This window comes from Microtus ochrogaster, chromosome 4, assembly GCF_000317375.1.
Source record: "Microtus ochrogaster isolate Prairie Vole_2 chromosome 4, MicOch1.0, whole genome shotgun sequence".
In the NCBI taxonomy this organism is placed as follows: Eukaryota; Metazoa; Chordata; class Mammalia; order Rodentia; family Cricetidae; genus Microtus; species Microtus ochrogaster.
In genome coordinates, this window is record NC_022011.1 from 88,579,076 (window position 1) to 88,638,431 (window position 59,356).

At 41.6% G+C, this 59,356-nt stretch overlaps 1 protein-coding gene across 3 annotated transcripts; it reads left to right on the top strand.

The window, feature by feature from the left end:
* The first annotated feature begins 12,125 nt into the window (after positions 1-12,125).
* On the top strand, positions 12,126-53,195 carry Itprid2 (ITPR interacting domain containing 2). Of its 3 annotated transcripts, XM_005346634.3 has the most exons (19): positions 12,126-12,192; positions 17,940-18,207; positions 18,489-18,534; positions 21,820-21,869; positions 22,647-22,703; positions 24,547-24,586; positions 24,679-24,777; positions 26,054-26,262; positions 27,247-27,947; positions 33,221-33,293; positions 36,729-36,817; positions 38,266-39,447; positions 41,178-41,255; positions 41,333-41,460; positions 42,048-42,198; positions 43,292-43,357; positions 43,980-44,438; positions 51,085-51,203; positions 52,127-53,195. In XM_005346634.3, exons 2-18 carry the CDS (start codon positions 17,997-17,999, stop codon positions 51,187-51,189), a joined length of 3,744 nt encoding a protein of 1,247 aa, XP_005346691.1. In that variant the 5' UTR covers positions 12,126-12,192; positions 17,940-17,996; the 3' UTR covers positions 51,190-51,203; positions 52,127-53,195. The 3 variants fall into 3 exon arrangements, with proteins under 3 accessions (XP_005346691.1, XP_005346692.1, XP_005346690.1); XM_005346635.3 differs by lacking the exon at positions 12,126-12,192 and having other exon boundaries at positions 17,916-18,207; positions 41,345-41,460; XM_005346633.3 differs by lacking the exons at positions 12,126-12,192; positions 51,085-51,203 and having other exon boundaries at positions 17,916-18,207; positions 43,980-44,442.
* The last annotated feature ends 6,161 nt before the right edge of the window (positions 53,196-59,356 follow it).

The window sequence follows — 59,356 nt, forward strand, 5'->3', positions numbered from 1 at the left end:
TTTTGGTTTTTCAAGGCAGGGTTTCTCTGTGGTTTTGGAGCCTGTCCTGGAACTAGCTCTTGTAGACCAGGCTGGTCTCAAACTCATAGAGATCCGCGTGCCTCTGCCTCCCGAGTGCTGGGATTAAAGGCGTGCGCCACCACCACCCGGCTACATAATAATCTTAACATAAGATTAAAATCTAATTTTATGCCAGAATTGTTCGGTATTTTGACAAATATCTGCTTCACCTTGGTCACAAGATAGCTGCCTTCGCTCCTAATGTCATGTTTCAGGCCAATATACAAATGGCATGAAAATGAATCTGTTGCTAAGAAGGAGAAGTGGTGGCTTAGTAACTAACAATAGGTGTCACCAAGACAGGTGTAGATTTTTGTTGACTAACAGTTTCCTCTGATAATATGTACTTAGTTCTGTAACAGGATAGAATGGACCCTGCTTTCTGATTCCAGGATAGAAAGTTGGTCAACTGTCACATTTATGCAGGAGCCTCTGTCCTTTTCCTTTCCCTTTTTTAATGTGTAAATGTTAATATTTCCTCCATCTTGTTAGAGCTGGGAAATGTCCCCACCCCTACTTCTGTACCTGAAATAATGAAAATAATGAGGGTACTGAGCCGAGGAACCGGGCTCATTGACACTCTGCCCTCTCTCCACAGCGTCGCCAGTACACACAGTAGACAGACAGTTCCCCATGCTTTTGCTGGCTAGTTGTTTCCTTCTGCCTAGGGCTGTTTCCTATGCTCCCTCCCTCCTTCCGCTCCCCCACTTTCAATAGCTCCACACCTTCAGAGCCTCGTTTGTGCGTAAACGCTGATGGTTTTAAATAGGCTTGATAGACTAATCTGTGTTAATATTTACTTTACTAATGTGCTGGACCTCTGAGGGAATTTAATGCTATAATCATTTCATAAGTTCTGCTTCTCAAAAGCTTTTCAGGAACACAGCCAGGGCAGGCACCACGGTGACAGCACCTTCAGCTTGCCTTCCACGCTTCCGGAGACAGATGTCCTGTGTGACAACTGTCTGAACTTTGGTCATTGCTAACTCAGTCTTCTGAATTCCTCCATCTTCATTCCTCATGGCCTCACACTGCAATGCCTTGGGCTCTGCTGGCCTTTGCTCCACCCTGCTTCCTGTCTCATCCTGAGTGATTCATACATGACTTCAGTATTTATGATGATGCCCCACCCAACACACTAGACTCATAATTTCTTGACCTTCTGAGGTGCATAAATCTTTTCTCTTTGCGCGTCAGTGACATGACCTAGAGCTACCGACTCATCCCCAGTACGTCCTCACCTGGTATAATTACAGCACAGTACCACCATCTTAACTTGAGTGTCTACTCTTTCAACCCGAGCTCTTCCCCGCTTTATCAGACAAGTTCATTCTTCACAAGGAATTAAAAACCTTACAAAATCATACAGGACCGTCTCTCTGAAGCCTTCCGCTAGCCTACTTTTTCCCATTCTGACTTTCCTCTTCCAACTGCATCTACAGTTTAGCTAAAGAACTAAGTGCTCAACATCCTCCATTTCTCCAATTTCGACCACACCCAATTTCAACTTTGCAACTCCTATCTTAAAGATCTTAAAATTGCTCTTCAAATTCAACACTGGGAGGCGGTGGCGGGGAGGAGGCAGAAATCCTCAATAAATAAATAAATTAAAAAAAACCAAATTCAACACCTGTATGTCTGAACCTACTAAATATGGCTCTATCTTTCCCAAGAAGGCCTCTAGGATGCCTTACAATAAGGAAGCATCACGGGGCGTGGCAAGGAGTGTGGCGCTCTCCTTACTTTCTGCTCCCATGCTCGCTGGGAGCCCGCTCCTGGGAAAATACCATGGCCATTCTGGGCTTTCTTTGCTTCACCTACAACAAGCACATGTTAGCTGGACATGTCTCACAGGTTTGTTATGAATAAGCTGCTTAGAGGGGTATATAACTCGAACAAACATGTTTTTGTATCTCCTTAGTTTTCTATTCAGATCTGGGAACAACATTTTGTAATGTGAAGCACAATTAATTACATCCATTTATTAAGGGGTGCAATGGGGAAACAGACTCTCAGATAAAGAATACGGTGAACACATTAGGTACTGCAGAGTTCCTCCCTTTAGCCCAAGGGAGCTGGGAACCAATCACACGCAACTTCACCACCCAAGAGAGAGCAGGACCCCTCTCTCTCCTAATAAGTAGTCATGTCTAATAAGAAGCCAAGCCCTATGGCTGGTATCCCAAGGCTATTGGCGGAATGAGCGCCCACAGAACAGTTCACAAGTTTTTATCTTTCTTTCCAGTCTCCACATGACACAGGCTCCATTACTTCAGTGTTTCATCTGATTCTGGGCATGTTCAGGACGATGGATAAGAGCTCATTTAAATTACCTTTCTCTGCAGACCTCAGAAACATTGATCTGGGTAGTGAGTTTTTTTTATATGATTTCCAATCTACTGAACAAAAGCAAAAATGGATAAATGCGGTTATGTTAAACTACAGAGGTGCTATACAGCAACCAAGTGAAGAGACACCCTACAAGGAGAATATATTTGCAACTGTGTGTGTGCGTGTGCCAGATAAAGGGTAAAGATTTAAAATATATAAAGAACATAACTCAATAGCAAGAAAAGAAATAAATTGTTTTTAAAAATGAGAAAGAGACCTGATTTCACATTTCTCTAAAAAAAAAAAGACCAGCACAGCCATTACCACCTTCGGCAGGTGAGAGAGCTGGCCCTGTGGTCACAGGAACAGGGAGCTAGCCCTGACCCTCACTGGCTGCAGAGCAGGAGAAAGCAGCTTCTGCTTCTGTGTTAGCAGCCTGCTAGAGCTGAGCCTGCTCTGGGGACTCAGGTGAACAAGGCCAGAGGGAGTGAGAGCAGGAGAGCTGACGCTGCCCCTCCCACCCTGCATGCCTCCGCAGCAATCCAGAGAGAGGGCCCTGCTTCCTGCCTAGGCAGCACAGTAGAGCTGACCCTGGCCATATAAGTGAGGGGGACCCAGATCTGAGGGCCCAAGAGCAGGAGAAGTGGCCCTGCTCCTTGCTGTAGGCTGCACTGGCTGAGCTGGCCTGGGCAGTGCTGAAGCGCTCCTCTGGGTAGTGACAATGAGGAAAAGCAAATGAGAAGACCGACTCAGCTACCACCCAGGCCCAGGCCCAACATCCACCAAATCTATGAACTATTGGAGCACGTGAAGGGAGGAACCTACAAACCCAAAATGCAGGATCTCCATGGATACAGGACAACAACAAAATATCTAAGAAGAGCCCCATTACCTGTGGTGTAGCAGAAACCAGAGGCCTCAAACCAGACCAATGACGCAGAGCAATGGACACTTACAGGTAACGATGTATGGACTAAAGTGACTCCCCGGACCACTCTACAGCCTCCACGACAAGATTCTTCTTTTTGCTGCTGTTTTTCTTTTCATTTTTGTTTTGGCTTTTTGTTTTGTTTGGCTATTGGTTTTTCATTAAATTTGGTTTTGTTTTGGGGAGGTTTCAAGGGCAGAGGTCAGATGCAAGGGGACAGGGAGAGAAGTGGGATCACAGCGCATGGTGTGAAGTCCACCAAGAGTCAAAGTAAAACAAAGGGAAAAAAAGGCATTTGAAAACTGTTCAACACTACTAGCCATCAGGAAAATGCAAATTATACCAACAAAGACATACAACCTTACACCTTTACAATAACTTCTAACAAAACGAAAGCTCACCAGTGTTGGCAAGGATGGGAAGAGGGGAGACCTGAAACTGGTTTGAGCATGTAAACTGGTAGGGTGATTATGGAAAGTGGTATGGAGGTTCCTCAGAGTGTAAGAACAGAAATGCTAGACGATCCCACAATTTCACCCCTGTCTTCCTGCAGGAAATGATCAGTCAGCATGAGAACACTGAAGAGACATCTGCACTCTTGTCTACTGCAGTGATGTTAATATTTAAAATGTATGGAATAAACCTGTGTCCACGTACAAATAAAGGGATAAAATGTGATTTGCAGTCGTGATGGCACACTGCTGTGCTACGGAAAGAAAAGTAAGCTTTCACTTGCGAACACAGATGAGTGTGGAGGACATTGTGTTGAGAAAAACAAGGAGGTACAGGGACATAAACACCATGCAGTTTACCACCCGGGCATCGCCCCCACTTTTCAGTAGAGCGGCAGTGCACCTGTAGTTCCAGCTCTGCGTTCTCTTCTAGCTAATGTGTGCTTCTTTTCTGCTGTTGTGGCACAACACCATAGCCAACAACATAAAGAAGGAAGAGTGTGTGTAGATTATGGTTCCGGTGGCATAGTCGATGGTGTTGGGGGCTATAATGGCAAGTGATAGGCATGGTGTCAGGAAAAGGAAGCTGAGTGCTCACATTTTAAACCACAAGCACCATGCAGAGAGAGTGAACTGGAAGTGGCACAAGACTCTTAATCTCAAAACATGACCCCAGTGAAATAGTTCCTCTAGCTAAGCTCACTCCCTCCTTAACCTTCCCTAGACAGCACCAACAACTGGAGACCAAGTGCAAATATCTGAGCACCTACAGGATCATTCTCATCCAAAGCACCACACACACACACCGCACATGCACACGCACACACGGGATTTACTACTTCTTGTGGTTTCTGAATTATTGAAAAATGATGGAATGATGGTAATTGTGAGGCTAATATTAAGAATAAATTCAGAAGAATCCAAAATTAGGACTTGCTTCAGCTAGCACGGACTTTTGTGATTTTATGGCCATATATTTGTATAATGGGTTTCCTGCTTTTTTGTTGTAGGTTAGTGAATTGTTTCAGTGTGAATACCCATACCACTTCCTGTTTCCCTCTTCTCAAAGAACTGGCCCACAGATTTCCACTCTAATCAAGTCTCCATTCTTCACCGTTGTTAGGAAGGTCAGAAATCACCTCTGTAGCCAAACTACATCAGTTCTGTCTTCATCCTAATGAACTCATCAGGAAGTCAGCAAAGTTGATTCCTTCCTTTCAAACCTGTTCTCTTGATTCCACTTTCTTCTTTTCTTTCTCATAGGTTTATTTTTCTCAGCCTCCTTTGATGAATTTTCTTCATTTCACCGACCTCTAAAGTGTGACGTGCCCCAACATACTGTACTTGGGTATCTCTTCCCATCATTCTTTACCATTTCCCAATTTATGGCCCCATCTAACTTTTGGATATTAGATATTACATATTTATCAATTACTCCCTAAATTATATTTAAGTCCAATTCTTCTCCTGAGCTCAGTCTCCATAGTTGCATGATTATTCTATCTTTCTAACTATCTGAAAAGTTCTTCCAACATAACATATCCAATAACTTTTTCCAAGACTGTTCCACTAAAAGTCTTCCTTGCCTCAGCCTGAACACAGTCTTTAGTTTCTCAATAAATGAACCCTTATACTTGTTATACACCACTTCTAACCCATAGCAAGTCTAGCTGCCCTTATCCTCAAGATATACCTATCATCTGCACCACATATCACCTGGTTCAACCCTGTTATTCCATAGTCTTTGTTTATTCTCCATTCCTATCTTCACCACATTCGTCAGTCATGAAGAACAGTCAGAGTCAGGCCATGCAATCCCTCCGCTTAGCTTCTGCTCGCATTGAATTAGAAGCACGTGACTTCAGGGGCCTACAGAGCACTGTGGCACAGTCGTCTCTCTCCTCACACAGGGAGAGGTGGTGAACTGAGGATGGGAATCGGGAACCCAGGAGTACATATGAAGGAGGAACAGATCCAGTTGCAGAGGCAGAGAAACACAATGGACAACACAGAAGGACAAGAGGGAATGGAAGGAGTGGGGGTCCTCCCAGAAGATAAGGGCTTAGGGATGACCACTGCAATTTGCATTTCACAGTCCGTTCATGGTTGACACCACACTTCCAGAAGATAAAGGCTTAGAGGTGACCACTGCAATTTGCATTTCACAGTCCGTTCATGGTTGACACCACACTTCCAGAAGATAAAGGCTTAGGGGTGACCACTGCAATTTGCATTTCACAGTCCGTTCATGGTTGACACCACACTGGGTATGCACCAGCTTCCTTGGGGAGTAGACTGACAAGAACCATGGAGATAGAAGGCCATCAAAATACACATGCACTGTTTAAGTCCAACTTTCATCGATAGCTCTAGCCTGAACTCTACTTGTGAGTGCTTGGAGACACCTCTCATTTATAAAGTGGTCTTTATAAACACTTGTCATTTAATATGTACAGTAATATACTCATTTCTTTTTTTCTGCCTCATTCTTCTTAAACATAAACAAATTAACATCAAATATTCAATCTTTATAGTATTTCCTGTCACGTCAAATAACATCAATAAATACCTTTTTAATAAAAGTTGAAAACAAAGGTCGGGCGGTTCATTCTTGTTCTTCCGCCCACCCTGCCACACACACCTATTTCTAAGATGTCAGTGTTGTGTGCAGGCCCTATCACTACTGCAATAACACAGTTGTTCATCATCTGTACCAAATACCAATTAATACACTTCTTATCTGGTTGCCTTGCCTGAGGCCAGCTGAACTCTCTCAACTTTAAAGTTACTGTTTATTTATTTCAATAATGCATGTTAGTTAAAAATAGAAAAAAAAACAGAATCCCTCAGGACAGTGACTGAAAATCTACCTATGTGATTTTTCTTCACATGCATTAATATATCCATACTGAAATATAGTGTGTGGGGTCATGTGTATACTCCCCTTATTTCTACTTAGCTAGCTATGGCCTTCCAAGTTCAAGTAGTTTCCCTGCCCCCTACTAACTTGTCAATGGAATTTTAAACAGTTTGGAAAAGAGTTAGTCATAAAGCTGCATTTAAGTCTTTTTGCCCATTCTCTTGTTTCCTTTGTAAAATATGTATTTCCATGATTAAACACAATAATCTATACTTTCCCAATATACTTGACTTAGTTATTTCTTGTTATAGCACAGAAAGGGATGTTCAAAAACAATAAAACGCTATTTTGCAGAACAAATGAAGGCAGAATGAGGACAGGGTGGAGGCAAACTAAAGCAAGGTTTAAGATGCATACCATGGCGACCTACTCATCTGCCCCGCATGAGCCACACACTTGGCACCATCTTCCTAGCAGCCAACGCAGCACAAACTTGGTTCAGTACCAGTGAGGTAATTCATAAAGCCCGACAATCTCAACTGTTCTTGCCATAAATACTGTAAAAAGAATTTCTATGGGAGTTCTCTACAGAGAAACTAAGATAAGATACTGTTGGGTTGTTTTTGAAGTGTATAAAGCTACTTTGCTATTTCTGACTAGACTTGGTAACGCTGAATTTAAACCTCTATTGCTAATAAACGTTCTGATTAATCCTACTGGGACTTTGTGTAAACCTTCCCATGTCTGTTTCCACATATGTAGAACCAAACATGAAGGATGACACTAGTCACCTCTGAAAGATTTGCTTTCCATTCTGCTTTCCTATCACTGTTCACATGCAGGTGTTACTGTGCAAACTACAGGGTAACCTTGTAAAATATATACTTATGGATACTTATGGAAACCACTGAATGCTATCAAAGCAGAAAAGGGCGGCCTAGTTCCAAGACTGTTCTTAAGTCCTGAGTAAATATTGATATACTGACACAGTCATGTATAATGACATTGTACAGTCAGGACAGTAGCTGCATTTGTATCCTTTAGAAAACTGAATGTTTTTTCCTCCTCACGTTAGTGTTTTATTTTAATTATATTTATTGTATAAATTTCTGGGGTACAGTGTGACAGTATATATTGGCAATGTGTGATGATCAAATTTGGGTAGTTAACATATCCACCTCATTCAATATATGTTAGAATTTTAAATATTTCTTAAGTAAACTTTTAAAAAGATGTATTTACTTTATATGTATGGGTGTTTGTGTCTAGATGCATGTCTGTGCACCAGAGGTATGTGGTATCCACGGTAGCCAGAAGAGGGCATTGAATCTCTGGACCTAGAGTTAAAGCCTGTGTGAGGCCCTAAGTGGGTGCGCATCCTCTGGATAATGAGCCTCTTAACTGCTCAGCCACTGCTCCAGCCCCATCAGTAAACAATTAAGGCATTAGCTCCCACATCTGCCATTTGAGCTTTGCTGGGAAGGTGAGATTTTAGGTTCAGATACTGAATCCCTCATGTTCTTATCATGAACCTATCCCCTTAGATAATACTCTGAGTATCAAAAAGTAGCTAGACCACATATGTTACAGTCTTAGCCTATTGCTTCTAGTATAGAATACTATGCTTCCATATACAACTCAAATATAAGTTAAAGAACACCCTCGGGTTACAGAGATTCTGTCCCTAACCCTGAGTGAATACTGATGCAGGGGAAAGTGATAGGATTGGGAACTGAATAATACCAATTTTACTGTGGACTACTTGCTAACTTAGATGTTAAAATTATTACTTGCCATTTTGATGATTTGTTAATATAAAAGTTGTTTTACATATTTACATTTATCAATAAACATAAACTCCCTGAGATTCATTGCTTATACGAAAGGAAGATTTTTATTATGGGATATAATGTATCTTACATGTTTGCATATAGTACTGAAATCAATAGGCACATAGATTATCTAGACATGTTCCTACATTGTATGGCTCTAAAGACAGATTGAATGGTATCCAATCCAATCCAATTATTCCCAGAGGAGTAAAGGAAGAGATGGTTGGTTAACTATTGAATGGCTATAACTCTACACCTATAGTAAGTAAAAAAATAAAAAAGTTATCAAAGGAGCCTACTTACAAACAGAAGTCCATGGTGCTTCAAAGGACTATGGAATATTATGGTAAATTGACCCTCATCTCCACCAGACACCAGCCGAAAAGGCTGCATCAGAGTTGGTGTACTTCCTTCTGAATCACCAGCACAACATGCTGTCCTCACCCTGCCTAACCATCCTTAAAATGACAACATATGCTCTAACAGGCAGTGCTCTTTCCCATTGTGGTTTTTAACTTTGTGTGTAGCTGCTTCAAAGTCTATTAGCACACAGACTTGAACTTGTGTAGTTGAGGGCCTGGGAAGATTACAACAAGCTTGAAGTTTCCCAAGTAGCATTGAAATGTATCTATTGCTAGACTGTGTTGAGATGTTTCTCTGCCGGTTATAAAATACTTTATAGAGAAGACTTGTTATGACTATGAGTCTCATGTATAAATGAGACTAAAACAAACATCTTACTGGTAGTTTTCCTACTCTGTAATCCACATGGTAAAGGTTGTAGCATAATTTATGATAATGCAAAGAGAAATAATCCATTATTTGCCAGACAGAAGTAGACTCATCATGAGTTTCAGGCTACATAGAGAGACTCCACTTCAAAACACAAAATACATCCAAATTAAATTAGTACAAAACAAGAAATCTAGAAGTGTTATATTAATAAGAAAAAAAAACAAAGAATTCTTTTTTTTTCTGGAGAAAATAGGAGACCTTTCCTCCATTCAGCCAGAACTCTCCTGATTACAGGTCAACAAAGATTTCAGAAGGTTCTGGAAATCCTCTTAAATGATGACTGCAAATATTCTATTCATTAAAGCTTTTAAATGTCCTTATTTAAATGTACTTGTGTGTATATGTGTGCATTGTGTGCATTCAGAAGCCAACAAAGATTAAACAAGGTATCAGATTCCCTGGAACTAGAATTATAGAAGGTTGGTTGTGAGCTGCCACTGGGGTAATGGGAGCCGAATGTGTCCTCTGAAAGAGAATAAAGGCTCAGCAGTTAATGCTGATCTATATCTCAAGTCTGTATTTACTTATTTATTACCATGGGTATGCCTGTGTTCCTGTCTGGGTTATGAGCTTCATGAATGTACTGGTGCTTGCAAGAGGCATTGGGTCCTGTTGTAGGAAGGCCACTCAGCAGCTCAAACCCAAGATAACCACATAGAACTGTATTAATTAAATCACTGCTTGTCTTATTAGCTCTAGCTTCTCATTGGCTAACTCTTACATATTAATTTAACCCTTCTCCATTAATCTGTGTCTCCGCTGGCTGTGGCTTACCCAGTAAAGTTCCCATCCAGTGTCTGTCTCTGGTGGGGCTCCATGGCTTCTCCCTGACTCAGCCTCCTTTCTCCCAGCATTCAGTTTAGTCCCCCCCCTCCCTGCCTAGCTCTACTCTACCCTATCACAGGCCTACGACAGTTTCTTTATTAACCAATGGTGTTCAAAGCATACAGAGGGGAATCCCACATCAGAGCCCCCTGGGGCTAAAGTTACAATCTGTGGGAACTTCAGTATGTGGATCCTGGGAACTGAACTTGGGTCCTCTGCTATTGTAGTACATGAGGTTGCTGAGACCCTCAATGTATTCATTTTATAAGTAATGTTTATAGTTTCAAAAAAAATCCCAGAAGGGATAATGTATGATTTCCCAGGATGTTCAAGTTAAAGTGTTAAGGTATGTCCTGGTAGAACCCCTGAGAGGTAGATAAGCAGTCTGGAAAGCTGCTACTGAGTCTTGTCCATATTTCTGTCACTGACTACTTGCTGGCCTGAGGCAGGCTCCCTGAAAAACACCCAAGGAGTTGGAACAGGTAACTCTCTCCCCAGGCGTCCATGGTTCTGTGCCCCTGCTCCTCTGCCCAGCTATAAGAGGGAGGCCCAGGGTGCTCATACAGCTGCTGCTCTAACAGGCAGGCTCAGGTTCCATGGGGCAGCTGTACAGGGTAAGCTACAGTCTGAGCCTGGCAGGGAGAAGCCTTGGTTCCACTCAGCCACTCAAGAACGCTACTGTCTCAAAATCCAGCTTTTCTACCCATAAAACTAGAACGATACGAGTATTTAAAGAATTTGGTGGGTTTTGTTTGTTTGTTTTATTAAGAGAGACAGTGTCAGTATAGTTCTAAACACTGTGACTGGTCACAAAGGAAATACCTAGTTAAAACTACTCATTTTATAACATTGCCATTTCCTGGAGTCCACTGCAATAATTGCCCTGTTAAAACTTCTACGAAGAGATATCAACATATCTGAAAGAAGGTGTGTTTGAAGGGTTTAAAGTACCACCCTGAGAAGATTTGTTAAAAACCTATAGGAAAATCACAGACTCAGAAGAATATTGAAAAAATTAAGCAAACAACCTGTACGGAACTTTTACCTTGTGACTCTTTTACGTAATAACAATCTACTAATGACATGCTACATGCCATGAGCTGTGTGATCTGCACTAATGTAATCCAGGCCAAATTTGCTACCTTGCCGCTAAACACTTTTATGCACAATGAGATAAGATTTCAATGAAATTTGCTATACATTTTTATTCTTTTGACATAGACTATAGGAGCTTAGTTCTTAATGATAATATACATTAAGTCCCCTTAACTTTCATTATATGTAGATTATGTTAAATAAAAATAAACAACATAAAATCATTCCTAGGTAGGATAGACACATTTTAAAAGAAAAATAATATTTTATTATTTAAAAATTATTGCTTACTCCAAAGAGAAGTGAAAGGAAAGAGGTTCTCTAAATGTGGGGATGGAATACTACGGTTTGTTTTGCACTAGAATAGGGATATCTATTTATTTTGATCCTAGTATTTCCATGGGCAGATTAAATTTCAAACATGGACATTTTATTTCTTCACCGACAGTTGTCACCTTGACTTGTAGAAGCAACGCCCAGGGATGATACACGTACAAGGAACTCGGTGTTCCTTGGCTTTTCCTATAACTCCGGGGAGGACTTGTGGGAACAGGTCACTTCTCACTGTAGATCCTTTACAGTATATGTTCACTAGCTCACAGTAATCATGCTGGGTCAACCCTCATTAAGGAGGATCTTGGGAATTATAAAAGTCTGTAGCAAGAGTTCTGAGTTAGCATTCTTTTAAAAGACTGTCTCCATTGGGGGTGGAGAGATGGATCAGTGGGTGGGTAAAGGCAGCTAGCTGCTCTTGCAAAGGATGCAAGTTCAGTTCCCCAAACCCACGTCAGAAGGGAAACAGACACCCTTCAGCTCCTGGAATCCAACCATGGTTGCTTTCTTGGACACACCCACACACAGGCATGCACATATACACATAATTAAAAAATAATAAAATCTGAATCCTATAATATCTCCTTGTAGATTCTGGATTACTTTTTGCTCATGGGATGTGAACACCTGAGTGATACATTGTGCCTTGTGGAAAATAGCAAGTTTTCTTCACAGTATTGGGTGAGTAATCTTCAATACTTCTATGTTAAATATCTCAAATGCATGTAACTATAATATAGACTTGATTATTATCAAATTCAACTTAAAATTTTCTTGGGAACTAGCTTATTTTCTGTCTCCATAGTTCTGCTTCCTCTGATAATCCGTTCCTGGATTAACTTTCCTGGGACCTGGCTTACCTAAAAGCTATTGTAAAGAAATGAACACGGAATCTATACACAGCTTTCTAATTATTTGTGTGAAAGCCTGAGAAAGCAGTTAGTTAATGTGTGTGCCTTTCAGAACTGAAGTAAGAAAGACACAAAGGCATCTCAAAACTGTTCTGACCTACAGGGACGCGCTAGCTCTGCAGGGGACCCACTGCTGCAGCTCTGGTTGAAACCAGGTGTCATTATTTTGATGTCTTACCTGATAGATTTTGCACTTTTTATTTAGAGCTGGTTAAAGGAAATGGAGGAGTTAAAAGTTAAGAAGCAGCCAAAATGCTGTCTATGGCTAGAAAAGGCCCTGCTTTCTCCTGTTTTACTCTTAAACTGGCCAAGCCTTGTTCACTTTGGCTTCATTTTTAAAATGCATTTCTGGTGAGTGAGGAAAGGTTTTTGTACTGAGTTTTCAATGACTCCCCCAAAATAACTCTATTGAACTTGTGAAGGGTCCTGTTCTGAATGCAGATTTTGTTTTTTCTGCGGTGGGCATGAAGTAGCTGCAGAAATGAGATTAGAGACGGGAAATGTCGTGGGGGAAGCTAGTGTAGTTTGTATTTGCCCGGGATTAGGTGAATGTCAAAGAATGTGTGTGTGTGTGTGTGTGTGTGTGTGTGTGTGTGTGTGTGTGTGTGTGTGTTCCGTGCGCATGTTCATGCATTCTCACATGAGAAACACCTGTTATGAACATTGTCCTCACAAAGCTTTTCAGATATATCAGTATTGCCTGGATATGTGGTATATCCAAGCACTAACATTTTTTCTTTCACCTTTATAAAAGGCACAAAGAATGTTTTATATAGTATAAACCCATATTCTAAATTAGAATTAGAATCCATATTCTAAATCAGAATTAGAATGTAAATTAGAATACATAATTCTAAATCTATATGTAGTAAAAATTTAAAGTTCTAGTTGGCTTAAGTAAAAAAACAAATAAAAACACAAGTGTTTGGAAATAATCACGTTAGGAAGAAAATGTGTATCAAAAAATTGATCGCATTACAGGACGATGTTAATCCTTAGGAACTTCAGACGTTATCCTGTTTTGTTCTATACTGCAACAAACAAAAGTCTTACCATCAGCAAGTACTGGCATAGGGCGAGCTCCTTGCACTTCTGTACAATCTTGCATGATTCAAGATGTCTGAGATCTTTAAAAGCGACATCTCAGAGCAGGACTGAGAAGGGAGAAGAACAGAGATGAATCCAAACTTGAGAATCTAGGCTTCACAGATGAATTACAAATATGTTGGCTTTCCCATATAACTTCCCCATATGTCCAGGGAGGAGGCTCCAATGCCTCCTTTGACCGATTTCATGAATTCACAAGCCAAACCAAAAGGAGTGTATTTATTCTGTTACACAATCTTGCTTCTCCACTGTGGATGGAGAATAGATGGCATGTGACCTGTTGCTCAGGAACAGGAGACTGAGTCAGTGGGTGGTGGGGGCGGGGAGCTGTCTACAAATTCACTGTGGAAAGGGTAAATCTAGAATTCTACAAACATGCAATTGTGACCCTAGAACAAGTAATAAAACTAGCAATTCTCCAATGTGTATAACATCAGAAAATATCCTACTTGCCTGTTGAATAAATACTCTGTAAGCAGTTTTCAAGTTATTTACACTGTTCCCTCTGATGCGCAACCTGATAAAAAACAGAAAACAAAAGTGGCAGATGATTGTGCTATACTGGTGTTTCCAATAAGAAAAACAAAGTAATTCAGTAATTACTGATTTGTTACTAGTCTGGAAAGTCTAATAACAGGTTTGAGTTATATATATGAGAAGAATTTATTACTCTAAAATATGTACAATAACTAGAATACTAAACAAAATATATTTTAATGATTAATGATAGCTTATTGGATTAGGTCAAAGAACTGACCAAAGTCTGACTAACTAGGTTTCAGTAGACTTCATTATACCTGTTTTATAAATAAGCCATTGGGTATTTCTGAAGAGTTCACTCTTATTGATTGACTTCTTCCTTCAATTCTATTCAATTCCTGTTTGGGAACTTCCCCCTGCTGTCACTAGAAATGCTAATAGATGCTGAGGGACACGCAAGGTTTTCTTCTGAAATGAATTTTAGAATTATTGAGCTAAACCAAATCATCATATTTGTTTAGAATAACCCATGAAGGAGCCTCCTTTGCTCAGTAGGCACCACGTCAGCCTCACATACAATATGCTTTAGGTATTTCCTCCCAAGCCTTTAATGCTGGCATTGGGCTGGCACAGAAGAAAGCGGAGACCACAGTAACACAGTATGTGGTGTTATCACCACCACAATTCTGCCATTCTCAGATCAGAGTTTGATTTTATAGATATAAATGAAACAGTATCTTAGCTAGAATCTAAAGGCTTCAATGTAACTCACACCAAAATAAATCTTATTTATTAAATCAAATTAGAACTTAATTCTAATTTGAGACCTGTGTTAAGAAATTTTACATGATATCGTATCTTGCTTACTATTGAAGCATTTCCACCTAAATTTTGTTATTTAACCACAGTCTGTTTTTGTTCTATTCTGAAGTTACTATAATTAAAAAAAAACATCTTTATAAAAGTAGAAATAGGAGCTATTCACTAGTATTAGAAAAATTTCCTCTATGTGAAATTGACTTATTTTTGTCTCTTGAAACACAATAATGTAATAGCACTAATGAACATCTACTTGATTTTCGGTAACCCTCACAACTTGGGTAGGTAGTTATGACTGTGAGTTCACATATGAATATAGTGATACTCAGACAGAAGGAAAACATTCAGCTTTGGTCTAATACCAAAGGCCTCCCCCTTTCTACTCTATATTTTCAGTTGACATTGTCCATATTAATATAACTGTATTTCTCCTTTCCATAAATATCAATGACTTAGTCGATATTTTAATGTAGAACATTAACAATGCAGATTTTTGCAACTGGTCTAGCCTAGGGTACTTGCCTGGAAAACTTCCAAATGCCTAGACTCTCCTCAGGTTTAGTATTCATTATTGAATTAATCAAATACCCTGGACATTAAAAATAATCTCTGAGTTGACCACACAAATATCTTTGTTTTTAATGCTCTCTGAGAATTTTCTTCTCAAGGAAATAGACTTTTTTCATTCTTCATAAAGTTTTGCAATGTAAAATAAAATATTTGTGCTACTGCAGAGTCAATAATTGCTATACTCTATTCTAATGATATTTCCTGAGTTTACTTCCTTTTTTTTCTTTGATTGTGGTTGAATGACTTGTAACTGTAAGGTATACTCCATTACTGCCTTTCCCAAAAATTCTTCACTCTCTAAAAACGCAAGCAAAACTAATTAAAAAATAATACTCACTGTAGAAAAAACAGAAAGAAAACATATTCCCAATTTGTCTCCTTTGAAGAACAATAACAAGTAGACAACTTATCTCAAGCAGTCAGTATTCCATGTAGAATAAGTATTGTATTAGAATGACTGGAAAGCTATTTAATGTGTTTCCTAGGCTCTCATTTGTACAATGTGGCTGGTAAACTAAGCCTATTGTCTGGATCCAGTCATATTATTTGCTGCACAATCAGTACCCCATTCTGTCACATATCGAGGGACTGTTAGCGGGTTTTGATCATGACTGGTGAACTACAGAGTGAAGGAATTCTGGATCAGCTGGTCTGTCCATTCAGGTATTAGGCAGAGTAGGAATGAATTAAAGGACAAGGAAAAAGAGCCAGCCACAGCACATGACTGAGACAGGATGGAAGCTGGGGACAAGCAGATGGACGGGACAGGATCCAGCAAGGTCCTGGACTAAACTATGAGGCCGTAAACTCGACAGCATCTGACCAAGCCCACGACAGTTCGACAGACTCCACCTTGTCGTCTGTCTCAGCTCCCACAGACAGCTGCTTTGGAAGGACGCTAGGGAGTGAGCTTCACCCTCAGGACAGACCTCCTGGATGTCTAAGACATATTAAGAACTAGAAGATTCTTTCCTAGAGAAAGGCCAACACTGAGAAGCTGGAAGCATCCTTCTAACCTCTTTACATTGCACCGGAAGTGCGAGACATTACAGTGTGATGGCTCTGGGAAGCCAGCCCGGATTTGGGATTTGATCTTGGCGATATTGATAAAACCATCAGGAGTTGTGAAGTATCAAACATGGACTAGGCCAGAAAGGGAACAGAAAAGATCAAGGAGCTATTTTTTTAAAAGTGTATGGGTTAGGTGTGGAAGACTACCGTGCTACCTCAAGAACATTTGACACCCTAAAATTTCCAAAAATTATTTCCCTTGGTTACTAGTGCACACTGGAATTGAAATTTTATTAACTGTAAATATCTATTTCAAGTGGAAATTTTCTTCCTTATTTATGTAAAATATGTTCTTGTTAGCAATGGTAAGACTAAAACAGAAAGTATTCTTTGTTTTCGGGGTTCAGACCATGCACAATAAAAGACTGGAAACCTGTATTATGTGCAGATAGTTTAGAAATAACACTAGAGAGGATGTTCGCTGGTTGAGAAGTCACACTTTGTCTCATTCTGGATTGAATCTGTTTTCTCATAAGAGATAAAAATGTGATAAAAGGGGGGGGCGAAGCTCATTTAAAAGATATTTCAGAACCTTGGCATTATCGGGGGCAGGGGGTGTGGGGGGCACCGAGGCTCATTTCATTTCAGAACCTTGGCACTACTATCCGCTTCTCGTCACTTCCCCTAACCCTCCACTCCCAAGCAGCTAGCTAGCTCTACAGTTCCAGGGCCATTTCTTGCTCCAGTGGCCTTCCCTTTTCGGCCGGCAGCTTCCATGTGGTTTGTCCTTCCTTTCTCAGCACATTCCCATCACTCGCACGAGCCAGGACGGACATTTCTCAAGCGTGCAAGCAGCACCGGGGGAGGCTTTCACACTTGGTGCAAGCCCCTGCTTCTTTTCATCCTTGCCCAACCCCTCAGGCATCCCACGCCGGAGCAACGCCTCAAGGGAGAGGTCTCAGCAGCCCAGCCACTTGCTCGCACGCGGGGGCGAGTTACGAGACTTGGACTTGGCACTTTACCTCTGTCGCTGCCTGAGCTGGGAGCTGAGAGAACGAAAAGCTAGGAGCAAGCAAACAAACAAACAAATCTGGCTCTTTCCTGTGGCAACCGCCAAAGGGGCGGGGCAGCTCCGGGCTCGTCAGGCCAAGCTCCGCCCGGACTCGCCTCTCCGGCTCCCTGCGAGACCGGCACCGGAAGGGGGTGTGGTGGCCTTCGTGGGCGGGGCGCCCTGCCGCGAGGGGGCCGGACCGTGTCTCGCGGGGAGGCGTGGCTACGAAGGGTGCGGGGCGTGGCCTTGGGGTGGGCGGGGTCGGGCCGGCCGGGCGCTCGGCGCCTACCGCGCTCGCCAGAGCCACTCGCGCCGCTGCGCCCCGCCAGGCCGGGTTCACGTGAAGCGCCGGCCCTCCGCCCCTCCCTCCCTTCCTTCCCTCCCTCCCTCCCCGTCCCCTCCTCCTGCGGCGCTCGCTCCCGCTCCCCCGGGCCCCCTGCCCGGCTGGGCGCTGACAGCAGCGGCGGGGGTCCCCGCAGCCGCCGCCGTGTCCCGCGTAGGCTCGGGCTGGGCCCGCGGAAGCCCCCGGTGCGGCCATGAACCGACCCCTGACGGCGTCGGCGGAGGCGGAGGAGGAACTGGAGTGGCAAGTGGCGAGTCGCAGGAGGAAGGCCTGGGCCAAGTGCCGCAGCTCCTGGCAGGCGTCGGAGACGGAGGATCTGTCCACAGAGGCGACGACGCAGGACGAGGACGAGGACGACGAGGAGGACCTCCCCGGCGCGAAGCTGCCGGCGGCCGCGGGGCGAGGTCGGTTCGCCGGGACGTGCGGGCGGGGTGGTGGCGTGCTCCGTGCCACCGGGCGCTGGGACCGGACGACCCCCGACCTTTACACGCGCGCGTGATCGGCGCCCTCGCGCCAGCCTGTGCACCTGGCTGCCGGCTTGGCACCGCCGGGTCGGGCGCCCGGAAGGCTCCCCGAGGCTGCCGGTTACCCCCGGCGGATTCTTCTGCAAGGGAGTGTCAGGATGGCACAGCCTCTGAGTTCTTCTGGAGTCCCTAACGAGCTGTCCCTTCGCTCTGCTCCGCAGGAAACGTGCCCAATGAGAAGATCGCAATATGGCTCAAAGACTGCCGGTGAGTCCTGCTCGTGTTGTCCGGGGAGAAGCGAGGGACTCGGCGGTGTCTCTAGGTCCCCTGGCAGCTGTAAGCTAGGAACCGGAAAGTGAGTCGGCCGATAGCTTCCTTCTTGAAGCGATTAGAAGTGGAAGTGTTGTGGCCGCTGATTGTTAGAGACTAAATTAACTTTACAGTTAGGACTGCAAAGTTTAGCAGCCTGGGCATGATGTCAGCATCAGATCAGAAACTAAAACAGGTCAAGGTGATGCTACTTTGGATGGTCGTGGCATTTCTTTGAATTCTGGTGTTTCGGACGGTGTTTTATTTTGGCATCTGCATATCTGGCACAAAGTCATTTTCCTTTCAAATGTGTTTTAGACGAATTTAATTTACTTAACTACTCTAACCGGGCTTTAATTTGGGTTGTGTGACTTAAATCCCACTGGGGAGCTATTAAAACTAGACAGCTTGGTCCTTTGGAGTTGAACTCCTTGGACGTGGGTTTGTCAGCTCGCATTGGAATTCGAAGAAGGAAATGGAGCTTTGAAGGCATTCAGACTGCATGAGTCTGTGCAGTTACATGCCTTGGTAACTGGCACAAAACTGTTTGATAAAATACAGAGAATGGGTGTCATTGCAAGTAAATCTGACTATGGTAAAATGTGTTTCACTTTCATCTTTTTTCAATTTATTTGCTCTTTGAAAAATCTGTGTAAAGATTATAGCTTTTAAACTTTTGTTGGCATTTGCTTCTGGGCATATTATTGTTTTCTCAAGTCATGTTTGTCCTGGAGATTATTTTGTTGTTTTTTTTTTATTTTGGAAAGCGATTCTTATATATGGTAGTAATTTTTGTCCCTTAAAGACAGAATACTGGCTGTCTTTGTTTTGGTGACTTGAGTAATTGGAGTCATACTGATTGTTCACTGCAGATTTTTATTTTTTGCTTTGGTTAGTGGTGTCATGAAAGGGTTGGAAATGTTATGGAATGTGTAGATGGCCGTCTCAAAGAAGCACAGAGGCAAATACACTGCTCCAAGAAGTCTTTAGGTTAACAGCCAGCTTAGTTTACCCCTTCGGTTACTAGAATATGACCTTTACAAAGCACAGTTGTGTGCCACGGGCTGGTCAGCAGAATAGTGTGAAACAGAAAGGTTGGAATTTTAAATGGACATCGTCGAGACTTTCTAGGAGAGAACTTACAAAGCAGTATCTGCGATTTCTCCATCGTGGAGTGAAGAAGGTAGTCTACCCTTGCTTTTATTCAAGTCTTTCAAGTTTGCATCCTGGTCCTGATTTAAAATCCATTGCTGAACAGTATTGGCTAACCCTTAAAATTGCTCTGAACATTTCTAGGATTTTAGTTCAAGCCAAAGGATTTTTTTTTAGTATAAGACGAAGGGAAAAATCACATTAAAAAATGATGTATAGGAAGCAGGGTTGAAGAAGATAAAAATATTAAGTAGACAGAAAATAAATGCATCTTTCAGGTGAATGCAGTTAGGAGAATGCTGACATTGACCAGGACACAAGTTCAGACCAGAAAATTCCAGAAGTTTCATTGCTAAACTCAGTGTGCACGGATTCTGCAGCCTTCTGTCCCACCTCATAGATGGCTTTGTTGTTCCGATAGCTACCCCTGTCAACACACAAGCAGTATTCATTTGTACCTGGGAAAGTTAGAACATGGAATCCTATTTAATGTTGGCTATTCTGTTGTAGATTTGACTGCTAGGATATTTGCAACTGTATTTTTCTTTATTCTTTATTATTTTTAATTGAGCTATACATTTCCCCCACTCCCCTTCCTTCCTATTTTTTTTTAAGAGCAACGTGGGATCCTTCTCAGAGTCGAGTGTTAATGTATTTTGTATATTCTTTGCAAATGATTAGAAGGATAGCTTTCCCCCCTTGACCAATTCTAAAATACTCTGATTTTCATTGTTATCCATATCCTGAGAGAAGATGTCATACTTTCCCTTCTCTGATGGAATCTTTATTCATTCTGATAACTATTTTTTCAACCACCCAAATTGACTGACGCAGTCTAGGAAGCAGTGCAGATCCTGCTGGGACTTGGCAGAGGGCAGCTAGGAGTAAAGAACTTGTTTTTGAAGGAGGAGGCCAGTTACATTCTGCCTCATTTGCTGTCTTCTGTTAGTGCGGAGCAGCAGAGGCAGCTATGGCCACAGAAATACAGTGTTTGGGCCCAACTAAGAAAAGAACAGAGTTTCCTAATAACATCAGTTAGAGCTTAAATGAAATATATGCAAAAGCTAGTTAAAGGTTTTATCATTTCCCATATGGTACTTGCTCTTGATTCTTCTACATCTCAAAAGCATCAGTTTCAAAGACTTACCTTGCTTATGTATGTGTTTGCACTTTTAACCGACTCTCTGTAGCACTTCTTTGAAACGGTTCCCAGGATGGATCTCTCTTCTGATGTAGCCTTTAGCAGGTCGGAACTGTTACTGAGAAGCCTAAGTTTGTATCACAGAATACAGCCTTCAGAATAAAGGATGTTTCTGTGATTCTAGTCACAAAACTAAGTTGTTTGGAGAAAAGTAAAGGTATCTCTGTATTTGGCAACCAGTTCTGAGACATTCATGTTTGAACTACAAATGGGGAGAAAATCAGCTTTGGCTGAGCCTTAACCCTGATTCCCAAGCTGAGCTGAGGACTTTCCAAAGTTAATCTCCTCTGTGTGTATGAGGAAGGCTTTCCTCGAGGTAGGGAGCAGCTGCTGCGGCAGTACTCTGAACTGCCAGCTCGGCCGACAGGTAAGAAAGAACCAAGGAACTCTTGGGCTTGTTTCCTAAGTCTTGGAACTTTTTGTTTTACTAAATTAAGTTGCTTACCACTGAAATTATGTTTTCTGTTATTTTGTTTCTTTGATTGTTTGGTTTAGTTGGCTTTGGTTTGTTTCGGCAGAAGACACTGACACAATTCCTTAGCCTTTTGTTGTCTATGTTCTTTCTCTGTCTCTGTCTCTGTCTCTCTTTGTGTGTATGTGTGTGTTTGCAAAGAAAATAACAATTTATATCGTGTATGGCTGCCATTCCTGCTCTTAATTGCTGCAGCGCAGACCTGTGATTAAGTCATTGCTGGTGAACTGACTTGACAACCCGTATTTGCTTAGAAGGACATTGCTTATGTAAGCCACTCACATTCCTGGTGTTTGGGGAGGAGCGCTGAATTGATTAAGATGCTTGCTTGGCTGTAACTCTAAAGTGAGGCTCTGCAGTGACAGTTCTCCAGATGGGTTCTCAGAGGACTGAGGCTTCTGTATCTCTGTGATTGCAGCACCCCTTTGGGAGCCTCACTGGATGAGCAAAGTGCTGGAGCCCTGAAGGGTAAGAGAGCTTTCTTTTTTCCAAACGGAGAATTTTCTTTCGTCTTTTAGGTGAGAGTGTTTGAATCACACAAGTGAGGCTTGACGCCATTCTGAGCTAGAAGTTCAAAGGGAAAAATATTCTCATAAGCCGTGAAAGAATAGTAACTTTAAATAACTTTGTTTCCCAAAGCTTTTCACAATGTCATACTTATATTCTTATTGCCTGGTTAGATCTTATAAAGGCTAATTAAATACAGACTACGTTATGTAAACATAACAAAAATTCACAGTGAGTGAACTAGGTAGGCTAACTTGAGTGTAGCATTTCTTTGCTTACACTAACTGAAATTGCCACACCTGAAATTTTAGCACCTGTGAAAGACAAAATTCTCAAGTTCAAAATGCAACAAGAATGTGCAGCTAATGACAGAGTGAAGAGAAAGAATTCACAGTGTCAGGAGAACAAAGCTCAGGCCCGATGCAGCCTGGAGGTGGAGAAGGGGTGGCCGTGTCAGGACCCAGCTTTGTCTAATGAAATGTCTCCCGAGGCATAAGAAATAAAGTGTATTTACCTGGCCACCGACATTATTTCTGTACAACAGAGAAAAAGCTCGTTTGCTTCTTAACATGGCAGTCTTAATAATTTTGAGTGTACTGAGGTTTGAGATAGTTTCCTGTGGTTTGTGGAATATTTTGCTTGGTTGACTTATTTAATTAATGACTTTGTATGGCATTGGCGTCATGGGGTAGAGCAGAGCTCGAGGGTATGGTTCTGAATTTTCACACTCTGCTGTAGGTGTGCTTGGGAGAAATGGAGGAAGCTTCGAAGATGACTTGTCGCTGGGAGCTGAAGGTATGCTTGCCGAGGAACTGTGCCTTCCTGGAGTTATGGTTATCTTAGAGATGAAGTAAAGACTGTCCCATCTCTAGCTCTCAGGGATCATTTGAAGGTCTTGACAATGCGTCACTTTCATTGTCCTAACCAGTAGGATTCTTTCTCTGAAATACCATAGCTACCTCTCACCTGTTTTCAACGCTTGGAGGAACTGTTTGTGACAGAACTATGGTGATAGAAATGAGGGGAAAACTGTCCCCAAGGAGGAAAGGAGCTTAAATATTTATGCAGGAGAAACTCAGCTGCAGTTAGTTTTGGTTTAGGGAATGGACTCATGCCTCATTCTGGCCGGGGTTTGTCTGTCTCCTATGCTCTCCCTCTTTCCCTGACAGTTGAGACTGAAGCACAAAGACCGGAGGGAAGAGAAGCCAGGTCATTTGCAGGTGTCTATTAGGGCGCTTCAGCACTGTAAAAGCATGTTGCTCAGTTCTTTGTAAGTTCCCAATAAAGCTTCCAGGACAGTAAGTTAGGGTTCTCTTTTTAAAACTATTTTGTTGATATAATAAAAGGTAGGGCTTTTACTGTGTTTTGAGACAGGTTTTGCGCTCTGTAAGCACAGTGGCCTTGAGCTCCCCATGTAACCTCAGGCTGGCCTCAAATTCACAGCTGTGTGCGTTTTGATTGCAGGTGTGGTCCGCCATGCTTGAACCCACACTGATTCTGTTTTGTTTCACTAGGTGAATAGGTTATTGGTAGCTTTTACAAAGAACTAAAGATTTTTGTTAAATGCTTAAAAAGTGGAAGCTGATGAAGAGTGAATTTCTCCACTGAATTTAGTGTCCTTGGTCCTTTGGTCCTTTAACATCACTTGTAAGCTGAGTTACTTATTTGGATTATTTTAGCATTAGAACCCTCAGAAAGTTGAGAATATGTTTATTGTCACTATCTATCAATGTATTTTTCAAGAATAAATGAAAACTTTATCTTCCTTCTTTCAAGTCATTGACCTTAACAGACCCATCAGCACTTTGTTAAGATGCTTGTCAGCACCCTGTGGACAGCTTTAACAGTCTTTCTGGGTCATGATGTCAAATGATGCTGTTAGGGGATACATAAAGAAGCAAAATAAAAACATTCTTACCAATTTGTACATCATAAATGAAAAAGGCAGTTGCTGAAGTGGACATTTTTGTTATTAACCTCACTTGTTTCATTTTTTTATAAATAATGATAAAATTAAGTCTAAACATTGACTTTTTTCTGTTTGCTTTGATCTTGTTAATCTAATAAAGTTAGAGGAAGGTTTTGGTTTTTTTGTTAGTGATTCTTTTTTAAATTAATTAAGTTTATTTTTGGCTTTTAAAGGGAACATTATATTGAAAGGTGTAGAGCATTTCACATTGCATACTTAAGGCTGCCAGCTGCTTTGAAAACACATAAGAAATATGTGAACACTATGGCTCCACTTACTGGTGCCCAGTTATATTTGCTTTAAGATGTTTTTGATTGACAACTGGGAAGTTTAATAGCACTACATACACCAGTATATGCTGTTTATCTTCCTCATTAACTCTTCAATCTGGTCCAGAAATTTAACTGATTATTAATAAATCTTTTTCTTTTTAAGCACTCAAATAAGAGTAGTTTTGCTTTGCCAGAAAGTAGCAGTCTCTAAAGCTGCTGGCCCACTGCTTGCCTCCCTGTACAGTAGTTTCAGTCGGGACATTTAACAGGCCAGCTGTGGCAATGCGGATAGCCTGTGTTCTCCATAACTGTGCCATTGTCCTGCTGGCGGCTGTGTTCTCTGCTCACTTATTTTTTTTATTGATTTTTATTGAGCTCACTTATTTTTTATTTGTAGCCAATCACCTACATGAACCTGATGCTCAAGTTGAAAACTGGTATGTACCTGTTTGGTTCTGCTTCTTTCTGAAAGTGAAAAGGGATTGATTATAGAAGAATCAGGTTTTAAAGTGTCTTGTTATGTTTATAGCAATAATATCCTGGCCAAAGAGAGGAGACTACAGTTCCATCAGAAAGGGAGAAGTATGAATTCTACTGGGTCCGGGAAAAGCAGTGGTACAGTGTCAAGGTGAGTCCTGGTAAGCCTGGGATCATATGCTGCTGAGGGAACCTGGCACCCTCTGGTCTTTGTTTTGATGTTGAGACTGTGAATCAAAGGGAACCCGAAGTGTTTCCTGAACTGTCATAACTGACAGGAGCTTCTCATGCAGAAACCAACAGCACCTGTAACTAAGCAAATGAAATCAGTAGCTGTGTTCCTAACAGTAGCGAGTAGTTAAAGCTGTGTGAGCATCCTGAAAGAGAAACTCCATACTGGAATGACTTTTACTTGTAAGAACCAAAACTCCCTGTACTATGAGAGCCTTGAGTAACTGACATAGAAATCAGCATATCAGCATAAACCTGCCTAATTAGTTTCTTTATATTCAAGGCTAAATTTGTTTTCAGCGTGTTAAACCAATCTTTAATATGTGCAAAATCAACTACAGGGGCCGTGGAACCAGTTTTTAAATTGCTGTACAAATGATTGTATCACAACCTAGGTACTTATCTTTGAAGCAGATAGAAGCATCCTCTTGACAAGTTCTTGGTTGTTATCGAGCCCCAGAAAGCTTGGATTATCACTGGAGTGAAAGGGTGTGATGCTGCTGAGCGTCCAGCAGAGTGAGAGAGTGAGAGAGAGTTTCCCTTTGTGTAACCGCATCCTCCTGGCCTTACCCCCCTTCCTGAGCAGATGGGGAGAGAAGAACTGGAAGCCCCTCCCTGCTCTCTGACCCCACTTTGTCTCCCTCATCTCCCCTTCATCCATTCTTTCCTTACTGTGCATGCTCTATTTTAACTGAATTGCTTTACTGGAGAATCCCTTAAAAATGACCAAGAAAATAAGGTGAGGAATCCCTTAGAGGTCTCTTTCATTTCTTGGGGACTATGTGTCTGAACTTCAGTTTCTGTTTTTCCAACACTAGCACCCGGAGAAAATGCACCTCTGTGTCCTTCCTAAGGGTTGTGTAGCCGGGCGGTGGTGGCGCACGCCTTTAATCCCAGCACTCGGGAGGCAGAGGCAGAGGCAGGCGGATCTCTGTGAGTTCGAGACCAGCCTGGTCTACAGAGCTAGTTCCAGGACAGGCTCCAAAGCCACAGAGAAACCCTGTCTCGAAAAACCAAAAAAAAAAAACAAACAAAACTAAGGGTTGTATATCCCAGGAGTGCGCAGTATCAGAAGACAGCGGAAGAATGCTGTAGTGAAGAGCAGAGACCAGGGGACGGAGACAGGGCTGTGTCTTGAGGGTGCGGTGTCGACCACAGGCACCTTCCACCCTCACACTTGTCCTCATTCGTTCCAGTGTCTCAGAACTGCTGGAGCTCTATGAAGAGGATCCTGAAGAAATTCTGTACAATCTTGGATTTGGACGAGATGAGCCAGATATTGCTTCTAAAATTCCTTCCAGATTTTTTAATTCATCATCCTTTGCCAGAGGCATAGACATTAAAGTATTTTTGAGTGCACAAATGCAACGGATGGAAGTAGAGAACCCAAATTATGCATTGACAAGTAAGATTTTTGATGTTAATATGTTGTTTTAAAAATTTAGCATCAAGCTGGGCGGTGGTGGTGCACACCTTTAATCCCAGCCCTCAGGAGGCAGAGGCAGGCAGATCTCTGAGTTCGAGGCCAGCCTGGTCTACAGAACGAGTTCCAGGACAGCCAGGGCTGTAGCATCTAGGCCAGATGGTGTTTGTTTTAGCACCTAACATTTTAAAAATAAGGTTAATATTAGAATAGCTCTTTTACTCATTCTGAATTACTTACTCTATTTATAGAGGTTATTCCATCTTTCCTTCCTCATTAACTCATTGTAATTTATTTGCAGAATTTTTATTTATCTCCAAATTGCATTTGTTCAAGAAAGAAAGAAGTAGGTGGAGAAGCTTGTTAGTTTTAAATGAAAAGTCAGTCCATTTCAGGTGCTGTTCTGTAAACTAACTTACCTTGGCTGGTGGGCTATTTTCACCCATCTCTGCTGTTTTCTCCAAGGTTAATATGGATCAGTGTTAAGTGTATGCTGATGTGTTCTCTTAGGAAGGCATTTTGAAGAGTCTTAGTGGAGTCCGTGAGCAAACAATAAATCATAACTAGAGACCAGTAGCTAGTTCTCTCATATTCAGTATTATCGCCATTTTGTGCTTATTTCTAATTTTGAAAAGTCTTAGTGGAATCCGTGAGCAAACAATAAATCATAACTAGAGACCAGTAGCTAGTTCTCTCATATTCAGTATTATCGCCATTTTGTGCTTATTTCTAATTTTTTAAAGTATAAATTCTAATGTTCACAGTAAAAATCTTCCCTATTCTACGAATGTAGAGATTTCAGTGTTTACATGGGGAAAATATGATTTCATAATACTTAAGATCTAAATTCAATTACTAGACTTCTAAACAGCATGTGTTTATGTGCCAATAAGCATAGAATTCATTTACAATAGGTACATATAACATAAGCATATAATTTCTTTTTTTTTTCTTTTTTTTCTGTAGGCCGTTTTCGTCAAATTGAAGTGCTTACTACTGTGGCCAATGCATTCTCTTCTCTCTATTCCCAAGTCTCTGGGACCCCCCTGCAGAGAATTGGTAGCATGTCCTCGGTGACCTCCACCAAGGAGGCAACAGACTCCCCTCCTCCTCTAACTCGAAGCAACACTGCAAACCGTCTGATGAAAACACTATCCAAACTAAACTTATGTGTTGATAAGACAGAGAAAGGGGAAGGGAGCCCCTCCCCTTCAACTGAGAAAGGAAAGGCTCTGAGCATGTCTCTGGCTGAGGACAGTGGCGGCAAGAATGACCCCAAGCTGCAGAAAGTTATAAAGAAGAAGGAGTCCTCTTCTACACTGGCTACGGTTACAGAAGAAGTCTCAGGTAGTTCATCGACTATCACAGACAGTGTGGATACCGACAAACTCTCTGATGACGCAGATAGTAACATTAGCCACAAAATGGAAAGTGAACGAAGCAAAGAAACTCCAAGTCAGGAGGATAAGCTGCTGCCAAAGTCTGGTGTTGCAGGGTCTGACGTAGGTTGTGATGTCAACGTGCCGAGCCACTGCGAGTCCGAGAGCAGCAGTGAGCTGAGAAGTGCCCATGTGTCCACAAGTGACAAAGAGCCCTGTGCACCCCTGACGATTCCATTCATAAGAAACATAATGACGCAGCAGAAAGACTCCTTCGAGATGGAAGAGGTAGGTAAATGGCTCCCCGAGACTAGCAAAGAGCCCGGAAGAGAAGCCCCAGAACCTGTTCATAAGATGGGAGGTGCCAGTACACTCATAGCTATGGAAACTCAGCCTTGTGTTGTCCCCCACAAACCAGGAGTTGGTTGCTGAACTGTGTGTGGTGGCACCCCTCAGGCAAGACTGCCATGTCATCTCCCCCAGATGACATTTTATCTGCAGCCATTTTTCCTTCAAGCCTAAGATTTTGATGTCAGAGAGAGCCTTGAGAGTGTATATGCAAATCCAAATGAGTATTGCATAACAGTGAAAATGCAGAAATCAATCAGATGTGCAGTTCAGTCAGAAAGGGTCCCAGTGACTATGGAGAGGGTGAAGGCAGCTTGTGACTAGATACTGGAATTGGTTGGTTTATGCCTAAGAGGGAAGGTTCTGGAAGGCGCTGAGTGCTGTTTTGTAAGCCCAGATCAACATCTGGGGACTTTTTATTTGACTGATGAAATCTCCTGCTAGTTAACGGTAGAATTTGAACTCAGGGAGGAAAAATCCTCATGAGGTTCACCTAGAGCTCCTTCTAGACCACAGGGGCTGATGCACAAGAGATTCAGCTGTGTGGTCCAGCAGGGACACCTGCACTGTGGGCGGGACTGATGCTTGGCCTAATTGGGCTATTTATGTTTTTTTTTCTTTTTTTGTGTGTGTGTAGTTTTTAGAATTTTTAAATGTTAATTATGACTAAAGAGTAAAATGAAAGGGGAAAGAGAAGAATATCTTTGGCATATTGTGCATTTTTCTTGCAGGCTACTTTCCCTAAATCTTTTTCCTGTAGTTTATATTTCCATTTTTCAATTATTAAGGCAGTTTACAGCTCAGTCCAATGAGGATGGAAAGGAATTATGATGTATGCTTCCAAACATCTGGCCCTGTCCTAAAGATTCTTGTTGCATGTTGTTTTGGTCTTACCACTAAGTCTGGTTCGAGCCTTTCCTGGGCCCACTCTTCTGTGCTGAGCAACCCCACAGCTTCAGTACTGTATCACACAAAACAGCTAAGTACAAATCATGCACTCTCTGAAAATGTCATGCTGTTGTTTCGGTTTGGACAGCGGTAGCTTGGCAGTGTCTTCTTTGTGATTTATAGGATTTTCAAGAATTCATGGTTTCTGAGCAGAAGTGAAAGGGACCAATACATTCACAAGAGTCCACAACACCTGTAAAATGGTAGCTGCCCTTTCCTTTCTGTATAGACCTGTTTCATTTGTGCCCTCTGCTGGGCAAAACCTGTTAATGACAACATAATGTGAACCTTTTTGTGAAGTTTGATATTTGTGTGTTTTTGTGTGCTGTCACTAGGAATGGTGTTACATGTGTGTAATGCTAGCATCCAGAGGTCTGAGGCGGGATGGCCATAAGTTCTGAGACAAGATGAAGCTACATAGCAAATTCTAGGCTAGTAGCCTGGTATACATAGATATTTTCTCAAATAAATAAAACAAATTATTTTGTTAGCTTCGTCTGTTGTAAATAGAGGAACTTTAGGGATAATGAATCCTTAACCTTTTCATATCTATTTTAAAAATGCATTAAGAACATAGAATTCTATTTTTTCTTTGGGAACTTTAGAGAAAGCTTTTAGAACAATGGCTAAAGCAGGAAAATGTGTTGTTTTCATTTCCTCTTAAGTATGATAGGAATTGTACTAACAGACAAAGAGAGCAGTCCTCCTGAGGCCGACTTACATCCCCTTCAGAGGAGCTAGCACGGCTTCTCTGGGAGACGCCCTTCAGTTGGGGTCTGAGTCCTGTAGAGAGTGTTTGTTCCTGTGTGAACAGCGGTGGATACCGGTTAGAGTTCTTTCTCTTAGAAAGCCAGCTCTCCAAGCAGTCCCAAGGCCAGCAGCTTGCTGTGGTTCTTTGGGTGAGGCAGGAGGTAAGATGTGACGGTAACCAGGGCCTAAGTAGGAAGATGTTTAACTGTGGAGAGAGCCAAACAGACGACAAGACGGATGATGCCTAGGAAAAGTGTCTGTTTCTTATATTTAAGACAAGAAAAAGATGAAGAAGCTCATAGGCTATTTTAGTTAAAAGTCAGCTTGCTTTCTAAAAAACATTTCAGAATGCCCCAAACCCAGAAATTCTAAACACTTTCTCATTTTTTGGTTGGGTTGTGGGGAGAGGATTTTAATTCTTGGCTTAAATGGATAATCTTTGTTTGTTGGTTTTTGTTGGCTTGCTTGAATATAGCATGATAACTCTAAGGAGTTAGACATGAGACGTCTGAATGACTCACATTAACGTGATCCTGCTGAATGAACAGTTGCTCATGTTTTGTGGATAAGCTATGTCTGTATTAGTGTTGGGAGCCCGCCCCTGTGTGCCTGGTGGTCCTCCCACAGTGCTGTTGAACTACTTCAATGTAATCCTTACTGAGTGCATACATAATATTTCTTGAGCATTTAATCCTATCTTTGTACTTATTATTGGTTTTAACTAATGAAGTTTATTACTTTTAGCATTAAGTTGTAGGGTTTATTTTATTTATTCATCTAACTTTAAATAATTCCAAATCGGTCAGATATTTGAGGAACAGCTGACACTGTTCCTTTGGCCCTCCAAATTTGGCTGTGAATTGTGTTTCTTGAGACAAGGTTTTGCTATGCAGCCAAGGTTGACCTTGAACTCACATTGAATCTCCTACTTCAGCCTTCCAAATATTAGGATTTCAGGCATGTCCCAGCGTGCCTGTTCCTAGCTCTAATTTTGGAGATAAGAATGTCAATTCTAACAGTTGATGTCTGCCCTGATGTGCCTAGTAATTACCGTGTTTGTTACCTGTTTATTTTTAATCTAAAATATCTAAAGTCTTTTTTTAAAAAAATTATGTAACAGTGGAAACAAACTGTGTGTTGTGTGTTTAAAAACTTAGTGGTTTTCTTTTCTTTAAGGAAACTTACAAGTAATTACACAATCATAGACTAGTACAAAGAAGATTGTTTGCAATTGTCACCCCCCTCCCCCCCCAACACACACCTTCCTGGTCACTTAGATACCACTTCCCAGCAGGGCTTTCACCGTCTCTCTGAAGGATGCCATATTCCCTATGATGTCAGATGGAGGTAGGCATACATGGGTGAGTGTCAGTGACAGAAGGCTGGGAGGAATTGTCTGTCATGTGTCATTGCGGCCATTAGTAAGGCTTGAGCTCAGGATTGGCTGCTTTTGACTGCACTGTACACTTCCCATGGGTTAGACCACTGGGTGGAGAGTGCTGAGCTCAGTGCACAGGAGCTCGAGTTCTTGTCACAGCCCCTACAGCTTCTTTGCAAGACGTTCTTGGATTTCTTTATTTCCAAGCCATGATATACAGAGACTGATTCAGAAAGCTGTCCCCAAAACATTAGGAACAACCTAATTTATTATTTTGACTTAATGTATTGCTCATTTGTTTGTTTTCCTTTTATTATGGAAAGTTTTGAACTTACAAAGTTCAGGAAATTGTGTGATGAAAGTCTATTACTTATTCAATTCAGTTAGGTTTGATTATATTTTTAAGAGTGTAATCAAAGGCTACCTGCAGCACACGGCCAGCTTACCACACAGCACTAGGAAGGCTTGCTATGTAGATCTTCATTCTGTATTGGCTTCCTGATTTTCCACTCAAATCTATTTGTTGCATAGTTGTGACCAATAATAAGAGCTAAGAAATAAGCTATGGCTCGCTGTTTTAACACTGTAAAATCTGCTGAGAGAGAGTAGGCTCACTGACGTCAGTTTTGTAAGCACGATCCTCTCTGTTGTTGGTGCGAAGATGCAGGGCTTTGTAGTAGAAGGCAAAGTATTCTTTTCTCTAAAATAGCGTTAGGGAGGATAGACTAGTGGAGAAGGTAGCACTACTTTGTGATGAATTTTATCTCTAAGGAAATAGAGTGTTTGCTAATCCTACATTTCAGAGTGAGAAGTAGTAATTTGTTGTGTCTAACCTAAGATTCCTAAAAGATAATAGTTGTCTGGATTTCTTTTGCACTCTTTCAGTCTAGTTAATGATTGTTGTTTAGAAATCTGTCTGGATTAGGTTGGGCCTGAGTAGCAGCTAATAATAGACCTTTTGTTGAATATAAAGAGAAAATGTGTTCTGTTCCCTTGCACTTAAAACAATGGTTTTCCGGTTGAACTTGTATCTGCTGCTTTGAATAATATAATTTTTAAATAGTAGCAAAGCACAGCAGAGCTTACTTTATGCGTCTCCTCTCGGTTCTTCAGGCCACAGCTGCAGACTCCTAGCACTGCGTAGCACAACCATCTCATCGCAGCACACAGTCCCCATCCGGGCCGTCGTGGCATTACACCTTGTGGAGGTGGCATGGATGTGGTGTGTGTGTGCTGTTGGCTTTCTAGTCATTCCTGTGGGATATTTATTAGTTTTAAATTAATTCATAGCTCAAAGTATAACAGACTTCAAATTAAAACTTTGCTCTTTGCTCTTTGATTTGTTCAGGTTTGAAAAGCTGTGTTTGGCCATTTCACTTACTTTTATGTCATAAAGTGTTGGGAAATCAGCATGTGCCTCCTCCTAATGATACAAGTTAGTCAAATTAGAATAGCTAGCTAGTGTCTGCACAGGGTGCGGATGGCCTTTAGAATCAGAATTTCCTAACAAGGATATATTTGTGCAGGTAGGAAAAGGACAGGCAATTTTTGTAGGTTTGGTGATCCATTAAATAGAATTTTTAGAGAGATTTTATGGGTAAGACTTTTCAAGGTTTTAGTTGTATTAAGATTTCCTTTCCACTTAAATACACACATACCTGTAGGAAAACGCCATGTGTAATGGCGTCATTTCTGAAAAGGTGTCATTGCTGAAAGGTGACCCATTCCAGGAAGTTGCCCAAATGTTAAACTTTAGTTTCAGTCTGAGGAAAAATGTTAATCTGTGTATGAAATATGGCTCAGTCATTGCTTCCTATGATACATAGATTAGCGTTTTCCCTTTAAAACTACCTCAAAGTTTAACATTTGCACAGCTTCCTGTCGTGGCAGCGCTTCTTGCATGTCTGTCTGTGCCGTTACTTTGTATGCTATTTCTCTCCCAGCTACCTAGGCAGGGTGCTGATGTCCCTGGCGATGTAGGTCAGAAGACATGGCTGTGGGACATACAGACAATTTGAGATAGAATGTCTATATGATGTTTGGTACGCTTTGGTTAGACTGATTTGTCTGATGAATTACAATCAAGAGATACTGTTCTTGCCATATATTTTCTTAACTACATAAGATTCTCTTTTAGGTTCAGAGCACAGAGGAAGAGGCACCTCACGTGCCAGCCACTTGCCAGCTAGGTCTTGCCAAGTCAAAGAGAGGTAAGCGGACCACTGCTCACAAGTTCCCCACCGTTACTCTGTGTTGTGGGTTGGGAAGGAAAGGGGTTTCTCCATCAGTGCTGTAGGAGCAGTAAGTGTGCAAAGATTAGGATACAGGGTGTGTGTGTGTTATCATTTTATCATATACTTACTGTGGGATTTTTATGCGGGGGAGACATGTATACTTATAAACTAATATTAGATTGTCTATCCTGTAATGACCTCATTAAGCATGTCTGGGTGCTCCAGATAGTACTCAGATCTGCAGATGTGCTGAAACAGATCGAGACTGCTTTTACATTGGCCGGACTAGAAACTCTTATGTTCTCTGGCTGGGTTTTCCTTATGCAAACACATCTTGTAAGTATAATACATGCAGTGTAACTGGCGAAAACTTGCTCGTAATTGTTAAACCAAGTTAGATAAATCCAAAGAATCGCTCAAAGGTGAGTGGCCACAGGTGCACTTTCCTCTTCAATCATTAATTATTGACTGGAGAACTTTGGATCCATCCCCACACTTCTGATTTGAACTAGAAAATGCGGTCTGGCTTTAGAGTCACAGAGATTTTGGTATTTAGGGAAAGAGGAAGGAGTTCAATGGCCACTGCAGGTAGGACTGTTTATTTTTGAAACTTTACACATACCAAACCACCGTGGTTTTTTGTTTTTAACAAAAATGTATATGTATGTTCCTAGAATAGAAAATTATATGTTTGCCCTCCTGATCTCTGAAATTCCTCCTGAGGGACAGTTTGCGTGCGACTTCTCTTCCTTTGCAGTGTGGCATTAAAGAATAGGGCCCTCTGGACTGCAGCTCTCGCCAGGCACAAAATGAACTTCCTCACTGACTTTTCCTTCCTTCTTAAGTCCATAAATAAATATATCTGCACCTGAGGTCTGAAGTGATGCTTCAGTCTTTGCCTAGGGTGGGCAGGCGAAGGAGGATGACAGCAGAGTGAAATCGCAGTAAATTGTCTTAGGGAGCTAAGGGTGGGGAAGACGTACTCAGTTTATGGTCACAGCTGAGTTTCTTCCTCTCACAGTCTTCATTCTTGTTTGTTACAGCATAAGCAATCTAGTAACATATCTGTGAATAAATCTTTTATAAACTAGCAGTAAGAGTGCTGTGTGTGTGCATTCACAAGAAAGGGGGTGAGGGAATAGCTACGTCTTCTCCATTTGGGAAGGAATTCTGGTAATGTGGTATGTCATTGGCTGATCCTAATTTCAGAGTTAGAATCAGAGCAGGCCACTTACTCCAGAGCTGGAATAGACATGGTGCACGGCTTCACTAGTAGGACTTCACAAGCTGAAGTTCCTGACCTCCTGCACCTTGGAAAGGCTCAGTGGCTCCGAGTGTCCCAGCCTCGTGTTCATTGTGTGGCTTCACATTCCTAGAAGTCCAGCACTGGTCTTGTGATAGAAGACGTAACAGACTTTTCTTAAACATCTAGAAGAGAATATGCTGATTGTATTTAGTTTCTATGATACTGAGCGGATGGTTTCCATGTTCTGTTTTATGTTTTCACACTTAAATACTTCTCATAACTTTTAAATTTGGAAAATATTCAATGTCTCAGAACTGAGAATTAATCCTTAGCTCTAAATTTCTCTAATGAAGAACTGTGGTTTCATTTTATAAGGATTATTTTATGACTATTTTCCTTTTATGTATGTCTGTGTACTTGGTGTCCGTGGAGGCGAGAAGAAGGTGTTGTATCCCCTAGAACTGGAGTTGTTATTTACGAAACACAGATAACTATGGATGCTGGGAATCGAACCCAGGTCCTCTGCAAAAACAAATGTTCTTTACTGCTGAGCCATCTCTTCAGCTGAAGAGAACTGTGCTTTATATGGAACAGAAATGTCTGCCTAAAGACCGTCAATTGGGATATTCAGACTTTTAGAATGCTGCTTGTAGGCAAGGCCTTTCTCTGCAGCTCAGTCTCTCTGGGCTTGTAGATGAGCACAGCAGTCCTGTGTGCTTTGCAGCTAAGGGAATATTTTTCTGCCAACTCAAGTAATCCCGGGCAATGGAGGGCTATGAGCCCAATCTGCAGAGGAGAGGAGTCACTGAAGAACTTAAGCTCTTTGTTCTGCTCACTTGCTCATGCCCACTCTGAAGCCTGCATAGTCTCCATTGCCATTCACTCTGTGGGAATCACACGGTACTCAGCTTTGAGGGCAACTGGCTCAGACCTTATTCTGCTGCACATCCAACAGGTCTTTCTGGCCTCTGTACTCCACCAAAGTTCCCTTTTCCCAACCAAATAGGCACTTTAGCTTCTAGATCATTTATATGACTGCTCAATTGTGTGGAGAGTTAGGACTGAGGCATTAAGCAAGCATTGCCTTGTTCTGCATACCAGAACATTAAGAATAAAGTTCCCCTGGTTTCATGGGCTCGTAGTTAGAAAGCAAAGCATAGCAAGGACATGGAACCACCAGCACACTGACAAGAGCTCTGATGTTGCTTGTTAATTTACTGTTAGTTCATTTTTGAATAAATTAATTCCCATTAGAACTGGTGGTAAGGGTTTGTTACAATTGAGTGTGGTAATTATTCCAGCATTTCTAGGTTTGTTAAGGATATGGAACACTACCATAACTCATTATAGAGCTTTATTAGTATTATAACTACTGTTGTAGAATTACTCTGTTTTTAATAGGATCAAAGTCACATTCCATGAACCCCAAAACTCCAGTGGGATGTTTTTAAAGCCAAGTGAACTTTAACTTTGAATTTTATTAAGTCATATTATCTGGTTCAGATTATTTGGTAAATACTGTATTTGGCTATTGTTTCTGAAGCTCTGCAAGACTCTCCTGTCTCTCGGATCCTTGCAAATGAACTAGCTATAACATCCCTTCTATGGTAGCTCTTGTGTGGAACAAGTGTCATCTTGCTTGCTGTACTTAGCATCTTTCTTAAAAGCATATATACATATTTATATATGTAAAAATTAGAGTCTTGTGATGTAACAATAAATATGTTTTTACAATATTAGCAATGTTATATATTAATTGAATCTTTGACTTTGGTATAATTCTTATGAAAGAATTATTTCCTAATACAAATACTTGTATCATTACAAATACTAGAGATATTTTAATACCCTCACATTTCAAATGATTTGGTTTATTGCCCTTAATTTCATTCTTTCATACTCAGAAGATATAAAACTTTTTAAATGCATTCTACATATAATGTTCTAATTTTACTTCACTGCATTACCATTGAAGCCTAATGGGCAAGTGAATACCGTGGGTTTCTGATAGAAGACCGGACCCAGCTTTTACTTGAACTTAATTTACTTGCCATGCATTGAAGCCATGATTTTTCATAGGTAATCTGGGCTGCTCTATTGGGGCTCGCATCTATGAATGCGTTGCTGCTGTACAGTTTTGTTTACCAGTGTGTTTCTGCTGACAGATCACCTGCTGAGAACTGCAAGTCAGCACTCGGACAGCAGCGGCTTCGCTGAGGACTCCGCGGACTGCCTCTCGTTCAGTCATCTTCAGGTACTGTTTCTGTTGGAGTAGGCGCTCTCACACATCTTCAGCTTATGGTGATCTGTCCATGTCTTACCACAGGGTGGTCCACCAAGTGGAAATAGAAATAAAATGTCTGGAATATAGATCTTGGCTAAGTATTTGACTGTAAATCTCAGGTTTTACTCATTCATGATCTCTGAGTATTAAAAAAATATCTTAATTTTGTATTATTAGTGACTAAATTACTTTGGTCTTTAAAGTACTTGGCCTGATTCTTTTTTATTTGTTTACATTTATATATGCCAACATTTTATAATAACTTGTTTATTTGAAAACTCGTATTTCTGCTAGTTTTGTGGACTACTGTGAAAAGTTAGACTGTGTTAGGTGACCCAGGAAGCAGGTGCTTCTTTATCTTTGAGGAGCTGTGGGTCATTTGGTATGTGTAGTCATAGAATGCTCATGAAGGTGTTCAAAGTATCTTTAATAAAATTAGAAAATTAAGATAAGGAAAAAAAAAAGAATAAAGAGCTTTCTAGGAACATGACATTTGAAGGGTAAACAGGCAAGCAACACACCCAAAAAGACCCAGGAAGAGTCAGTAAGAGGAGATCCCAATGATCTACCCTGACCTGAGTTATTGGCAGCTGATAACAGCTAGGGGAGGGGTCATTTTTCTTTGGAGTTCTGGCCGGCCACTATTAGATTGTCTATGTTCCAATGGGTGGCCCTGGCCCTGCACATATGGGTAAGACTGGTTAGACTCAGTGTGTTTTCAAGACTGATTTAGATAATTTTGCTCACCTGTAAGTTAGTATGAGTGGTGTGAGCATAACTAAGATATGATAGTTGGCAGGTTATGTATATTAAATACATTTAAATAAAGAACAATGGACTGCAAAAGAATTGGGCAGTGGGAAGAGGGCATATGGTTATGATGAAATAAACCAGGGAAAGACAGCCTGCATGATGTGTCAGTGATGAGGAAGGAAAGATAAGACTGTTGACTAGGTTTTCAAGTAAGGACGACTGCTTCCTTGAAGAAGTTTCTATGTCTTAGAATGGGAGGGAAGCTGTCCAGTTTAGGGAAGGAGCTGAAGACCGTAAGAAGGGTTTGATCCAGTGGAATCTGTGGATGGACCACCTGGTCTGGAGCCACGTGATCACAAGTACAACATGGTTAGATGTGGGAAAAGAACGTGATTCCTTTCAGAATGAAGAGAAGTGGTGAGAGCTAGGGAAATTATAGGTACTAGAAGAGAACATTAAGACATTTTTGTCCATTTCTGTGAGTCAGTGTCATGTGTTGGAAAAGAAATTGAAGAAAAATAGACCTTAAACAATCTCCATGAATAAGTGGTGAGGGAGGTGGTAAAAACCAAACCAAGCACGATAGCAGACATATCTCATCTGCAGTCTTTTGTCTGTGGTGGCTCTGATTTTATTCCCATCCTCCCAAATGGTCTCCATTTCAGGTTCACGAATCCCTGCAAGCCATGGGGAGTAGTGCTGACAGCTGTGACAGCGAGACCACTGTCACCTCACTTGGGGAAGACCACGTGACGCCTACAGTACAAGACCAGCCTTATTTTAACGAGTCAGAAGAGGAGTCTCGTGCCCCTATTGAGAAAGGAAAAGCGAAGGTGGCTGTAGTTGCTGACAGCAGGAATGCAGACAGCCAGGATTCCCCTCAGTGTGAGACTGCAGAGAACACTGGGAGCAAAGAGTCCCCGAGGGATCCAGGTGACCCCGAGAATGCTGCCGTGGAAGAGGTTGGAGAGCTCCCGAGGGAAGGGAGTGAAGACAGCGATGTGGAGAGGGGCGGTGGCTGTGAATTCCCCCAGTATACCACACACCACATTCTCAAGTCCTTGGCTTCCATCGAAGCCCAGTGCAGTGCTGTGAGCTCTGAAAAGAAAACTGGGTTTCCATCCTCTGTGGAGAGAGTGAATACTGCCTTGCAGAGAGCTCAGATGAAGGTGTGCAATCCGTCTGCTCAAAGAGTAGGGCGGAGCCTAATAAAGTCAAAGGATCTGTTGAAACAAAGGTACTTGCTTGCAAAAGCTGGCTATCCCCTAAGAAGGTCTCAGTCTTTGCCGACCACCTTACTGAGCCCAGTAAGGGTTGTGTCTTCTGTCAATGTGCGATTATCTCCAGGAAAAGAGACCAGGTGCAGCCCGCCTTCCTTCACCTACAAGTACACACCTGAGGAGGAACAAGAATTGGAAAAGCAAGTGACTGAGCATGACGGTCAGTCTGTGGTTAAATCCACCATCTTCATCCCCCCGTCCTCTGTGAAGAAAGAAGAAGCCCCTCAGAGTGAGGCGACACGGCCGGAGGAATGCCCCCATGGACGGCTTCCCCCTTGTCCACAGTTTGCTCCAATATCCCAGTCCACCTGCTCCCTTCACTCTGCCCATGAGTGGCAGGACAGGCCCCTGTGTGAACACATGAGAACTCTGAGTGCCCACAGTGTCCCCAACATATCAGGCACCTCGTGTAGTAGCTTCTCTTCTCCTTTCGGGTGTCCCTATTCACATAGACATGCTGCCCACCACCTGTACAGGGCGTGCCCCGTGAATCCTCCTTCCGCCATAGAGATGCAGTTGCGGAGAGTGTTGCATGATATCAGAAACTCACTACAGAACCTTTCACAGGTGAGAAAAGAGCGCTTCATACTTTACTGTTCCACGTTCTTAAGTCACCAGGAAGTGAGAACTGAGCAGACAAACCACCTCGGCCTGTCTTCCTACTTGCCTGAATTCATCTGTACCTGCTCTCTAGACAGAACCCCTGTGTTGTAGGAAGCTGTAACGAATCCCAAACAGTTCATTTCTGTGCTGACAGCCTCCTCTTTGAGAGAGGGACTGTTGCGTGTGTTTGCCTTTAGCCTCTCCTTCATTCTCTTTTTCCGCAACCTCAGGCTGTCCTGTCAAGAGCATCCCCAGCCTTTCCTCCTTCTCTTTGCCATTTGGATGTGTGATCCCCTAACTTTCAAAGTCTTCTCATTGGCTCCACTGGCACAATGTTCTCCTGGTTCTTATAGCTCTGTGACTAGGCTTTCCTCTTCATCTGGTGACCTCTGATGCTGCCTCCTGGCACAGAATTAGTCTGTTTCCATGGGCTCAAAACTGGAACTGCTCCGAAGAGAATCAGGTAAAGTGTGAATGCCCAGTGCATGCCGTCTGTTACCATGAAAGAGTGGACGGGAAGCTGCTTCGGTGAAAATCAGAGTTGCAGCTCTTCAAAGAACAATAGAATAGACCTGTTAGATACCACCCTTGTCCCCCACAACTGTCCCGAACGGTCTGCAGTCCGACCAGACATACCTACTTCTCCTTCCCCGTGGAACAGTTCTGACTGTGGCTGCGCTGTTGTACATGTTCACTGTCCTTCTGTGAGGCTGAGACTTCTCAGAGTCCCCTCTCTCTGTGCCTTCCCAGGCCAGCAACTTCACCTGTGGGTTGTGGCCATGAGTGTAGCCGAGCAATCGCCCCACTCCCCGTCTCACCCTCTTGGCTGGGGTGATACTGAGCAGGGCCTGCAGGGTTCTCGGTGTCCTTGAGTTATCTGCACCCGTCACTTGGCTGGGTGGGCCGGGTGATCTTGTTGTTGCTGCTTTCCCACTGCAGAGCTCTGGCCTTGCCGCTCTGTGCTTGGACTGCAAAGCTTCAGTGGTGCCTGAAGTTCAGCTCAGCCCACTGGATTTTTGCTCTTTTTCACGTCATAGCCTCCTACCACATACTCACACACTCCTACACATTCTTTTTCACACACACTCACAAGCACATTCATACTGAACATCTGCACACACTGATACAGCCACACACACTCACATTGCAAACATATTCACATACACTAACACACTCACTCACATACATGCTCATCTCACACACACTCACATGTACACATTTACACTATTTTGTTTTAACTTTCTCTTTTTTTCTTCCTTACATTGTGAGATGGGGCAAGGCAACTTTCTGTCTTCTCTGCCTATAACAATAGAATACGTCCCACTGAGAGTCTGTGTGATGGCTGCTGGCTGTTCTCTCCAGCCACACAACTGTGATGCAGTCTGCTATTGCATTTGCTTCCAGACCCCCAAGTCTCACTTGGCTTTCTACTTAATTTTTTTAAGGCAAGAAGGGAGTTCTGTGAACACACACACACCACTTTTGTTTCCTAAACAGTAATTTGGACCTGAAATATTTAAGAATAATAGGTAGCATTAGAGAGTAATTTCTTTCGTTGTTGATTATAGACATTGCTGGGTTTGGTTTAGCTTAAAGAGAAATGATAATGCATGTCTAACAATAGCCTTAGCATCCTAGAGAACTTGGCGGTAGCCACTTGGACCTGACTTTTCATCCTGTTTCATTGTTTGAAGTACCCCCTGATGAGAGGACCTGATCTTGCTGCTGCCCCATACAGTACTCAGAAGTCGTCTGTTCTACCTCTTTATGAAGTAAGTTCCCCCCTAACCCTCTCCATTGCAGGAGTTAGTGGTACTCAGAGGTATAATCAGAGTCGGTTGCATTTCAGAATACCTTTCAGGAGCTCCAAGTCGTGAGACGGAGCCTGAATCTGTTCAGAACGCAGATGATGGACTTGGAGTTGGCCATGCTGCGGCAGCAAACCATGGTGTACCCTCATATGACAGAGGAGGACAGGTAAAGCTTCATTCGTTACTGAAGTCAGAGCCTTGTCTTTAGAGAGCGGGCCTTCAGCATCGCTTGGTTCACACCCTGTGAACTCTGTCTTTGGTGAAGCAGTGTAGGTAAGAGATAGGCACAGGGAGTTTACTGAAGTTATACCTGCACCCCCAGTGTACCAAACAAGACTCCCAGTAGTCTGCTTTACAGAGGTGACAGTGCAAGGGATCAAAGGCCTAGTCATGGGCTGGAGAGATGACTCAGCAGTTAAAAGCAGTGGCTGCTCTTCCAGGGGATCCTAGTTCAATTCCCAGCACCCACATGGAAGCTCATAACTGCCTGTAACTCCAATTTCAAGGGATCTAATACCTTCACATGTGACATACATGCAGACAAAACACAAATTCACATGAAATAAAAATAAAAAATTATTTTTTAAAAAAGACCTATTCATTACCTCAGGGTTGCTTCTGTCCAAGTTGATGGAACTGCAATCTTTTGTAAACGTTCATTAGTTCACAGTATTCAAGTCTCTAGTGTTTCTAGTCACTACTAGAAATCACTCGGCTACTTTTTTCTAAAGTTCTGCTTCTCACAATCTGCAGGTATGAAGTGGATCAGCTGCAGGGCTTGAGGAACTCTGTCCGAATGGAGCTGCAGGAATTGGAGATGCAGCTGGAGGAGCGGCTGCTGGGCCTGGATGAGCAGCTCCGTGCAGTCCGGGTGCCTTCCCCTTTCCGATCCTCTGTGCTTCCGGTATGCTGTGGGGGTCCAGAGTCCCAAGTAGGGTTGTTAATAATGTGTGGGGATTTGTTTAACCATTGGCTTTAATGGCTTTTGAACCATGCATGATGTTCAAGTAGTTTTCATGCTACTTACTGAAGATTTAATTTTGCCTTAATTACCTTCATATTATACACATTAGTTTTATGTACAAAGTATGATAAGTTTCATAATTAGTATAATTAGAAATACATTGAAAATTTTAATGATAATTTTCAGTAAAAGAAAAAGCAAAGATCAACATAAAAGTTCTGTTTTTGAAGGAAAAATTTTAACGAATTAAAATATAACTACTTTAAGTTCTTATCCCTGCTTGTATCTCCAAAGAACATGGTGTATTACTCCTTTCCACCGGCCTCCTTGTTTAAGTAAATGGCCTAGGCCTTTGAGTTTTTTCTTTGTTTCACTTTCAGTGTAGTTCCTTTCCATTCCTTGTGGGTTTTGCTTTATGGTTTTGTTCTGATGCTGAAGATTGAACCTGAGGGCTCCCCTAGGCCAAATACATGCCCTATCCCCTGGCAGTGCGTCCCCCCCCCCCCCGTGCCTTTCCCGTCTCCTTAAGAAACCAAGTGCGATGTCATGATGTGATCCGTGTATACAGGAATAAAGAAAGGGACACTGTCTGTCCTCATGTTCCCCCAGCACTTCTAACGTGCCATCCCATGGAATCTGAGCTTCACCATTATGTTCTGATTGTTGCCACTATCTTTCCAGTTATAAAATATGTTCATTTGAAATTTTGAATTTTATCCTACTTTTTCATGTTTGATTTTGTTAAAATAGATGTATGTTTAGAAATATGCAAAGGAAGCTGTATTTACTCATAGATAAAACAATATTCCAAATCATTACGGATGCATGCTTCCACGGTTTTAGCCATCGTTCTGAGAAGTGTTGGGAGCAGAGCAGCAGATGTCTGGGTAGCTGTCACAGTGATACATCTGATGGAACTCATGGCAGTTGATTGACTACAGTGCTTGAGACATAAAGTGATGTTCCTATGACATATCTGCCACGTGAGAAACTGTGTCCGTGTGTAAGTGCGTGTGTTGTCCTCACTTCTCAGGGGATGTGTGGCAGTAGAAGTGCCGACAACTTGTCCTGCCCGTCTCCACTGAACGTCATGGAGCCAGTAAGTCTCTGTCCTCCCCAGGCACCGGGGCATCTCGTGAGCGTGCAGTTTGCCCCGTTCCCATACAAGGCATGCTGGTTTTAAATACAGAGGTCAGGAAGTTAAATTTACTGAAAGTGGGTTTGCCACTTAGAAATCTAGTGCCATGTTGGGCCCCTAGAAAGCCAGCTTCATTGGGATAGTGATTTGTCCCATACCATGAAGGAAGTATGCACTGTAGAAACACTTTGTTTACCCTCCAAGGATCCTTTCCTGTAGATGAAGGTCCTCACAGAATCTGTGAGATGACTTATGTGACCCTCATTACACTGCAGACTCACTGTCAAAGCCTTCTGAGCATCTGTTTTATTTTTCATTAGTTACTCCTCCATGAAATAATTCAGACATCTGTGTGTTAACTAGTACAATTCACAGTGTTTCTTACATTCCCTAGTTACGACTTGAGGTTACTGTGAATTTAAATTGTTTTTTGGAAATGAAATTGGCCAGTTAGTCAGATAGTGAAATAGAACTATGCCTTTACAAACCCTTGCAGTTTGGGACAGCTGGCATAGCTGGGAATTTAGCCTTCTTAATTACCAGTCTTCGTCTTGTGAGTGAAGAGCCGTGTTTTGGCCCCCAGGTCACAGAACTGATACGGGAGCAGTCGTACCTGAAGTCGGAGCTGGGCCTGGGACTTGGAGAGATGGGGTTTGAAATCCCTCCTGGAGAGAGCTCAGAGTCCGTTTTCTCTCAGGCCACGTCAGAGTCATCTTCCGTCTGTTCCAGCCCCTCCCACAACACCAGAAGATCCAGAGGGCCTTCTGGCAACTCGGGAAGCAAACCCCGAGCCCGCTTGGTGGCGAGAAAGAAGATCTTCCGAGCCTCTGTGGCCCTGACGCCAACAGCCCCCTCGAGAACAGGCTCTGTGCAGACACCTCCAGAGCTGGAGAGTTCTGAGGAAGCTGGAGCAGCTGAGGAAGCCTCACGGGTTGTGGGACTTACATCTCACCTGGAGGAAGAGCAGGAAGAGCTGCTGCCAGCTGCTGAGGAAATGCATCGGAACGTGGAGCAGGATGAGTTGCAGCAAGTCATACGGGAGGTGGGTCGAGTCTGGGCGTGCGTCGGTCATTGCGCATGCGTGTCCTGGTAGAGCTGCTCAGATGCTGCTTATGTGTGAGGCTGACTGCAATGGGTGCAGGAGCTTTCCCACTCCCCACGTGTTTCTGTGGATTTTAGCAGGGTGGTCCCACTCTAGTGCAGAAGCTGTTCATAAAGGTGGAAGGCGGGAAAGCCCATTAGGCCTCTTCCAGAATTAGAGCTGTCATTTTATAAAATTCCAGTTGGCATGAGATAAGTAGAAGATTAATGATTGAGAAGAATTTGTTCTCTTTCCTTTGACGGTTGGAAAAGTGTAGAAATTGTATGATTTGTGCATAGATTGAAACATGGTATGAAAAAGGGGGTTACCCTGGATGACAACAGTGTGGGTTCCTAAAGTGTTAACCACAGTTCTGGGTTCCGACAGACTTCTATGGAGGTAATACGGTTAAAAGTTAATTGAGAAAATTTATAGAATGGCTGTGACCTTTCCATTGCCCTGACAAAATGCCCTGGAGAACAAGCTGATACAGGAAAGGTTTGTTTCTGTTGTGCTCAGAGATTTCAGCCCTGAAGCATGTGGTTCTGTGTTCATAGCCTGTGCTGCAGCCGAGCAGGTGGAGAAGACTGCAGCAGGACAGAAGGACACAGCAGGACAGAAGGACACAGCAGGGCAGAAGGACACAGCAGGGCTGCTTGCCCTGTGTTAGCTGGGAGGGGAGGAGGGAACTCTAGGAACCAGGAAAACAAAGAACACCCACGGCCTGTTCTGTGCCCCAGGACCTGGCTAGTTTATACCTGGTCCCCCCTTGCAAGTTTCTTTGACTTCCTGTAGCCTGTGGAATTATGAGCCCACATGGGAATTAATCTGGTGGCTCTGAGAAGGCTCGCCTCTGAGACTCATTGCACAGGAGCTTCCGGGGACTGGAGACTTAAGTTACAGCACTGGTTTTACTATTGAGTTACATTCACATAAACTGGTGTGTATCTTTAAGAAGAAAAGCACTATGGACAAGCTTCATGATGGCTTTTTAATCTGTCTCTGTGGAGGTTATACCCCGGGATACTTTCTGTTCTGTTTTCCAAAGAATAACCACGAAGAGGGAGTACAAACAGTTGTACTTTTCCTTTCATCCAGTCCAAAATTCCTGATATAAGCACCTTTTATTTTTTGTCATTAGCTAAAAGGAAGAATACATTATATATTTTAAAAGCCACTTTATGGTTTCATCTGTAGCTTAGTGGCAAAAGTTTTAGGCTGAAGTGTGACCCCAGCAAAGGTAGCATTTGGCATGTGTGTGGCTCCAAGTATGACACCCCCCTCCACAGCCCAGGACTACTCAAAATGTAAAACAAAAAGAAACCAGCAATACAGTTTACAAAGTATCTAGGGTAGTCGAAAGTACCTGTAAGCCATAAAATCGGTAACGTAAATTACAGCAGGCTAAAGAAGACAAACACTAAGGAAAATGGAAAACTTTTACAGTGATCCCTAAAAAGTTTTCAGGTTTTTATGCCTTTTTATTTTATGAATTTTGTGATCTTAAAGCATATGAAAACACACACACACACACACACACACACACACACTATACAACATTTCTTATCTCATGAATGCAGATTTGCTAATCTTTCAGTTATCCAAGAATTTATCTAACAATTTAGGAGAAAATAAGCCAAAATAAGCCAGAGAAACTAGGGTTCCCTATTTTCAAACTATTTCTAATGTGAATGTAAGTGTACTTTTAGAATCAGTTTGTAGCATAGAATCTTCGCTCAAATGGGCCATTGAGCTCCTAGGGCCAAAGATTGATGCTTACATATATGATGCTATCATTTATTGCACATCAGTAGCTTAAAAAGTACATTAAAGTAAACAGAGTTCTGTGAACACACAGATAATGTCATCCTGAAACTGTACGTGCTGGGGAAATGTGCAGTAAAACCACAGGACTTGTCTGGGTGGAATAGGGTTGGAAAGATGACATTCCAGACTTCATCAGCAACACTAGAAAGGGCAAAAGACAGAAAACTACCAAAACAGTAGCATGGCTTTATGCATGGTTGCACAGTCTGGAAGCAGACCATACATACAACAGTAAGAATGTTCCTTGGACCTTGGGAACATTTGACTTGTGCTTGTGGAACTGGGGCTTGGGAGGACTGGTGCATGTGGGTTTCTGTCGTGGGGTGGGAAGATGGTCTGAGATCTGACAAAGCTGCACGGCCAGGTGTGAGTAGGAATTGGCTGTGCGCAGGGCTGACCTTGTTGGTAGATGGGTAAGTCGTCTGCGTTTGTGTTCTGAGTTCCTGGCTTCAGCTGAAAGCTGCTTTCTGTGGCCACTAGTTTTGTATGTTGATTATGGTTGGCTAACATTTAGCAAAGTGTACATCAGGCCTCCATAGTCAGGTATCCTGTGTGGAAGAATCTGTTCCTAGGTGCGAGTTAAGCACAGGACAGTCCTCGAGTTAGATTAAGTAAGTACTCTGTGTGCATTTGCTCATGGCCCGTTTGCTAACTCTGTTTTTCTTTTACTAAATTCTGATACTTTTGTTCCTCTTAGCCTGCTTTGGTCAGGAAGGTCTGAAAACATGACTTCCTTTTGCTCGTTTGGCATGGTTGCTCCTTAATGCATGCCTGAGCTCTCATTTTAAAAAGTGCATTGGCCTGATCTATGTTGCAGGTCATTTCCTAGGAAGAGACTGCTCCCTTTAGACCAGAACATTGGTTCTTTGGCCAATAGTACAGACCATAGGAGAAGTCATTTGTTTCCATTATGCCGCCTTGGTCCTAGAGAATTACTTAATCATTTATAGGAATCTCCCATTAAATATGTAAGATGTTATACTTTGTCAACATTTAAATTGGCATGCTGGGCAAATGTTTGATGAACTCTTTAGAATGTGTTACTAAACCCTTTAGGAGAAGCCATTCAGCTCAGAATGGCACCATTTGAAGGAAATCTGCCTTAACACTTCCCCTTGCTGGCTTCAAAGAAGGGCTTACCCTATATAAACAAGGCACAAACAATATTCATATACTTAGCAAATCAAACTCTCTGGAGTACTTTGAGAACATACATGCATAGATAACACTGGCCATTGCTCATTAAAATTTAAAAGAAATTCCTGTTGTTATCATAGCTCAGCTAGGTAGTTTTATGTTAAAAGTTTATTTACAAAATATTTAAAATACTGAGTAGTCCGTACTCCATTTATTTCTGACTGGTAACCTTTTAAATTTAAATGTCCATGGTACAAAATTTCAAGTTCTTACTTTCTTGTATCTGCTACCAAGAAAATTAAATTCTATCTTCCTTATAAACTTGTCCCTGTGCCCCACTAACAAAGCCTCCATTCAGGATGGTGAGCTCTGTCTTGGGTAGAAGAGTTCTGCAGGTGAGGATTAAACAGGCTTGGCAGGCGCAGTCAAGGAAGCTTCTTCCTGCAGTCCCTGCAGGAAACAATGGTGACTCTCAGGCCTTTGTTCCCATTGAGGCACCTCATTACTACAGTGAACCCCACTGTGGAAGGAGAAAGCGGACATAAGGCCCTTTCAGACAAGGGTTTCATACACAGTCTGCACTTACACTTACACTTTTGTCAGACTGAGGATACTCCCTTGCTCAGGTTGTCTGCATGCCACAGTTGGAAAAACACAGTCATTACGGCCTTCGAATTTGCCCCAGTCATTGTGATATGGTATGTGTGATTGGGGCTGAAGCTATTTACATATATTTTAGAAAATGTACATATATGTAGGAATAAAAAGACGATATCTTGGATATGTGAACACGTCGTCTTCACAGAGACAAATTCAACATTGAATGTTGAAGAATAAACATAGATTGCCATGCTTTTAGTGAAGGTTTTCTGTGTTTGTTTAAGCTTCTGGGCTTGGTTTACAACTGTCAGTTCATCTGACATGTTGAAACATGTGTTTTGGTAAAAATACAGTTTCTCATGTATTCCTTGGGAATCTTTTAAGGGTCTGTTTAAGGGTCATGGCTTTGGGGCTCGAGGCACTGTAGATGCAGCCTCCCACGTCACTTGTGTTGCACTCAACAGCCCTTTTTTAATGTCAGATAGTCACTCTAAAGTCTGCACAGCCTTTTGGAGATTGAGCTCACAAAGGTAGTTTTACCACCATCCCTAGAATTGTCTTTCCTGAACCCTCCTGTCTCTGTATAAAATGGAGAACTTTAGAACTTTAAGAGTTCTCCATGATTAGTTATGAAATAGATATTATAGGCATTGTGTTATTTTTAGTGCTAGTTTAGATGTAGCTACTTTTCTGTCTTTTTTGTTTGTTTGTTTTTTCCGGACAGGGGTTTCACTATGTAGCGCTGGCTGTCCTGGAACTCTCTCTGTAGACCAGGCTGTCCTGGAACTCCCTCTGCTGCCAAGCATTGGAATTAAAGACATGCACCACCACACTTAACCTCCTTTTATTGTTTCTGAGACAATATCGTTGTGTGTTCCCATCTGTAGTAAAATATGCCTGACAGTAGAGAGTCATGTTTGTTTGTTTATTTTCTTTTTTATTGAGACGGATTTTACTCAAGATACACTCATGCTCCTGAGTTAAGCAATCCTCCTGTCCCAGCCCCCGAATGACTGGGACTACAGATGCATTTCACCCTGCTAGGGTCTTTATGCCAGTAATATCTGTGTTACCCAAAATGCTTAGCATTCATTTTTAATTGGTATATCGTGTGCTAACTAGTTAGTGAGTTTGTATTTGAATGATGAGCAGTCAGGAGATGTAGTAAAGTTTGCTTGACTATAGTTGCCTTAGAAAGAATTGCCTGTCATCTTGTGAAATGCAGATTTGCACTGGCCTTTTCTTACTTACTGTATTTGCCTTATAGACTGTGGCTATGACCATCTGGTGTTCATGTTTCATACTTACTTAAAAAATGGACCTATAATGCTATGAATTTTAAAAACTTTGTTATTTACTCTTCTAAAAATGGTGGTAAGAGATAAATTTAAAAAGCTATGTTTATTAACATGTGTAGCCACGTGAGTGGTTGGTAGTGAAGGAGCTTTTGTTTCTGTTGTCTTTTTGGTGCGAGGCTCACATTTAGCATGGAGCCGTCCCCAGCCCTGATTCGCTCCTATGAAGAGTCTATAGAAGTCTGGATATTATGTCCCAGTTTTTCATGACAGAGCCATTTTTAGAAAGACTTCAATTGAGATGTTTTCAGGATGCATTTAGGAACGTGTTAGGAAATAGATCAGGCTGACAGGAAACTGGAATTGTAGAAAATTTAAGAGCTAGTTGAAAGCAGCACAGGGCTAATTTGGGAATGCATTATCAGTTTACTTCAGGAAATGCACATTTAAAGCCTTTACAAAGAGCTATTTGGAGGTGAGGCTATATCATTGGAAAGAAAACTAGTCTTATGTTTTATTTAGACATCTAGACAAGAAAATCCTAACTCAAATGATCATGGCCTCAGGTCTGTTTGCTTTCCTCAAAAGCAAAATGAATCAGCCTCTCTCTCTCTCTCTCTCTCTCTCTCTCTCTCTCTCTCTCTCTCCCCCTCCCCCCTCTCTCTCCCCCCTCTCTCTGTGTGTGAGTGTGTGTGTGAGTGTGTGTATGTGTGTGAGTGTGTGTGAGTGTGTGTGTAAGTGTAAGTGTGTATGTGTGTGAGTGTGTGTGTTAGTGTGTGTGAGTGGGTGTGAGTGGGTGTGTGAGTGGGTGTGAGTGTATGTGTGTGTGAGTGTGTGTGTGTGAGTGTGTGTGTGAGTGAGTGTGTCTGTTTGTGGATGTGCCTGTGGAAGTGAGAGGACAACCTCGTGTCATCTTCAAGATGTTTCTACTTTGTTTTGTGAGACAGATCTCTCACTGACTCTGAGTTCATGCATTAGGCTGGACTGACAGACTGACAGACAGACGGGGGAGCTCCAGGGACCCACCTGTCGCTACCTCCCTGGTGCCCGAATTACAAGTTCACATCACTACAACTGACTTTTTTTGCATGGGTTCTCGGATCAGAGTCAGATTCTCTTCCTATGTGGTAAGCACTTTAACTGACTTGGCCCAACCCAAGATGAAAGTTCTTACCTACGGTAGACAGGTGACAAGCACACTATAAAACTAAAGAATTATATTAATTTTAGAGTGGATTGTTGTTTTGAGTATGTTTATAATATTTAAAACATAAGTATTATTAAAGGAAAATTTCTTCTCTCCACCTAAAATGTATGTTAGATTAAAACAATACATAACTTCTCTAGATATTCAGTTTTTAGTTGGTGGAAACAGGCAGAATATTTCTGCCTGCCTATCCCTTTGCACTTTTGGGTTTTCTGAGCATTAGGAAGCACGAATCCTGTTGATTTCACAGTGCGAGCCTCACGTTCAGTCCTGCAGGTCGTTGTGAAGTAACTTACGAGATGGTTTTATCTTGCTTGTCCTATAAGAACTGTGATTGTTTTCATACTATTGTTGGCTGCAGTCTGATGTGAGCTGAGGGTAGACTTGCACTGTGAGCACCTTTGTGCTTGCTATGAACACCGTGGCCCCTTCTGTGATTACCTAACTATAGCAATTAAGTGGGATGCATTTATTTCTGAAAAAAAAAAAAAAAACTTAGTCCTGTTATTAAGTTGTGTGTTTTTCTCTTTTTCCATTATAGATTAAAGAGTCTATTGTTGGGGAGATTAGGCGAGAAATTGTAAGTGGACTTTTGGCAGCAGTGTCTTCAAGTAAAGCATCGAATTCTAAGCAGGAGAGTCACTGAATGGAATTTATTAGGTAATGTTTATTAATTCCTTCATTTAACTAGATATGAATTGGTACCTATTTTTAATTCTTAGTTTTAGTGCACTTTGTTATCTTTAGCTAAATTTTTCTTTTCATAATGTGTGTCTTAGTTGTTTTACAGTATAAAAACGACATGTAACCTCATATAAAGTATAGACAGCTCAATTTAAGAACAGAACTGCCTACAATATGCGTTTACTTTGGAATTTCATTATAGTAAATAAATCCTGGAATTGGGCTTTAGACCCAAAACTTACTTTAATATTAATTAAATTATATCTCAAATGTACAGATTATAGGCAAGAGTTTGATAATTAGTCAAAAATTATAATACCTTTCCTTGTTATTTTTATTTTTATACAGACATTCCAGAGATCCATTTCTAATCACAATTTACTAAGTAATTTTATGTGGTTTCCTTATTGAGATGAATCACTACAACTCTTTTATAGACTGTATCCCTAGCAGAGATGCTGATGAGCATAGCAGGAACAGTGGTCTGCACGGACTGTCACGGTGGACGTGTTCTATGTCCCCGTCACATGAAACGTATGACACACAGTTCAGCTGTGGGAAACAAGAAAATATTTTAATAAGTTATGTCATAACCAGCTCAGAGGATTTCTTTTCAAAAGCCAAGGATCAAACAATTAGCTCTCAAAAAATATACAGCAGCCAGAGAATTATGTGCAAGTGTTTATATGTGTATTCATGTATGTGCAGATAGATAGATGAGAGTTAGATATGAAGATAGACAGTCAAATACACAAATATGTGTATGTGTGTGTATATATATATATATATATATATATATATATATATATATGGATTTATTTGAATAAATCTTACATTTTAAAAAAACTTTCAAAATAGTATTTGAAGAATGTTTAATACTCACGTTTCCTTCTTCTTAGGGTTGGGATGGATCCCATTGGCTGTGATACTGGCGTTATCAGTGATTTCTGCTGGTGGAGGTGTTGCTTGTCCTTTGGAGGATACTTTCTACTGTACACAATGGACTGCACGCACTTGTGTATGCAGTGTTCTTCTATGCATAAAAATTTAAAACATCCATAGAAACTTAGGCACTTTTCTGGCTCATTTCTAAACTATCAGACTGTCCATTTGAAAGTCTAGTATTTATTTGTTTGTCAATATTTTTCCAGTTGATGTCCTACACAGAATGAATTGTAAAACTTGAAGAGTTCCAGACATAATCAGCTTCTAAGTAACATATTTCTTCAGCCTAGCTTCGACAACACTGACCTCTATGAGGTATTTACTGTGCAATAACAGATTCATCTTCTGAGAGCTTGAAGCAACCAATGACTTTTCCCTCCACTGCTCTTTATTGAGTCGCTTCCAAGAAGACAAACAGTTGTTAAAGATGCACTCGATTCTTGAGTCTACTGAGAGGCGAGAGGGCAGATCTCATGAGGGTACCTACAGATACTTCATGTTCTTACACTGAAGCCTTGTTGCTTTGCCCAAACAAATGTAATTTTATGCTATGTGCCTTATGGTAAACACTATGTATTCCTGCCTTGTCCAGATGTCTTACTTTAAGACATTTTCTCTGTCTTTTAGACTAATAGTATTGTCAGGATAATGGTATCTGAGACTTGAATGGATAGAATAGAAATGAATAAGCTGGTTTTTTGTTTTTTTTTTTCCAAAAATGAGATTTAGATTTGTTTTCCTCATGCCTAAATGATTTTAATTCAGTTTTAACCAGAAAAGTCTTAGTTTTTCTTTAAAAAAAAAAAGTGTCTGGTATTTTATGTTTCAAATAAATGTATAAAGTAACAACCAAATGTTATTAGAAATTAGTATTTTAGTATTTGTAATCTTCAATTCCTATATGTTACTTTATGTGAGAAATTTTAGTCAAAGTGCTTGAAATATTAGCATTCTTTGAAAGACTATCTAAAAGGTTTATAAATATTTGAAATATCACATAAAGGCTGATCTCTAAGAAACAAAAAACCATTAAAACAATAAAGTATTTATTTTGCTTAAAATGTTAATTTCTCATTTATTTATTGACCTGCAACCTGAAGAATTTGTCTAGAAAAACAAAAAAAAAAAAAGAATTTGGATTACATTTCATGACTAAGCAATAAGTCTAAACTTGTTACCACGCCTCCTACCCCTGCTGAGACTCCTGCAGTGCTCAGGGAGTTGAGTCTCCACTACCAAGAGTAGGCACAATAATAAAGCACTCTCAGACTCATAAAGGCCCACGGCCTCCCATCTAAAGCCAGGTTGACCTTGCCTTTATAAAAAGCCAGTTACGACATGCATGCCTATAATCTCAGTATTGTAGAAGTGATGCAGACATATCAGGAGTTCGAAGCCAGCCTGGATGGAATACATGTCACTGTGCCTCAAAAAAATAAATGAAAAATAACATATAAAATATTATTGTTAGCCAAATTTTCCAGGAATTTAACCAGTTGATTGTGACAGTGATGGCAAACATGTAAATCAGACATTCCACAGGAAGAGAAAGGAATGCAACTATTTGGATTTTTAGACAATTTCAGTCTATTTCTAACAGAATAAGACTCCCAGGTTTGATGATTAATATTGGTGGTCTAAGAGTTGAAACAGCAGGCTGTGCCAGCAGACAGATCACTTGACATGCATTCTCTGCTATACTTTTCCTCCTGAGTTTCTTGGGAAATCTTCATGTTCAAGATGCTGAGCTATATAGGATGATGGGAGGGACTGAAAACAGATACATCTTTTCATATAAAGTATGCTTAGCAGTGTCCAATTTCAAGAAAGAACTTGAGAGAGTATAACTCAAAGTGGTTAGAAAAGTCTACAAATGTGTTGTGGTTTGAGTGAAGTTTCCAGACTAAAGACAGAGAAGTGGAGCTTGTGACGGTTACACTGTTCTAGAGGATCATTGGTGAAAGTTTATCTAGCACACCAGCATCGAGTTTAAGTTACCATGTGCCTGGGGAGCAGTGTTTCTGAAGATGCACACTGTTCATATCTCAGTATACTGTGCCAAGAGCCCTCACAAAGGAAGGCACAGAAGACAGCCCCGAGATGCTTCCTGAAGTTTGTAGCCACTGAATGAATGATACACCAACAACAGGCAGCGCCACAGATCAGAGAAGATGCTGTACCATTCCTTTTTAGGAAAGAATTGGCAGTTAAAAGCAAGGCCATCTATGGTAAACACTATAGTTTGTTACTTGTGTTCTTGAGTCATTGTTTAGTAAATCCATATACAGATGATTTATGTATGCTTCCTTCTATCATTCTATCAAAGATTTTATTTTAAAAAAAAACAAAACACACCTTTAAGTATTATAAAGAAGATTCTAAATTAGATTCATAAACATGATGTGGGAAGTCCTTCTGTATGTGTGTTGCTTTTATTGGTTAATGAATAAAACTCTTTTGGCCTATGGCAAGGCAGAATATATTCTATAGCCAGGCTGGAAGAGATATTTAGAGAGAGTAGATGGGAGTCAGAGAGAGATGCCATGTAATTGCCAAAGGAGACAGATGCCAGAAACTTACCAGTAGGCCATAGCCTTGAGGTAATACATAGATTAATAAAAATGGGTTAATTTAAGATGTAAGAGTTACTTAACAAGAAGCCTGAACTAATAGGCCAAGCAGTGTTGTAATTAATATAGTTTCTGTGTGATTATTCAGGTCTGGGCAGCCAGGAAATCAATGCACAGTCTAAGGTTACACAAATATATTTTACAATGTGTGTGGGCACCATTAGAATAATTAGGGCCATTACTTAAACCTCAGTTGTGAATCCCTAGATTTATATTTGGTCAGAAAGTATACCATTATTATTTATTAATATATGCAAAATCACAGGCATCCAAATAGAAGTAATGTTTATTCAGCCCTGTACATGTGAGGGCAAGTTGAGATGATATTAATAACGAGAAGCCTCACATCTTTCCATGTGAAGACAAACAGTGCGTTTCCACTGGGGTTCGAACTGCATGCCATTATGGCATGATGTATGGAGGAGGAGAGCCCTTCTTTTGTTGTGCTATCAGTGTGTACCTTGGTGGGTGAGCAGCATCGCTCAGAGCTCAGCTTTCTCTCCCGAGTCCCTGGTGAGACAGGATCATTTCTGCTCTAAGTGCCATCTCCCTGGGTGTGGTTAGCAGTGGGTGTAAAGCAGCAATGCAGGTGTCACTTTTGTCCTCTGCCACATGTCCTCATTCTTATCAACTAATCAAATCCTCCTTGGCTGAATCTCAGAATGGATGCAATGTTAGGCACAAATTGATGTCTTCTCTGTGCGACAGCTCTGGCGGTTCTTTTGTAGACCAAGCTAGCTTTGAGCTCATAGAGATCCCCTGCTTTGGCCTCCTGAGTGCTGGGATTTAAGACATGAGCCACCACCACCTAGCTCTGGTTTCCTATTTTTCAAGATCATAAAATTATATAAATGATGAACATTCAATGTATTTTTTTATTATTTTCTATTCTAAAAGCTCATCTTTTATTAGAGTTATTCAATCATTCTTCCACAGCCAGTAAAAAAAAAAAATGAATAAAAAGACCTACTAGTAAAATTTTCTTTAACTCTTTTTACTGTCTTTGTGTGTGAGTGTGTATATGTACGGAAGCAGCCCATACAGTAGGTGTGCATGGAGGCTGGAAGACGGCATACACAGGCATCACTGGTATTTATCTCATAATTTTATAATAGAAGAATACTTTTAGAAAATATAAACTACAGAAAACAGCTTTCAAAGTCTTGATTGAGTGAGGTGGCTTGTGCCGGTAATTTCATCACTTGAAAGCTAAGGCATGCCGAGCGATGGTGGTGCACACCTTTAATCCCAGCACTCGGGAGGCAGAGGCAGGCGGATCTCTGTGAGTTCGAGACCAGCCTGGTCTACAGAGCTAGCTCGAGGACAGACTCCAAAGCCACAGAGAAACCCTGTCTCGAAAAACAACAACAAAAAAAGAAAGAAAAGAAAAGCTAAGGCAGGAGGTGTGTCATAAGATCAAGGTGAACCTGTCACATGAGGCCCAGGCCAGTCTGATCTACAACACAAGACTTGGTGTCTAAATAAAAAAAATTCTTGCAAAAATTAAAGTGGTGGAATATGTGTTTTTAAAAACTTGAAAAAAATGAAACAAATTAAGACAGTGTGTGTATGTGTGTGTGTGTATGTCTGTGTGTATGTACATATTATGTGGTGGTTATGTACATATGCAATGCGCATTCGAGGTCAGCAGTCAACACTGAGTGTCTTCAGTCACTGTCCACCCTGGTTTTTGAGATAGTGTCTCTCACTGAACCTGGAGCTTGTAATCTCAGCTAACCTGGCTGAGTAGTGAAGACCAGGGACCCACCAGTCTTCCGAGTTCTGAGATTACAGACACAGGGCAGTTCAACTGGCTTCTACATGGATGAGAGGAATCAAACTTAGGTCTCCATACTTGGGCAACAAATACCTTCCCAACTGAGTCATCTTTCCACCCCCAGTTTATTCTTTACTATTACCGTGAACTCCAAATTAAATGAGCTGATTTACTGTCAACACAAATAATGCAAGCAAAAGATCTCCAATTCAGAGTACATTATAATGGCTTGGTGAGAGGTTCAGAACATTAGATTCTAGTTGGTGTTTGGTAGCCAACTGATTTTCAACTTGATATAGTTCTGAAAAACATCAAGCCCTAATGGAATGAATATTCTCCTGCTAGATATTGTAAACAATTCAGACCACAGTTTATGAAAACGCTCCTTTAAACTAGGCAGTATCTCTGGAAGGAGGAAATGTGCAGTTCCAGCCAGAATGTTGCTAACAGAGTGACTTTTAACCGTAGCTTGTCTACCTAAGAGACAGAATCAAGAAGTGTGGACAGCCATATTTCATGACCTTGAAATCTCTTACAGACCATGGAAAGAGGTGGCACATTTCAGTGGCAGGAGCCACTGCTAACTTCCTGATTTCTTATTTCAGCATCATTTAAGCATCTCCAAAACACTCTGATACAATGCTAGGTAACCCCTCCCTTTCCACACAGTAAGTGCTTCTTCATAGCTCATCCATTGCTTAGCTGCGATTATATACTTATTGCTGTGAAAGTTAAGTGGTTTCTGGTTGATTTTCTTAGGTTGCTAGACTATCTTAGGTTCTGACTATCAGAAGCTTTTATATAAATATGTCTTTATCTCACTCATTTGAAATCTACAAAGAAAATACGTTGATCTCATAGAATTGAGACTGGTGCCTAATAGAGACCGGGAAAGGAGAGAGGCAGAAGTGGGTGGAATGTCTGAGCACTTACCTGGCATGCACAAGGCTCTGCATCCCCAGTACTGAAGGAAAAAAAGGACAAGAGGCAGCGATAAGGAGCAGCCATACATGAACCCTAAGTTACAATCACACTAGCGTGAGAAAGCTGAGACACACTAGGCAATGGCTCGCAACCTGTGGGTTGTGATCACAAAAGACCATCAGGAAACACTGAACAGTGCCAACATTACACTTAAAACATGGTAGCAAAAATAACTTTATGGTTGGGGCTTACCATGACATGAGGAGCTGCACTAAAGGGTCACAAGCATTAGGAAGGCTGAGAACCACGGGGCTAGAGTGATGCACTATATATTAAAAAAATAAGCAAAAAATTTAATCTTAAATATTTTAACATAAGCAAATTGTAGGATATATATATATATATATATATCTAATCTTACTTAAACACTGTATAATGTAAGCATTATTGCATTGAAATATTACATGGTACCCCTTAATGTATATATATGATATTTTTGTGTATATATATATATTAAAATCAATGTCCTTATATAGTCTTTTTCCCCCTTTCTATAGCAGATGATCTTCTGAAGATAAGACCAACAGTAACCCCTGCCCCGATAACTCTTCTGAATCTTAGCTAGTCTTTCATTAAGAGCTGGAGTTTAGGGCTAGAGAGATTGCTCAGTGCTTGAGAGCACTTGCTCCATCTCCAGGAGACCAGCTTCAGTTTCCAGCGCCCACTTAGATGGCTCACAACCCACTTGCACCTCCAGTTCCAGGCGATGAGTGCCCTCTTCTGCATTTGTTGGCACCCACACAAATACTTTGTCTTTAATGGGGTTGGGGTCTCTATCTCTTTCACCTGTGACTGTTTGTGTATCTACGACAGGAGAGAGTTCACATGGGAGCATGGTACCGTCTAGACTATGGCAGGTTAATGCCATGCACTGCATGTGATTCTCATTAAATGCTTGGCCTGCATCTCATCTACTGTCCTGGAAGGAAGACAAACCTAGGAAAAATGAGCCATGGAGAACAGAAGCCCCTGGCTTCTGGCTCTAAATGAACTCCTGTGGAATAGACAGCACCAAACGGCTAATCCCGGGAGTCTGTTATCCTGAGTCTGCTCTCCAGATTCCAGTGGAGTCCCATCTGAAGGTGGCCCACATCGTTATGAGACCAGTTACTGCTAACCCTTGCCAAAATGTAGGTGGATGAATGACTGTTGTTTCGGTCACTAACTTTGGAGATAGTTTATGTGTCTGTTGATACCAGTTACAATTTTGTAACCAGCAATGAGATGCTGCCACAACCAAAACCACTGGCATTGGCTTTTGGATGACGTTACTGGAAGCCGAGAAGTTCTCATGTAGAGTTAGTGGAAATCTAAACAGCTTCAAGGGGGCCGTGATAAAGGCTCACAGGAAAGGGAAGAAGACATCACTGTAAAGCAGATGAAAGGAATGACCCATTTGGTACCAGCATGGAGTCTGCCCTCATAGGTGCTGGAGACAGTGAAAAGGAAATCTGCCTGTTAAAGTCAGCAATCTGGTTAAGATTTCCAGGTGAAGTACAAAACATGAGATCTAGAAAAGATAGGACGTGGGGCAAGCTAGATCCAGAAAGACAGACATCCGGTATCTCTCTCATCAGAGATGACTAGCTCCAAATCTTCAGCATAAACATAGTTCTCACCCCTCACCACAGAAACTTCTCTTTGAAGCCAATGGAGGCCGCTACAGAATACCACACCAATCAAAATGCAGAGTTGTGGAGCTCAGTGCAAGTGGATACATCTACAAGTATCCCGTATCTACATGTTAGGGGACATCTCCAAAGAGGCAGAAAGTTGGTAAGTATCCAGCATCT

Coding starts and splice junctions, on each gene's coding strand:
- Itprid2 (XM_005346633.3), top strand. CDS start 17,997: ATGAACCGACCCCTGACGGCGTCGGCGGAGGCGGAGGAGGAACTGGAG. Junction 18,535..21,819: donor ATATGGCTCAAAGACTGCCG/GTGAGTCCTGCT, acceptor CTGTGATTGCAG/CACCCCTTTGGGAGCCTCAC. Junction 33,294..36,728: donor TCTTGCCAAGTCAAAGAGAG/GTAAGCGGACCA, acceptor TTCTGCTGACAG/ATCACCTGCTGAGAACTGCA.